Source organism: Eublepharis macularius, chromosome 6, assembly GCF_028583425.1.
Source record: "Eublepharis macularius isolate TG4126 chromosome 6, MPM_Emac_v1.0, whole genome shotgun sequence".
Lineage (NCBI taxonomy): Eukaryota > Metazoa > Chordata > Lepidosauria > Squamata > Eublepharidae > Eublepharis > Eublepharis macularius.
The window spans coordinates 891,658-961,028 of NC_072795.1; the positions used below are offsets into that span (position 1 = coordinate 891,658).

Genomic DNA, 69,371 nt, shown 5'->3' on the forward strand with positions numbered 1-69,371 from the left:
CCCAGCCTTTGAAGTCTCCTAGCCTGAGTTCAGCGACACGTCAGGCTCATGCAGCATCATCTGTTGGTTCAAGAAAAGACAAACGCAAGCGTGGCAGGAAGGCGGCGGCAGCAGAGAGAACAAATGAAACCCAAGGCTCGGGGGGGGGAGGTGCCCGAGGCTCCTGCTGCCCACAGGGCTCCTTGGCAGAGGGTCCTGCAGAGAAGCCGGGCAGGTCTCCGGTTGGCCAGCCCCGTTTGAATTGATGGAAGAACGGGCAGCCTGGTGGCCCAAAGGCCAAGCACAGTTAGAGACTCTTTGGAATCACATCTGAGAGCCAAGCCACAAGTGACGCCTGACACAGGTTGGACACTCGTCGGCTTCCCTCAAGTTTTGATGGGAAATGGAGGCGTCCTGGTCTTGCAGCTTGGCTCTCCATTACAGCTGCAAGACCAGGGCCGATTCCAGATGGCTAACGTTCACACGGGACGTCGCGCCTTGTTGCGGGGAAAAAGCGAAATATCGCGTTTCCTCACACGAGTTTTGCACGATGTCACGTGATGACGCGCAAAACTCGCACAAGGAAACGCGATATTTCGCATTTTCCCCGCAACGAGGCGCGACGTTCCGCATGAACGTTAGCCATCTGGAATCGGCCCAGGATGCCTACATTTCCCATCAAAACTTGAGGGAAGCTGACAAGTGTCCAACCTGTGTCAGGCGTCACTTGTAGCTTGGCTCTGATTTAAATTGTTGTAGACTGCGGCCGGAGGAGCTGGGGCAGGATTCGGGTTGATGGGGAGCAGCAAATTGGTGGTAGATGAACTGTCTTCAGGAAGGTTTAATGACACAATTGTGTCAGTGGAGAAGTCCAAACAGTTAAAGCTCCCCAGAGAAAGGATGGGATAAAAATGTGATAGCTGAGTTGTCTGATAGACGAGTCTTTATTGCCAAATTGTCATGTGACTAAGCACCACCTTCCTTGGACGATGGAGACCCAGGCAGGCTCCAGATGCGTGAAATGGTGACGGGAAGGCCTGAGGCGGTCAGGAATTGCTGATGCTTAATAACTGACTCAAGCAGGCGACACCTGGGGCCAGCGGCTGCAGGCAGAGCGGGGCACACGTGGAGCAATCTGGCCAGAAAGAGGAAGTGCCGGGCTGCCAAACAGGCCCTGATTAGAGTCTTGAAGTTGCCTTATGCAGCATCGGACTTTTGGTCCATCAAGGCCCGTCTTGTCTACTCGGATTGGCAGCTGCTTTCCAGGGCCTCAGGCTGAGACCTGATTCTTCCTAAACTGGAGGTGCCACCTGGGACCGAACCTGGGCGGGGACCTTCCCCATGAGAAGCAAAGGCCCCTCCCCTGAGCCGTGCCCCCCCCCCGGTCTCAGCTGAGCACTGGTGCAGGCTGACCCTCGGGCTAGCTGGAGCATCTGCCTCCTGTGTGCCGATGATTGTGGCTTCTGGCCGAGTCCCCCTCTTAGAAGGAACCGAGGGAAGGACAAACGCTGCGCTGGTGTGGCTGCCTCTCAACGCATCGCCCTCAGAACAAAACTAACAAAGCTAACAAATAGTTCCGCTTACCTGGGTTGAATTAAGAAGGCGAGGAGGGCATGGCTGGCACAGGCCAAGACCCCCAAGTCCAGAGTTCTGTTTTCAGCATGATGTTCTTGAGACGTTCAGAAGGTGGCAGTCCCCGAGCCCCCAGGTGCGAGCTTGATGTGCTGTTATGCAGTCTCAGGGCCACGGAAGCAGACCCTCAGGCTGCCTGGACCCACTTGCCAGCCCAATAGGTGGATGTGGTCTTGGGAACATGACCTTATTCCTGGGGGGAGGGGGGAGCTGGCTTGTGTTCACCCTGCACGTGCGACGTATGGGGCAGCTTCCCTATGCCCATAGTGTCGAAGGCTGGCTTTGTGCGGCTGTACGATTCCTCCCTCGCTGCCTGGCCATTGTGCTTCTGCCAGCTCCCCCCACGCCAGAGACGCATCAGGGATGGCTCAAGCTCAAGCGGGAGGCTCTGCAGTTCCCAGCCTGCTCCAGGCAGCCCACGCCCAGGCAGGGCAGCCCTTCCCTGGGGCTCCTCCGCGCTGCCCCTGGCTGGGCATTTCATAGGGAACCTGCCGGGGCTGGGTTTATGGTTGGATGACACACAGCTGCTGCTCAAGAGGTAGGCGCTGAGGCGCCACACCTCCGGTGCCACGGCCAGGATGAGCCCTGTGGAAACTTTCGCACTCTGCAGTGATTCAGGGGCCCTCCGGAGGTGGACTGGGTGGGAAAAACCTCCCTGGAAAGGGGCTCTGCCCACCCCAAGGAGGGGGGGGGATGCCAGCTAGAAGAAAGGAGAAGCAGCGGCCCCCTCCTTGCCTGCCCAGCCAGCCCAACTCACTTCAGTCCGGCTAGGCGCCTCCCTCCCGGGGGCTGTATGCATCTGGCCCCCCACTTGCCGCACGCAGCTCAGCCCAGCCCAGCCCAGCCGGGGAGGCAGGCCATGTGCTCCCGCCGTTGGCACCCCCACTCAGCCTTTGCTTGGTTTGGTACATGACTTGCAGGGCAAGAAACGTGGAGCAGGGGGGGGCGGTGATTCACAAAGGGAGGGGCTGGAGCATCCTCCACCAGAGGGCGATGGGAAGCCAGCCCCCCACCCATCCTCTCTCCTGTCCCACTCTGGGCAAGGTTGTGCGGTGGGGGTCCTGAGACGGCTGCAATCCCCCCGTTTCAGAGGAAGCAGTCATTCACTGGGTATCGGGCAAGAGTCGGATGGAAAAGTTGCTGATAAACAAATCTGCTTGAGACTTGGACGTACCAGGTTGCCCAATGTGGTGGACTGCCTCATGCTTGCTCTGCTCTGCTCTGCCCCCCACCCTCGCTTCATGGAGCGATGGGAGCAAACTGGGGTGTGTGTGTGTGTGTGTGATGGAGTGCCGTGTCCTTTCCCCCAGTCTCCAGTCCTCGAGTGCTCCTGGCCCCAAAGGCTCCTGGCTGGCAAGCCTAGAATGAGTCTCCGTCCTGAACCCTCTCCGAACTTCTCTGCTGAGTCACTTCCCGTGCTGTTTCCTCATTCGCTTATGTGCCCCTGTGTTACCCCCCATCTATCTTTCTCACAAACATTGCGATCTCTTTCCTTTTCGTTGCAGCCGAGGATTTTCAGGGCAAGAGACTCACAGTTGCCTGCCTCTGCACGCCGACCCTGGACTTCCTTGATGGTCCAGCAGCTATCAAGGCCGGCCCTGCTGAACTTCCCAGACAGCTGAGACTGAGCTAGCCTGGGCTGTCCAGGCAAACAAAACTATGGACAGGGTTTAAACAGGGGAGAGGTTTTCATGCTCCCCTCTGAATAGGCCCTCGTTGCCCGTGCTGGACCTACTCGTGTTTTCAATTGTTGTGCTATAGGTGGTGACGTTTTCCATACTGATAGTTACTGTCTGTTTAGGGAAGGTTGAGTTGACTGGTCAGTTTATCATCCCCTTGGGCAGTCCGATCTGGAGGGCTGGGCTGTCTCCCACTTGGAGTGTTCATCCTGCAGTTGTGTGTCTTAGAAGCATAGGATCACAGGGCTGGAAGGGACCTCCAAGGTCATCTAGTCCAACCCCCTGCAAAATGCAGGAAATTCCCAAATACCTCCCCCCCCCACACACACACACACCGTTACCCTTACCCCATGCCCAGAAGATGGCAAAACACCTCCAGGATCCCTAGCCAAACTGGCCAGAGGAAAATCACTTCCTGACCCCAAAGTGGCGCTTGGCATTCCCCTGGGCATGTAAGAAGGGCCATGAGAACTAAGCATTGGTGTAACCCTTCCTGCCCTCCCTCCCTCTCATGATCTGCCCAGGTTCACAGAATCAGCATTGCTGTCAGATGGCCATCTAGCATCTGCTTAAAAAGGAGGAGAGCCCACCACCTCCCGAGGAAGCCTGTTCCACCGAGGGACTGCTCTGTCAGGAAGTTCTTCCTCACGTTTGGCTGAAAACTCTTTTGATTTAATTTCAACTCATTGGTTCTGGTCCGACCTTCTGTTCTGTGCCATCCTTTATATGACAGCCCTTGAAGAACTTGAAGATGGTTATCACATCACCTCTCAATCGTCTCCTCTCCAAGCTAAACATACCAAGCTCCTTCAACATTTCTTCATAGAACTTGGTTTCCAGACCCCTCAACATCTTCGTTGCCCTCCTCTGGAAACGTTCCTTCTTAAATTGTGGTGCCCAAAACTGAACACAATACTCTAGGTGAAGTCTAACCAGAGCAGAGTAAAGCAAAACCATCACTTTGTGTGATCTGGACACTGTGCTTCTGCTGATACAGCCCCAAACCGCATTTGCCTTTTTAGCTACTGTATCACACTGCTGACTCATGTTCAGTGTATGGTCTACTAAGACCCCTAGATCCTTTTTGCACATATTACTGCCAAGGCAAGTCTCTCCCAATCCTATAATTATACATTTGATTTTTCCTACCTAAATGCAGAACTTTGGATTTATCTCTTTTGAAATGCATTTTATTTGTTTTCAGTCTCTCAAGATCATCCTGTATCCTGACTCTGTCTTCGACTATATTTTCTACCCCTCCCAATTTAGTATCCTCTGCAAATTCAATAAGCATTCCCTCTATTCCTTCATCCAAATCATTTATAAAAATGGTGAACAGAACAGGTCCTAGGACCAATTCCTGAGACACCCCACTTTTCACTGTTCTCCAAGAGGATGAGGGACCATTAACAAGCACTCTTTGGGTACAATCTGTCAACCACCTACAGATCCACCTAACAGTAATAGGGTCCAAATCACATTTTACCAACTTGCCAAGAAGGATGTGATGTGGGACCTTTTCCTCCCGGCTTGCTGCCCAAGGTTGGCTGCTGCTTCGCAAGCGTCTTCCGTGCGTCCTCAAGCCAAAAGGCCCTCTGGGGGCCCCCCCTCAAATGGTCATGTGGTCACTGGACGTTGGACTTCAGCCCCTCTCTGCTTCTCATTCCGACTTTCGGCTGGCTGTATCCAGACGTGCTTGCCCATTTGCTGGTTGGGAAGGTCCTCAGAGGACTTGTTGTCATGATCAGCTTGCTTTAACTTCCGGGTCTGGCGTCCCATGTTGCTTTCTGTCTCTAAATGATCCAGAGGAGTCAGCCGTGTTAGTCTGTAGCTGCAAAATAGTAAAGAGTCCAGTAGCACCTTTAAGACTAACCAACTTTATCATTGCATAAGCTTTTGAGGGCCACAGCTCTCTTGATCAGAGATGCATCTGACGAAGAGAGCTGTGGTTCCCGAAAGCTTATGCTACAATAAAGTTGGTTAGTCTTAAAGGTGCTACTGGACTCTTTACTATTTTGTCTCTAAATGAGTTACAGATCTCACATTGTTTCCTGGAGGCTTTCAGTTGGGCATCCACGCAAGGCCCGTACACACCTTCACAGGTCTCCTCAGACAGTTCACAATTCCTGAGTGCGCAGAGTGCGTCCATTTTGTTATGTCCGGTCTTGGTGTCTCAGGGATGCCCCCTCTGTTGCCCTTTCGGAGGATCCCGTCATGCACCCTCTTGGGGAAACTGGGCGCAGCCTCTCCTGGGAGCTCTCAGCCTTTCTCCCCGAGACTTAAGTAACTGCTCCAGGGCACGACCGTCAGCATCAAGGTCAAGAGACTGCACACCTTTCTTCTCACCTATGAAGTAACCGAGCGGCTCCACCTTTCGCTTTGCTCCCTTCCTCTCCAAAGCAAGATCCTATGGATGCCAGGTGCCCCCAGTGGTGGGCAATCGCCTGGCAATCCCTGCCTCTATCTGCTGACCACCAGCTGATCCGTGGGAGGAAGCGGGCCCGGGAAATGGGGGAGGGGCGTGCTCTCCATGGCCTCGGCCTCACCATGACGTCGCACCCGGGTCCATTGTTTAGGAATTGGCCCCAAACAGAGAGAAAACACCTCGTATGCACATACAAGTGTACATTGCTGCTACCCCCGCCCCCGAAAAACCCACCACTTGCCAAGGGGGGACCTGGCTACCCCAAGAGATCCAGATCCAGTGCAAACCACACTGCCATGCCTGGGCCAGATCGACTGCGGTGAAGTCTGGCAGTGCTGGGGGCTTTGGGCTTGCTCTGTGTGGCAGAAGCCCTCCCTCGCGGCTTCAGTTGCTCCTGCTGCGCTGCTTCTGCTAAGGGGGGGGGGGCGGAGTAATTAAGTGGGAACCAAGCAAGAGGCATCTGGGGAAGTCTCAGGACGGCTTCGTGTGGCCTCTGTGGCGGCAGCCCCCCCCGCCCCCGGTGCTGAGCTCCCTTCACCCTCTGCAGGCGCTGCTCCCAGACCCCCGCTGGACGGGGCACTCCCACACCCAGCCTCTGCAGTAGCAACCTCGGAACCTGCCAAAGTTGCTGCCAGGTTGGGAGGGGAATGGCAGGGCGGGCCAGGGCCACTCTTCTGGGGGGGGGCGGGAATCCAAGGAAGCCTGGGCGGGCGGGGCTCCCTGTTCGCCAGACTTTCTTCTGGCACTCACCAGCCTTTGCAGCCAGAGGCAGAGAATCCCCATCCCGGGGAAACGTGAGGAGGAAGCAAGTCAACAGGCAGGGGCAGCCGCAGGAAATTCTCTTGCCAAACAACACATGTTCTCTCCTGAGACCTGGAGTTCCCCCCCCCACACACACACGGAGCCTCCTGGAAAGGACGCAGGGTTGGGGCCAGGAAAAGGCCTGGGGGAAATCCATGATGATCTGACCGCTGTTGCAAACTCAGGGTAGGAAATGGCCAGCCGGGCCAAACCTGCCCCTGGAATCCCAGAATCAAAGCACATCCTGGGACGGGAGAGCAGGACTTTCCCCACCAGTGCCAGGACTTCTGGAAACAGGAATAGCTGAGTCAGCCGGCTGCTGACAGGCTGCTGGCAAGCTCTCCCCGTTTTGGAGAACTGAGGCAAGACGAAGATCACTTTGTTTGCCATTGATCTGTGGCATCACCTCCAGAAATGTCTGGGAGTCACGAACACAAGCTCTGTCTGTGATGCGCCAAAATGCAAGGCAGCCTCTTCATCGTGGGCCATACTGGCCAAGAACTTTGAGGCATTCTTGCTTTTCATGCCAGTGGGCTGCGAAAGAGTGGAGACGCTCTTATCTCCCCGGCTGCATCTGACTCAAAGACTGCTAAACCAGCCTCCGGTTTCCTCTGCAGAGATCCCAGGACCAGCCCTTTCAAAAACACGCTGCCCCTCAATGTAGTGGAGCCACTTGGCCATCCCGGCTGCGAGCCACTGGCAAACCTGCTCCCCCAGATGTGCTCAGCTCCCTTGTACAGCAGCTCAGTCAGGCCCTCCCTAGGCCCGGCTGGGGCCTTCTGGACTGCCTGCCTGCCTGCCTGCGCTAGCATGTTTTCATACTGGGAAATGGACGTGCCCCAAATTCAGAGAAGGCAGCACTGTTTTTGTTGGCCTTTGTGGAGACTGCCTCTTGCTTAGCAAGGAGTGAGAGGAGGAGGCATGCCTCGGGGCTGCTGGTCCTCCTTTGCAGCTGCACTTGGCTGCCCGCATCGGCTCATCTCCGGTGCTCTTGCCACGTAGGCGATTGCTGCTGACCCACTCTGCTTCATTACAGCTGCAAAGTTGGATGAAGCCGGAGGAGCCAAGGAGAAGCAGCTGCTCCGTCCGTCCTGTTTGTGTTTCCACTTTTCTTGTGCTCAGAAAGTCACGGGAGCTGAAAGTGCATTGGAAGGAAGGGCCTCTCTCTCTCTCTCTCTCTCTCTCTCTCTCTCTCTCTCTCTCTCTCTCTCTCTCTCTCTCTCTCTCTCTGTAGACTTCTAAGGGAGACGACCCGATGCCACAGCTTTGTTCTTAATCCGAACCTGGCAGCTCTAAGGGCCGCTTTCCAAGCTGCCAAGACCCCACAGGAGCACATCCTCCAAGAGAGGCAGCCAGGGCTTCTCGCTCTGCAGCTGCAGACTCTGGGCTGTTCTCAGCAGTTCTAGCCTGCAGCTGGCCTCAGGGACCCTCCTCTGGACCAGCCCCATCAGGCGGGAGGGGGAGCACCAAGGCACGGCTGGGGCCAAGGCCGCCAATGTTTGGGGCGGGCAGGAGGGGAGTACTGCTCAGAGGCAGTTGTGACATTGAATGGATATTAGGCATTCTCACCAGCATAGAATCATAGAGCTGGAAGGGTCCTCAAGGGCCATCTAGTCCAACCCACTGCGCAGTGCTGGACGTGGGCCTCCTGTTGGATAAACAGCTGGCAGCGGTGGCCAGGGGAGCCTTTCACCAGCTTTGGTTGATGAGCCAGCCGCAGCTCTGGGGGGCTCTGGCACTCCCCTCAGTAATCTTCCCCCCTGTGCGCTCCTGGCATGTGCGATGACGTCATTTCCAGAAATGGTGCCATCTAGGGTTGCCAGGTCCAGGTTGGGAAATTCCTGGAGATTCTGGGGTTGGAGCCTGGATAGAGTGGGGTTTGGGGAAGGGAGGGGCCTCACCTCAGAATGGTGCAGTGCCAAAGAGTCCACCCTCCATTTTCTCCAGGGGAACTGATCTCTGTCACCTGGAGATCCGTTGTAATTCCAGGAGACCTCCAGCTACCCCCTGGAGGCTGGCAACCCTAGCACCATCACACCCCTGAGGAGTATGCCCGCTGCATTGTGGCCGAGGGGTTTCTTGCCTCCCGGGCCTGCTCCTCAGCACCCTTTCCTCCTGCCGGCCAGGCCAGTGGCAGCGGGGGACGCAGGCTGGGAGCTGGAGAGCCCCCCACCCCACCCGGGACTGGCAGCCACAGCTGCAGCCCTTCCTCAGCAGGAAAGGTCTCGCCACTGCAGTGCATGCCCTGTTAACATTCAAACATTCAAGTTAGATCACTGCAATGCATTCTGTGGGGCTGCCCTTGAAGACTGTCCAGAATGCTGCAGCCAGGATGCTGACTGGACTGGGCTGTAGGTCCCATATCAGCCCACTCCTATTCCGCCTGCACTGGCTCCCAGTTTGCTCTGGGACTGAGGACCACCTTCCCCAGGTTTGCCAGGCCCCAGGTGGAGCAAAAGCAGGGGATGGGGAGGGCACAGGGGAAGTTGCGGTTGGGCGGGGGTGACAGATTTACATCCAGTGAGCCCTGAATTGCACCAAGAATGATATGGTGCCATTTTTACTCAATTGGCCCCTGGCACGACCCATTTCTTCCATGTTGCACGCAGGGCGCAAGGAGCATGGAGGCGTTCTAGAGCGTGTGGGAGTGCACTTCTCCCTCACCATTGCATTCCCGTGCCTTCCCCACCCCCTGCATTGGCCAGGTGAGAGGTAGGGGGGCAGAGGCTAGGGCAGGGATGCCCCATCGTCACCAGGAGACTAGCAAGCGTAGCCTTCTCCCATGCTAACCTGCCTGTCCACTCTAGTTTTCTTCAGCGGTCTTTCCTTGGGTGCCCCTGCCGTCTGAGTCTAGACAGATGGCAGCCTGACAAAGGGCCCTCTCGGTCATCACACCCACCCTTTGGAACTCCCTCCCCAGGGAGATTCGCCTCTCTCCCTCCGTCGCTGCCTTATACCAGCAGGTGAAGACATTTTTGTTTCATTCAGCAAAGCCCCGTAAACTCTTGTTGGCCTTCCTCCCTGGTTTGTGTGTGTGTTTATGTCTATTTTTGAATGTTATTTTAATGTTTTGAATATTTTAATATTTGTTGTTTACTGCTTTGGGGGACCTATTTTGGCTGGAAAGGGGGCTTATAAATGTTTTTAATAAATAAATAATATTGCTGTTTCGATATGTTGCTAGTATGCAAACTAAAACAAAAAATGTACCGCCCATTGCATCCCGAAGCAAAATGGTGAGGTAGGCAGAGCAACAGGGAAAAGCAAAGGCATTACAGACAGGCACCAAAAAGGAAACCAAGCCATTCCAGAAAGAGCTATTGGAGGAAAACAGATTTCAGAAAGAGTGGAGAAAAAACAGGAAAGCGGGGGCAGCAAGAGATACAGAATGAAGCTGTGGGGAAAGGATGAAAAAGTGGTATTGCGCAGGGCTGCCATGTCCCCCGGGGCTCAAAGTGCGGGACTGGGGGGGGGTCATGGGGGGGAGTCCAATGAGAGTCCTTAACCTTGCCTGTGCTGTGCGTGCAGTGAGGGCGAACACTTCCTCCTCGTGCCAGGAATCACAACTTTCGTGGTGCAACGTGGAAATGATGGGTCAGGCCAGGGGCCAGTTTGGTGTGACCCCCGCACTTCTATGCCGCTCTGGGAACGATGCCATTCCTGTTGCTAAATGGAAGCACCCCAGAGTGTGTGGAAGCGCACTTGGGAAGGAGGGGTCCGGAACGGTTCCCTTGCCTCCTGTGCCTCGCCCTGCCCCGCCCCGGCCGGTCAGCTGAGAGGCGAAGGGAACTGAAACTGGAACATTACGGCTGTCTGGAAACGGGAGGGGCTGCAGGGGAGGCCTCCCTCTGGGTGCTGCTCGGGGCACAGCCAGTCTGGGGAGGGGAGCAGCTGAGCTCGGCCTTCAAAGCAGCAAAGCTGAACCCTGATGCCCCTCCCACTCCAGCCCTTTAACTGGTGTTTTAAGGGTTGCCAACAGGCCTGGAGAAAAATGACCTTTGTCCTTCAGCAGAGGTTGCTGAATGAGTGGCGGAAGCTTTCCACAGCATGGACTTAACCCGTTGTTGCAGTGTGTTATTGTTGCAGTGTGTTATCTCGCTTGCAGGCGGGGCATTACTTCCAAAATAGACAAGTGGAAACAAACCATCTCTTTGGCTATTTTGAAGCAACGCTCTAATTACTAAACCATAAGGCTGTATTGAAACGGCTGTTCTCTCCCACAGCTTATCTCTTGCAGGCTAATGGCTCTTTGACTGAAGAGAAGTAAGAAGTTTGTTTTGTTCCAGGTATCAAGTGAACACCATGTGTCCCGGCCAATAATCACTCAAGGTGGTCACTTAAGAATTACAACCTTAAAATACTATTTTTAAAAGTCTCAGCAAGGCACTTTTGGAAAGATTAGAGAGTCCCGCGCAAGCCAAGTTGGAGAGATTTCAGGGTGTTTGGGGTGTGGCTATCTTGTAAAGGCTCAACTACACGAAACTCACACAACTGTATCAAAACCTTCTGTCGCTTCTGGTGGCATGAAATGAGGGCTGGCTTAGAAGACATTTCCCATCGGAATAGCTATATCAAAACAGTGTACTTTTGGATCAGCTAGTTCAGAGATTTTTCTAGGCATGCTTCCAATTTATTCAAAGTTATCTCTTCCGAGGATGGAACAGAGAGAACATAGCTGAGAAAGTAACTTGTACATGTCTTGCGAATTTGGAAACTACAGCAAATTCCCAGGCCTGCGTTTTGTTCATTCAACAAGCAAGAGTTGGAGACTCCATTCAGCCCCTGTTGAAGAGAGACAGGACCTCTTTTTCTCCAGGCAGTTGGCAACCCTAGTTTGCACATACCACCTAACTCCTGGCCCTGATCCGGTCACGTGCCAGTCTCCTTTGGCAGCAGGGCAGCTGGCGTCAAGGCCGGCATCGTCAGACCCTCAAGTGGGGCAGCTGACGGGGCCCAGGGCTTCCGGGAGGGCATGCTGCGGCTGACCCCTCAACGTGCCCTTTCCACGCGAGTGCCCTGCCCGCCATGCTCCCAGCTGGACACGCTGCCCAAGGGCCTCAGGGGAAGGTCTGTCAGCAGTGCCGTGAGCAGGGGCAGTGGGAGGGCTTGCAAGCAGGCAGGGGACCTCCAAGCTCGGGAACCAGCTGTCCTGATGTGGCTGCAATAAAGCATGGGGTAGGGTGGGGGGCGGCCTCTCAGTTGCTGAGGCTTTGCATGCTGTCCCAGGGACCTTCCCTGTGGCTTCCCCCTGCTAACTTTTGCCCTTCGCCCACTCCCCGCCCACGCTGGCCACCAGGCCTTCCCTCTGGCAGCCCAAGCGGCACCTGCAAATGCCCACAGGGGCTCTGCTCCCTCCTGGTGACCTGGGTGGGGGGAGGGGGTCTCGGCTCTCCTTTCAGACCAGTTTGATCGGCAGCAAGTATCAGGTGATGAGACTCAGAGCGGGACCACAAGTGACACCTGACACAGGTTGGACACTTGCCAGCTTCCCTCAAGTTTTGATGGGAAATGTAGGCAGCTTGGCGGAATGTTGCAGAAATGACAGTTGAAAAGTCCATTGGGCAGCAGTTGGAGAGCCAAGCTGCAAGACCAGGACGCCTACATTTCCCATCAAAACTTGAGGGACGCTGACAAGGGTCCAACCTGTGTCAGGCGTCACTTGTGGTCCGGCTCTCAGTTGCCCGTTGCTGCACAGACCACCTTGGTGGAAGGAGTGGGAGAGGTTCTCCCCAGCCAGTGGGCAGCCTGCCAGGCGCCCCTCCGAGGCCAGTGGGCTGACCCGGTGAAGCCTGGACTCATCCGGGCAAAGGCCGGCTTCTCTCTCGGTTGAGGGAATCCCGTCCTGCCTCCCGGGGGCCTCCGAGTCCAGCCCTGCTGCTGCTGCTGCTGCCCCCCTTCTGCGTGGCCCGTGGGGAGGCTGGTCCAGGGGGCGGCTGCTTCTCCCGGCAGAGAGGCAGAGACCCGGGGCAGCCCGCCAGCCAGCCTTCCCTGCCTGGCGCCCCCGCCCACCCCCAGCCAGCCTTCCCTGCCGGGCACCCCCTCCGGGCACCCCCTCCCAGCCCCCCCCCCCCGCCCTCTCCCCCTTTCTTCCCAGGGATGGGATTGCAGCAACCTGTGACGCTTCCCCTTTGCTGATTCATTGGTCGGGATGGTTTAAATACAGGGAGGGGAAAGCAAGAGCCAGGCAGCATCCTCGCACTCCCTCCCAGCCAGCCAGCCAGCCAGCCGCACGGAGCCTCCCGCGCTGCCCCTGCCCTGCCTCCTCGCCGGACCCCTGGCGGTAAGTCCCTCTCGCCGGGCTCTCTTCCCCCCCCCCGCCCGCGCCCTGCGGGGCATCAGCTGCCCTCTCCAGGCGGCCTGTTTAGAGGGCACGTCTGGGACCGGCGGGACTCTTTCCAGGAACTTTTCCTACTTACTGTAGGATGCAAAGAGACATCCAAAGGCGAGGGGAAGCGCCCGGGAAGGTTCCGCATCAGGTGGAAGACCGTGTGGGCCGAAAATGAAGGCGGGCTGCCGGGGGGGGGGAGCCCTGTGCATGGGTGGGCTGGGTGTGTGTTTTGCACGTTCTGCAGGGCGGCTAAATTCCTGTCTGCGAACGGGACAAGAGAGACGCCGTTCTTTGCAGATGTCTCCAATACGCTGCGAATGACCCAACGCGGGGAGCTCGCCGGGGTTCCCTTTTCTCGGGGAGCAGCTCTTGAAGCGCGCGGGGCGCCGCGAACTCTCCAAGCCCGTTGCTGGAAGCGAGGCTCTGCTGGCCTTGCAAACAGCTTCCATATGTACGAGGAAAAGCTGCGGTGGGCTTGATTTGGGGCAGATTCTTTCCTGCTGAAGCCGAGTGTTTGATCTGGCGGAGAGGCAGCCGAGCCAACGAGCGTCCGTCTCTTGGGGAAACCGTCATACCCCTGGGGGAGGGCGGATGCCTCTCCCGCCGCTGGAAAGCAAGGCCTGGCGACCCAGCAAGGGGGGGGACCTACCTGTCCAGGTCAGGAAATGCCCCCCCCCAAAAAAAAGGCCAGAGCAAGAGGAGACGCTTCCTGGGCTGCCTGGCGAAGAGCTGTTTCCCAGCCCCCCTGCCTGGGCCAGGCAGACAGAGGCCATGGGACACAGTGGTTCGAGGGCTGGACTGAGAATGGGGCGGTCTGGGTTCCGATTACAGCTCAGCCATGACGCCTTGGCCCATCGCCTTCTCTCAGCCTGATACTGGAGAGTAGAAACATGGGCCTTCGAGACGGAGCAAGATGGGCAGCCATGTTAGCCTGTCCGTGGCAGTAGAAAAGAGCAAGAGTCCAGTAGCACCTCTCAGACTGACAACATTTGTGGGAGGGGAGGAGCTTTCGTGAGTCACACAAAACACTTGGGTAGCACGTGGTATCTGAAGAAGTGAGCTGTGACTCACAAAAGATCCTCCCCTCCCACAAATTTTATGAGTACTGGAGGGCAGCTGGAAGAAAAACGTCATTTTTAGGGCATCACGTCCCCGCCCAGCCCCTTCCTTGCCCTAAGCTGTCTTCTCCGGGCTTTACTCTCAAATCTCCAGAAATTTCCTAAGCTGGTGTTGGCAACCCCCCCCCCCGGCCCACCAGACCCTCACCCTTCCCCCCCTCGTTTGTGAAGAAAGCCTGCGAGAGGTCTGTAGGCAGCGTTGCCTGCTGCCTGCCCCCTTAACAGAGGATTGGTGGGCTGTAATTCACCAGGTGCTGCTGCTTACCTCCTTGCCGTGAAAAGCTCCAGCTGTCCGTTTCCACTCCTTAGACTGCTGTTAAATAGACCTTTTTTCCAGGCCTGGGAGCAGCCCCAGCTAAAGGAGGAAGGAGATGTGGAGTTGCGCCCTGCCCTGCCCTGCCCTGCCCTGCCCCGCCCCGCCCCGCCCCGCCCCGCCCTGGGTTGCTGGTGGGTGGGTGGGGGGTCCCCATGGATGGACACTCCACCTGCTGCAGTTCCACCTTTGAGATGTTCCAAGGAGGTTTTCTTTTGCCTGGCCCCCAAGGGATGGTCCCAGCTGGGAAACCACAAGACCTGCTTGCAAGGAACCTGGGCTTTGTGGCTGCATCTCACTGTCCACGTGAAAAAAGCCGCTTGTGGAAACAGCCAGAGTGGCAAACGTCACGACTCCAGGTGGCATCTCAGTGCTGCATATGGTAGGACATTTGCCTGCATCTACCCCCTCATACTCAGAGGATGAAAAGGCACTCTGCGTGTGCTCAGATCCCCTCTTTCCTCCTCTCCCAGGGCTCAGGCCTGATGCTGGAAAGAGATTCTGTGGCTCCTCAGACCTCAGCCACAGTCTTAACGTGTGTCTGAGGAGCCGCATGGCAGGGCGAGGGCAGCCGGGCAGAGATGGCGCCCCATGTCAGCTGAGCTGGGGGGGGCGGGGACTGGGGAGACTCCTTCCCCCTGCACAACCCCCCAGGGGAGGGTTTTGCCCATGAAAATGCCAGCCGCCACCCAGGTACTTTATTGCACCACAAAAATGGTTGTGCGCTTAAGTTTGGTGGGCCTTTCTTGAGCACTCTGAGGTGACCACTCTCCGCATTTGGTGGGGGCTTAGAGACCCATTGATTACACACACACACACCCTGCAGTGGGGCTGGGCTGGCTCAGAAAGCCCTGGCGACCCTTGGCCCATCGACTGGGGGTCTCAGGCGTGGGGGCCTGGGAGGCGCTTGAGAAGGGAGCTTCTTCACTGCCCTCTATGGAGAAACCACGACAGGCAGCGCACTGGGGGAGCAAACATTAAAGCGCAAAGGGGGCTCTCCGGGCAAGAGCCCCGTGGGAAGGAAGAGGTTCTGACTTCATTTCCTTTTTAAATGGGTCCCTTGCTTTATTGGAAGTGGCTCACAATACAAAAAACTAAATGACCAGAGAGGAAAACTTCACCTTTTTAAGAGGGAAGAAACAGCCACTCAGTCCCAACTGAGCTCTGAACTGACCCCCCCCCCCGCCCACACACACACACAAGTTCTTCCTGAAAAAGCCCTTCTGAACAGCTTGACAGGCCAGTGGAGGGTGGCCTCTGTGCCTCCTCTGCAGGGCTGTTGTTCTCGGCACAAAAGCCACCACTGAGATCGCCAAGATTTAGCTATGGAGGACTGGCCAGATGGAACGAGAGAACTGAAGCTGGCGCTTGGGCCCTGCCAAGGTGAGGGGGGAGCTTCAGGTCCCAGAGGACAGTGGCGCACCCCCCTGTGCTGGGCGGATTCAGGGTCCGCTCCCTCGCCTCTGGGCACTGCCGGCTCTGCAGGTTGGCCAGCCCTTGGGCGCAGGAAGAGTCCCCGAAGATGGGCCCTGCCTTCCTCGGCCCACCTCTCAGTGGACGTTTCGACAGCTGCTGACAGGGGCCTTGTTGGTCCCAGGACAGACTGGCCATTCAGCTGGCAGGGCAGTTCCTGGAGGGCTACCAGCAGCCGGGAGCAAGCAGAGCCCCAGGAGCCCAGCCGAGTGCTGCTGCAGGGCCGCCCTGCCTTGCCTTGCCTTCCCGCCAGACCCAGTCCCTGCCGCCTGGTTCCACCCTTGCCAGGTTCACCATCCATCAGCCGCCATGTTTTTGGGACTCAGTCGGCGGCTACAGGAGGGCTCAGGTTGTTCCAGGCACTCAGGCTGGCCCTGCCTGGATGAGGGGAAGGGTCTGTCAGGGGCCTGCTTGGCTCGGGCAGGGGACACACTGGAGGGGAGGGGAGGGAGGGGTCCTTGGGTGGGGCTATGGGCTGGGCAATTCCTGGAGATTTGGGGGGGTGGAGCCTGGGGTGGGCGGGGCTTTGTGAGGGGAAGGGCTTCAGCGTGGTATAATGCCATCGAGCCCGCCCTCCCATTTTCTCCGGGGGAACTGATTTCTGCAGCCTGGGGGTCACTTGTAATTCTGGGAGATCTCCAGCCACCCCCTGGAGGTTGGCAGGCCTACCTTGGGGAAGAGCTTGGGGGACCCCCCCCTCCCCGGGGTGTGTCTTGGAGCCTCTCTTCTGCTCAAGAGGGGTGGGGGCTTGGGGTTCCCAGCGCCTGCGTCGGAGCAGCTGCCATGGGCCCTGAGGAGCCAGCCCCGTGAGCTGACACGTGACGATGACCTAACCGGCCATGAATGTGCTTGCGGCAGCTGTTCCCTGCCTGGAGGCAGGGCACCGGGGCCGCATCCAGAGCGCATTGTGGTGAGGAGCAATTCTTGTGGCCACAAAGCCCTCCAGCCGTCACCCTCGCTCAGAGTTTCCAGCCACAATCCTAATAGCAACCCGTTATTATTTTACTGCTCCGCCTCCTCAGCCGGGGCTTGTTCTCTGGCTCCAGGAGCACTTGGGAGCTGTCCTAGGCAGCCCCACCGAAGCAAGGCAGCCCCCTTCACATGGCACGCAAAGCAGAAGAGCTCACGGGGGGGGGGCAGTCCAGACCTTCTGGGGGCCAGGAGAAGAACGCCCAGGACCTTCGAGAGCGGTGGGGGTGGGGGAGGGAGGGAGGGAGGGGGCCATGCTCCCCAGCTCTGTTGCCGGTCTTCTCAGAGGGCAGTGGGACACCTGCCGAGGGTGGGGGAGGACTTCTCTGCCTCTCCTCGGAGGTGCTATGGGCCAAAGACGCTTTGCTTCCCCCTGGATGCTTCTTCCCCCAGCCAGGTGATGAGAGTCTGGAAGAGAGCAGAGACCCCTGCTGCACCGGGCTGCTCTTGGGAGGGCAGAGTCAGTCTCTGCTCCCCTTCGATGAGCGATGTGAGGGGGGGGCAGTGGCTACTGAGCACCACTCAGTGCCCATGGTGGAGGGGGGTGGAGTCTGGGATTGGCAGGTCAGCATTTTGCACTGTGTTTTAGGCTGAGTCATTCATGCCCCCAAGAAGAGGGTGTGGGTGGGTTGGGGGGCGGGGGGGAGGCTGTAGCATCAGCCTTAAGACAGGTGACATGTGAATGGGAGTCGTGCAGGCCCCCTTCGCAGAGCGCTGTGATGGGCCGTAGCTCCCTGCTGGGGGTGCACTTGGGGAGGGCACACTGGCGGGGGGGGGTTGCCTCTGAGCCCTGTGTGGAAAGGCCCCTGGCAGGGCCAACGGGTCATGTGATGCCACCCTCCCCCCTTCTCTGTGCCCCCCTCCACTGGCAACAGATCCATCTGCAGGAGGTCTCGAGCAGAAAGGGGTCCTGCCCCACGGCCTGCTAGCTTTGATTCTTAGGTCAAGAGATGCCAGGGACTGAATTACGGCCAGGCCAGAGCTCCGCCCACTGAGCATTGCTGCCTTCCCTACACCTAGGCAGCTGCCTTCTTCCAGGACTGATCCTTGATCCAGGGAGGTCCGCATTATCACCTGCCACTGGCAAACAAAGGACTTTGGGGGCAGCCCGCCTGCAAACAGAGCAAGTCCTTGGGAATGGCAGTCAATGCCTATTATGTTCCTGAGCTGAAGGAATGGTTTGCAAAGAAATCCCACTGCTGCCTCCCACCTTCCCTCAGGCCCCCTTTGGACTTCTCATGTGCTTCACAGGAGCCACCTAATGTGTCTTCTGGAGCAGCCACGCCCTGGAGAACCAGCAAGCACCAGCAAGCAAGTGTGTGTGTGTGTGTGTGTGAGAGAGAGAGAGGGGGGGGAAGAAGGCCCGTGGGCCTGCTGGTGGGGCATGTGGGCCGTGTGGGGATGAAGGAAGGGTCTGGAAAGAGGTGGGGCAGAGAGCAGGGATGTTTCTGACCTGCCTTGAGAGATGTAGAGGATGCCAGAATCTCAGAAGGCGGCAGGTCCATCCACACGTTTGCTTACCTGCTTGCCTGCTAATGCCAAAGAGGGTGATAGTGGTTGGGATCAGAAAGATGACCGCGCTCCCCTGGACCGTCACCAGGGCCATTACTTGTTTACTTACTTACTTACTTACTTACTTACTTACTTACTTATAGTCCGCCTTCCTCAGTGAGACTCAAGGCGGATTACACGGTATGAGATTAATACAATCAGTATCAAGGACATTTCCATACAGTATCAAGGACATTTCCATAAACAATGCCATAGGGTAAATAGATACAAGTTTAAAAGACATGGTATTAGCAAGAGTCCAATACAGAGTACTGAAGCAGAACAGGTGAGCGGCCCTGCTCAGGTGAGCAAAACTGACTCCAGTTTCTTTCTGCCCTGCTGCTTCCAGAAATTAACAGCCCTACTTGGGCCCAGTGGCCTGACTTCTGCCTGCCCTCCCTGGCTTGAGTTTTCCAGGCTGGAGCTGAGAAAGGCAAGTTGGTGCCAATGGAAACCGCTCGCTACCCCCGGAGCTAACCCCTCCCGCGGGGGTGAGGGGAGGGCTGTGTGGCCAGGCCGTGGTCTGTCTCTTGGAAGGGCTGACAAAGCTCGGGGCTGGGCTGTGTGCTGCAGGGGTGAGGGGTGGGGGCAGAGGCTGGTCCCCCCCCCAGTTCTCCCTAGGAAAGCAAGAGCTCTGCTAGTGTTTGGGGGCAGGGGGCTGAATCCAGTTTGCGTCTGGAATTTGCAAGCAAAGGATAAATTCTAATCTTTCTGGTGCAGGCAGAAGTTTTCTTTCTGTCTTTAGCTGCAGGCCTGCATGGCTCTCACAAAACTAGGCAGTTAACCTCCCCCCGTTTATTGCCATGAGAGACGATGGCGTCCTCCTTAGATGGCTTTCCAAAGGGATCCGAGGAGAGGTCTGCCATCAAGCCCTCCAACCCAAGGGGTCCTATCTGGCAGTGAAAGGAGAAGTGGCTCCTTCCCTTGTAGGGCAAGCGTGCCACTTTGATGCCGTCCACAGCTGTGTGGCAGGCAGAAATGCACCAGGGGCAACTTAGCGGGGGGCGGGGTTGTCCGCTGTTCCCACCCCCCAGCTCTCGTGTGTGCTCTGAAGCAAGAGCCCAGACACGATCCCCAGCCTTCCTCATTGTCTGTGTGATGTGCCCCAAAAGCTGGGAAGGGGGTAACGAATTTTGTTCACAAGCCAGAATCTGAGAGGTGGCATTTCCTGGCACTACCCCAGCAAAAGCATTACATCTGGAGTCCATAGAGGGCCCCAACCCCCCCTTTCTCCGTGAAGTGCTGCTGGAGCGGGGTTGCATTTGGGGGCTGCCCCCCCACTTCTGTGGACTGGGTGGCTTTGCTTCCGGGCCAGAGATCTGGCCGGGATTGGGGTGCCTGCCGAGCTTGGGTTGGCTCTCTCCGGCCCCCAGCCGGTGCTTTGCCATGCCTGGGAGAAGCCCACCTCCCCGGCACTGGCTCCTGATGCCCCCCAGCTCAGCCCAGCCTGTCCTTTCTTGCTTCCCTTCAGGCGTTGGAGAGAGGACCTGGTGGGGGCGGCAACCTCTGAGGGGAGGGGGCTGGAGTTTCCCAGAATTACTACTGATCTTCAGTCGTGGAGATCAGTTCCTCTGGGGGAAATGACAGCTCTGGCAGGATACTCTATGGCAGCCCATCCCTGGCGAGCTCTCTCACCCCCGCCCCACACTCCACCCTCCCCAATCTTTGCAACCGAATCTCCAGGCACTCCCCAAACAAGCGTTGGCAACCCCACCACGGAGGGAGGGGGCGCTCAGCCTTCCCTGCAGACGTCCCGCTCCGCTCACGATCTGCGTGTGCTTTGTTTGTAGGCCCCATGGCGCTGCTGCAGATCCGCCTCTCCGTGCTGGTGGGCTCCGTGGTCCTCTGCCTGGCTGGCGCTCAGTGCCCGGAAGAGTGCCGCTGCTCCAGGTCGGCCCAGGTGGAGTGCTCTGGGCTCCACATCACAGCGATGCCCGGCCCCTTGCCCAGCGACGCCATGAGCCTGCAGGTCATCAGCACCCACATCACCGCCCTGGGCGAGGCGGCCTTCGGGAACGCGTCCGGCCTGATCGCCCTGCGGATGGAGAAGAACGGCCTGTCCCGCATCAGCCCCGGGGCCTTCCGCCACCTGGCCTCCTTGCGCTACCTCAGCCTGTCCAGCAACAAGATCCAGGAGCTGCCGCTGGAGGTCTTCCAGAGCCTGGCCAGGCTGGAGTCCCTCCTGCTCTCCGGGAACCAGCTGCTCCGCATCCACCCCGCCCACTTCACCCAGCTGGGCAGCCTCAAGGAGCTCCACCTGCAGGGCAACAGCCTGCAGTCTGTCCAGCCAGGAGCCTTTGACCAGCTGACCTCCCTCACCAAGCTCAACCTGGCCAAGAACCGCCTCTCTGGCCTCCCGCCCCGACTCTTCGCGCAGCTGAGGCGCCTCCAGGCACTGAGGCTCTATGAGAACCAGCTCACGGCGGTGCCCCCCCAGGCCTTCGAGGCCCTCGCGGAGCTGCAGGAGCTCGGCCTCCACCAGAACCAGCTCCGCCAGCTCCCCTCCGGGCTCTTCTCCACCAACCACCAGCTGCAGAAGTTGTTCCTCTCCAACAACCGGCTGGAGGAGCTCCCTGCCGGCCTCTTCTTGGACCTGCCGGAGCTCTCCAGGCTCTCTCTCTTTGGCAACGCTCTCGGGGCGCTGCACCCGGGGACCTTTGGGCCGATGCCCCAGCTGAGGGAGCTGTGGCTTTATGACAACCAGCTGGCCATGTTGCCCAGCCACATCTTCAGCAACCTCACCGGCTTGCAGCTGCTCATCCTGAGCCGGAATCGGATCCACTCCATCGCCCCATTGGCCTTTGCTGGCCTGGGCGCCCTGGCGGAGCTGTCCCTGCACACCAACGAGCTCCACACCCTGGCGGGGGAGACTTTCCATGGCCTGTCCCAGCTGCAGAACATCTCCTTACAGAACAACCAGCTCCGTTTCCTCCCAGGGCAGCTCTTCCAGAACACACCAGGCCTGGTGACGGTTCAACTGCAGAACAACTCCCTGGAGACCCTCCCTGCAGGCATCTTCAACCGGCTGCCCCAGTTGCACGAGGTCAGGCTGTATGATAACCCCTGGTCCTGCGACGCCCGGCTCCTGGCTCTCAAGCGGTGGCTCCAGGAGAACCAGTCTCGCCTGGGGAGCAGCCGCCCACTGTGTGCTCTCCCACTCCACCTGCAGGGGCAGCCCATCGCTGAGCTGCATGACAGGCACTTGTCCCCCGAGGTCTCCGAAGGCACCGACGGGCCGATGCCCCCCTCTGACCAGACCGAAAGCCCTTTCCAGGACCAGAGTCCAGTGACCCAGTTCCAGGGGCCTCTGGACCATGAGCCCGGCAGTGCAGAGATGGAGCGGGACTTGCCACAGGCAGCCACCGAGCTGCCCAGCCCTGGCGTTGCCCAAGCAGAGGGCGGGATTTGGGGCCTGACCCGCACCCAGACTGGGGTGGTGGTCACCTTCATTGTGGTGGGCTGCGCTTTGCTCCTGGGTACGGTGGCCGCCGTGGCTCTCTATGGTTGGCGGAGAAAGAGTCGCCTTGAGCAGCCTCAAGCCAGAGCATAGGAGAGCTGTGATACCCCACGCCTGTCTGGGATGTGGGGGGAATGACAGCAACACACACATTGGTTTTGCATCCCTTTTGTACCTCCTGTTCTAGACTCCTCTCTCCATTCACACCCACAAGGGAGCCTGCAGAACTCAGCGGGCACCCCCACCCGTCCACGGGCACCCTGGGATCAGGAGCCAGTGACGGGGCTGCAGGAAGACGAATTCGCTCAGCCGCCCCTAGGTTGGGTGAGGCCCAGCTCCATCCTGGGCGGTGTCTTCTTCTCTGGCTGAGCTTCTGTGAATGAAGAGCAGATGTGCTGGGCATACGGGCCTTCAGGAAGCAGCCTTCCCCTCGAGTGCTGTGGAGCCGGGGAGGCGGGGAGGTAGCCCTGGAATCTTCCTCCTGGGCAGGCGAATAAATTGTGGTGGCAATGAGCCACAGGCTGTGCCAGAGCTGCTGCGGATGGCTCTGGAGCCCAGCAATGGGTCTGACCCAAGGGGTGGGCAAAGGAAGTGGGGCAGACTCAGTGGCTGGGGGGTGGGCAGAGAGTTTATTTCAATGGCACCCCACAGACAAGCCACGGCCAGGTGGCTTCCAGATTCAGGCAAATCACCTGGCCGCCTCCAGTGGGATGTGAGTCCCCCTGACTGACATGCCTGGGAAGGGAGTGTTCCTTGGGCCCAGGCACCACCCGATCAGCTGGCACTTATTCCTTAGGGGAGGGGGGAATGCTCAGCTAGGGTTGCCAGGTGTCCGGTTTTGACCCGGACAGTCCGGTTTTTGTGCTTGCTGTCCAGGAAATAAATTGAGATAAAACCAGACATTTTCTAATTAAAGATTTCAAGAAACAGGCAGTTCCAAAGGGACAGAGTTGCAGGGGGGAGGGGGGACATAAGGGTTAAAATAGAAAGGAAGTGAGAAAATAAAGGAGCAAAACAAGAAATCAGACCCTAGGGCATGGCTGTGGAGGGTGGGCTGGTGAAGGGCAAATTGTAGCCAGTGCAAGCGTTTCTACCTTTCCCTACCTGGGAGGAGGACATGAAGCTTCCCCTTCTCCAGCAACTGAGTGGTTCCCCCCATCACAGCCCAGGACCCCCTGCCCCTGGAGGAGAGGGTGGGAGTATGGGCACAGCCCAAAGGAGGGGGGAGGAGAGCCAGCTGAGGGTGACGGCGAGGGGGGGGGGAAGCCAGAAGGAGCAAAGGACTCCTCTGGTGTAATGCCCTCTGTGAGGGGAAGGGCTTGCCTGAGGAACGGCTTGCTCAAGAGTAGAAGCAGGGGAAAGAGAGCCGAGGGGCCAGGAGAGGAGGAATAAAAGGCCCCAGCTGAAGAAGGCGAGGTGGCAGCTGACTGAGGGCCAGGAGAGGGCTGTGGACAGGCGGCCTGGGGGTCTCTGCAGAGAGGAGGGGGCTGTGCCTCCTGGCGCCTCTGTGAGCGGCTGTTCTGGCCCAAGGGCAGTCAGGAGGCACTTTCCACACCTTCTCCAGGCAGGTGGGCTAGCCTCGGCTTAACCCTGCTGGAAGGGTGCAACCGTCAAGGCAGGAGCTGGGAGGAAGATGACAGATGCACCCAGCAGTAGGGTGGAAACAGGCGGCGGTGAGGCCATGTGAGCTGGCCGGGCTGTAGCGGGGTGGGGTGGGGTGGGGTGGGGGGTCACTGGAATCAGCACTGTGAGTGAACCAAGCCATTAAAGTGCAAGCTTTGCATCGCTCGTCTGTTGCCTCCTCCTTGACCGCACAGAGAGAAGACTCCCCCTCCCCCAGGGGACGCGCCCCCCCCCCCCATCCTGGACTTCACACACACACACCCTGAAAGGGCTGGGGGCAGCGTTATTGCCCATGTGTCTTGCTGAGGCTCTCCCCTGTGCTGCAAGGGGGGCAGTGAACCTTTGCTCATTTCTGTTGTGTTTTTCTTCCTTTCCCCTCCTCACTTGGGGAGCTGCTCTGCCTGCCCAGCCTCACCTGCCCCCTTCCGGCTCCCCTCTGGGAAAAAGCAGGTGGCTTCTCTCCACTCTCAGTGGGAGGCAAAAAAGAGCTAGCTGGGCACAGTCCAAGCAGGTGCCGGGCGCAGACGTGAGGAAGACCGTAAGCCCCCCTTGAGCCCCATAGCAGCCAGCCCAGCTGCGGTGACATTCCTGCCTGACCAGATGGTGGGGGGTGGGGGGTGGAAGTCAGCACCGCAGTTCCCCAAACCCCTTTCGCCCCACAGAACTCGCCTCACTTTCCCTCCCTCCCTCGGCCATCAGAGGCAGCAGTTTCTCCCCTGAAGCGCCCGTTGCGAAGGCTCCAGAAGAGGGTGAGGGCGGGACGCCACTTCACGGTGTCGATATTTATTTACTTAATTTATATCCCAGTTTTCTTTCTAATGAAGACCCAAAATGGCTCCCCTAATCCATTTTATCCTTGTTTGCTTGTTTGTTTGTAGTCCGCCTTTCTCACTGAGCTCCAAGGTGGATTACACAGTGCGAAGTACAATATAATCAACAGCTGGGACATTCGCTGAGCAAAGTGCGATAACGGGCAGCAGTGAGGGCGTTTGGTGAGCCGAGACAATGGGGAATGGCCGCAGAAGTGATGCTGGCTGGTAAAGCAGAGCTCTTGAAGGGCGTGGGCTTCTGACCTTTGATGGGGTCCAGTTGGCCCCGGCTGACTCAGTTACGAGCCAAGGGGTTATACTGGACCCAGCACTGCTGCTAGAGAAGCTGATGCAGCGGCAAAAAAAGGCCTCCTCACAGCTCAGACTAGCCTGGAAGGTGGCTCCCTACCCTGACACAGCCACTCTGGCCACCTGGATTCTTACTACGGTAACATGCAGATTAGACTGCTGCAATGCACTCTACATAGGCCTCCCCTCAAAGCTGACTTGGAGACTCCAGTTGGTGTAGAACGCTGCAGCCTGCTTACTCTCAGGAGCTAGGCGGAGTACGCATATCACTCACGTTCTGCAGTCCATTCGCTGCCCATCGGTTACCAGGCTCAATTCAAGGTCAAGACCCATTACCTTCAAAGCCCTTCGTGGCCTCAGCCCCTCATATCTGCGCAACCACCTCTCCCCCTACCTTATGCCACAGCAGCTTAGTTCATCTGGACAGGGCCTTCTGCAGATAGCGCCCTGCAGTGGGGTAGAACCAACAGCTGCCTGCACCTGCGCTTTCTCTGGGGTGGCCCCCACATTGTGGAATGTTTTGCCAGAGCAGGTCAGGAAAGCTCCCACCCTCCTGGCTTTCCACAAACTATGCAAGACTGAATTATTCAGGAGGGGTGCGTCACAAGACGTAGCTCAGAGAAATGCTTTGGTAGAGGCAGGGACTATATGCTGTGCTGTTGGGTACTGCCTGCTGATGCAGATAAGGAACCACAAGGGAGATTCCATATTGCTAAACATGCCAAGGAAATTAGTGGTTTCAGAAGAGTTCACCTCTGCGCTCGGTTTTCTGTTTGTTTTCCAGATTTCTGCTACCATGATCTATTGTATTTGTTCGCTGAATATCCTAACTGTTGTTCATTATGTTATGTGCTCAGTGAATGTCCCAGCTGTTGCTTATGTTGTATTTCACTTGCACTGTGTAATCCGCCTCGGATCTCAGTGAGAAAGGCGGACTATAAATGAACAAATAAAATAAATAATTTTTTTGAAAACAAGCATAAAGCCAAGCACAGAGATGAAATCCTTCTGAGGTAGGTTAAAATCTGTGAGTTGGGTGGCAATAAAGGTGAGAGGGGGCAGCCTTGATTTTTCCCCAGGGCCCCAGAACCACGAAACTGCCTCCGCCTGCCCAGGGATCTGCTCGCCAGCATTGGCCTGGTGTGAAGTGCACACCACAGCAGTAGCCGTAGCAGCGGGGCAGGGCTGCTTCCATCTCTGCCGCCTGCCTGACCAAGCCACGTGGCCCCTGGACGGCTGAACATCTTTTCTCAAGCGTATTCCGTGTTTCTGTGGGACCTGCCTGGCCACCCTCTGCCCAGGTCTCTGTCTGTGGGATCCACAGACCTTTGGCTGCTTTTCCTCCCCAGAGGAGGCTCTTCCACTCTCTCCAGAAGAAGCACTTCCCCACCAGGGCATCTTCCAGGGCGGGGCAGGGCGGGGCGGGGCATCTTCCTGGAGGCAAAGGAAGAAATGGGCCCGCTGTGGGCCGCTCACTCCTCTGTCCAGAAACAGTCTTTTCTTAGGGTTGCCAGGCCCTATACCCTCTCATTGGGAGGAGGGGGACCTGGCATCTTGTGCCTCACTCCTGGCACTTGTGTGACGATGTCACTTCCTGTTTGGGGCCAAAATTGGCTCCAGTGCAGCGTGGGAGCATGCCCGTGGCCGGTGTGACGACATCACTTTAGGAAGTGACGTGGTCGCACCTCACCGGGAGCGCACCCAGTGCGTGCTTTCCCAGGTTGCCTGCTGGTGGTGGGTGATCTCTGGTGGGGGGGGGCAACTGGGAAGCTTAGCTTTCCTCCTTCGAGCAGGGCTTTCCCTCCTCCCTTGGGTCCAGCGCCTGAACCCCTTCCGCGTGCTTGAAACCCTTCAGCCCTGTCACAAGGTCACAGGGAGCTGCCTTCTGCTGAACCAGACCTGGGTCCACCAAGGCCAGTCTTGTCTGCTCAGGCTGGCAGCCGCTCTCCGGAGTCTCCGGTGGAGGAGGGCTCTTGCATCGGCTTGCGCCTGGTCCTTTCAACGGGGGTGGCTGCGGACGGGAGCTGGGACTTTCTGCACACGAAGCAGACGCCCTGCCCCGGGGCCACAGCCCCTCCCCGGAAGAAGGAGCCCCGCCTCCTCTGCCAGAAACTGCTTCAGCCAACCGGCATTGCCAGAAAGGGAGCCTCCAAAGCAGCCCCCTTCACAGCGTTGCTCCAAGGGGAGGTCTCCTTGCGAGGTGGGGAGGAATTAGCAGCAAGGAGAAGGCAGCGAGAGAGGGGAACTGAGGGATCTCCACCAAGGCATACAAGGATTGTCCCAACTACAGAACTCGCTCAAAGACCAGGCAGATGTTTCAGTCAAACAAGGGGATGTTTACTGAAGATAACAAAGATCAACAGCACACATAACATTCACTCAGAGCTAACTAGAGAGCAGTGGTGAAAACGGAATAGCGTTTAAGGGACTGGGTGCGATTTACCATCCAGGTACCCGGGAGAGGGAGAGAGAGAGAGAACCTCGAGCGACTTGCATGACCTGCACGTCAAGGTGGAAGGACTCGAACGGAGGTCCGAGGGTGGATGCTGGACCCAAGACATGCACTCAGCTCATGGCAGAGGGGCAGTCTGATTTATACCGTAGATCTTACCCAGGGGCAAGACGGCATCTTCTGCCCCCCCCCCCAACCAGGACCTGAGTGGTTGTTCCTGGGTTGGGACAAAGGACTGAGACGTTGTCTCCGGGGCGAGACAACAGGGCAGGCGCGCCGTCTCTGAGGTGGGACAGGGAACCAGCAAAGCGACCACAGGGTGTGACAATGAACTAGGAAGGTTTGATTAGGGCTTCCCAGGCGGAACGAAAGTTATCAATTATGACTGATGAACCGCGAGGTGGATGGGCGAGGCTGTCAGTTCCCTGGACCACCTAAGAATAGGAAAGTGGTTAAGGGGAGGTCGATAGGGTGTGTTCCGGTGATTAATTCAGGAGCTCCGGGAGGACCCGATTGTGTCAGGATCCTTAGCTCATCTCCTGGGGGGGGGGGTGAGCTGGCCTCACCTGTCATTCCCCACATTTGCCTGTTCCATCTCCTGGCTGGGATCTGGCTTCTATGTTTCAGCCTGCTCAGGCAGTAGTTTTAGTGCTCGAAGCCCATTCAGAGAAGGGGCTTATGGCCCAACGACGTTCATAAGCCGTCTAATATTGTTCGGGGGGCCCGCTAACAACAGCACTATGGAGTAGGCCTGAGTCACTTCATCATAGCAACCCCCCTTCTGCAATGCTTGGTCACGACCCCACATCCCTGGCAGACACACAAGTGCCATGCTAAGGAATCCGTTTTCAAACCTCTGCAGCATTCTCAGCTGGGAGTCCAGCTCCTCCTCGCCCAAGACAGCAGGTGCTGGCCTGGGCCCCCCAGCGATGCCTGGGCCCCCTCCCGCCTCTCCCCCAGGCAGGAATGTGTTTGCCTTGTGGCTACAGCAGTCCACAGTTAGGCAAGGAGGCTTGGGAGGCTTCAGGTGCTGGCCAAGGAATTGCCAGCCCCTTCGGTCCTCAGCGTGGGAAACTGGTCTCAGCTCTTCACCGGAGTTCCTCGTTCAACCTTTCCCTGTCTATTGAGGGTAGATCCACGCTTTGGGATGGGTGTGGGGGTGTCCAGGTCCTCGGAAAGATGCCGTATGCTCAAGGGCCTCTTCTGTCCTTGCTCTTTGTTAAAGAGTCTGCTCCAGTGGGTGTCAGAACTGTGGCTAGATAATGTCCTTACTCCAGACTACCTTCTGCAATCAGACAACAGTCCATTGTTTCCAAAAGGCTTTTACTGGGAAAATAGTTCATTATAGTCCACTAGCCTGAATGCAATATTCAGGATGGTACATATGCATTGTTACCAATGACTAGCAAAGCATGAGGTACAAAGTAACAGATCACAGAAGGCCCAACCTCCCCCCATAGTTCTCAAAACAACCCCTTTGAAGTCAGGATAGTGAAAGTTCCCAAGGCCGGTTCTTGGTGGAACGTCGGTAGCCAAAACAATCCTCTTCTGTGAGATAGATGCCTGGAAACCTTGGCACCTGTGGAGAGAGCACTTAAACACTGAAAGGATTAAAGATGGAGTCTGTTAAACAAAGCAGTACAACACAGCATTCTGAACCTGACAGTGGGAAGCAATGGCGGCAGAGCAATGACACAAAAGGGCGGCCCAGGGTCCTGCTGGCACTGGGGCAATCCGGCAGTGCTCCCAAACACACGAGTGACCCAAGACGTGAGCCCCAAAGGCCGAGCAGAGCCACAGGACAAAGGGCGAGCTGGGAGTGGGCTGGCCCCAGCGGAGGGAACTGCCGAGGCACACGCAGAGGCTCCCGCCAAGCACCCCTCCAGGAGCAGGTGAGCTGTAATTCCTTCCCTCCTGGCAACTCAGCGGCAGGCCGTGTGTGTGTGCGCGTGCACGTGCGCGCCTGAGTGCATGTGCCTGCTTGCTTGTTTACTCAGAGGTCAGTGCCCTCGCCCCGCCTCCCTCCCACCCCTGCTAAGGCTGCCAGCCACTGCCTGGCACATGGTCTTTGGGAATGGGGGCTGTTACTTCCGGCGAGCCACAGCCACCTGGCTGGCCTCGAACAAACTCCATGACTGGGCTGGGGAACAAACGCCGCTGGACCAAGGGCCTCCTGGACCGGAGGTGGGACGGTGCCATGGCTCTGCCTGGGGGGCCAGCCACACAGACAGTAAGTGCCCGAGAGGGGCAGAGGCTAAACAGCCTCTGGGGGGTGGGGAATCGGGGCTACCCCGGGGGTGTTTTCTCCCAAGCAGCGGCTGCACGGCACGCATGCCCTTGGTGCTCTTGCACTGGTGTCCTCGGGTGTGTGCTCAGGGCTCGTTGAAGGCCAATGCCGGTGCGGCAGCAAAGCCCCTTGTTCGGGAGCGTCTGCCTCAGGGTGGGAGAAGGCGGGCGTGTCCCAGGGGAGCCCGTGAGACCACCTGGTCCTGGCTCAGTAGGACATGCCCACGGGCTTCTCTGCACAGCTCTCCTCTTTGCCCGTCTCTTTGAGACTCATTTTGCAAAGTGATCTTTGTGGGGTGGAGACGGAGGGACGCAGTAAAGGAGAAACAACTTCTGAGGAGTCTTTCCAGACAACTGAAAATTGCTTTCCCCCCTTTAGAGCTGCACTTATGACAGAGCAGGGGGGCAGCTGGAGGATAATTTCATACATGTGCATGCACGCACGCGCGCACACATGCGTTCTATGCACATCACTAGCAACCAAGTACTGTAGCATTCTGATAGTATTATGTTTTATGGCAGTTTTTATTGTAAATCCCTTTGAGGATCCTTCGGAATAGAAATCAGCTTCAAGACACAAACATACAAGTAAGTAAACAGACAATCAAAGGGACACCCAAGGAAATGAATGCGCAGTGAGTTCAAGACAGTCACAAGGACACGAATCCATAGCTCATGGAACTCACTACCACAAGATGTGATGGTGCCCACTGGTTTAGCTTGCTTTAAGGGGAAAGGGGCAAATACATGGAGAAGAGGTCTCTAGAGACATCAGTCCAGAAACTAAAAAGAGCCTCCATGTATAGAAACGGCATACCTTTGAGAATCGGTTGCGGCAGGGCAAGCCGGTTGGCTTCAGGCCCTGCTTATGGGCTTTCTGGTGGCCTCTGGATAGCTTTGATCGGATCCAGCGGGGCTATTTGGGTGCCTCCATTCCAGGGAGCATTGGATAAATACAGCATTCCTTTGATGGAGCCTCTTGCAAGAAGTGAGTAACAACAACAACAACAATAATAACATTCGATTCATATACCACCCTTCAGGACAACTTAACAAGGGGTAAACGGGCTACTAATTAAATTTGCTGATGATACCAAACTGGGAGGAGTGGCAAACACCCAAGAAGATAGAGTTAAAATTCAACAAGACCTGAATACTCTGGAGAAGTGAGCGGTTGTGAACAGGAGGCAATTCAACATAGATAAGTGCACAGTATTACATCTGGCCCACAAAAATGTGAAGCACACATGATGGGGGATACACTTCTGGGTAGTCATGTATGCAAAAGAGATCTTCTGGGTAGTAGTGTATGCGAAAGAGATCTTGGGGTAAGAGTGGACTGGAAACTAAATATGAGCAGTCAGTGTGATGCAGTGGCAAAAAAGGCTAATTCAATCCTGGATTGTATCAAAGGGGCCATAGCGTCGAAATCACAGGAGGTCATAGCCCCTCTCTATACTGCCTTGGTCAGGCCACACCTGGAGTATTGTGTGCAGTTCTGGAGGCCTCACTTCAAAAAGGATGTGGACAAAATCGAGAGGGTGCAGAGGAGAGCGACGAGGATGATCAGGGGTCTGGAGACTGAGCCCTACGAGGAAAGGTTGAGGGCCTTGGGAATGTTTAGTTTGGAGAAGAGGAGGCTGAGGGGGAACATGATTGCTCTCTTTAAATATTTGAAAGGCTGTCATTTGGAGGAGGGCAAGGAGCTGTTCCAGTTGGCAGCAGAGGATAGAACTTGAAGCAACGGGCTTAAATTACATGCAGAAAGGTACCGGCTGGATATTAGGAAAAATTTTTTCATGGTCAGAGTAGTTTAAAAGTGGAATCGGCTGCCTAGGGAGGTGGTGAGCTCCCCCTCACTGGCAGTTTTCAAGAAGAGGCTGGATGAATACTTGTCAGAGATGCTTTAGGCTGATCCTGCGCTGGGCAGGGGGTTGGACTAGATGGCCTGTATGGCCTCTTCCAACTCTGTGATTCTGTAACACCCACTCAGAGTGGTTTACAAAGTATGTCATTATTATCCCCACAACAAACACCGTGTGAGGTGGGTGAAGACACTGCGTGTCTTCTGTGTCTCTCACCTCCTGAGTGGGTGGGCAACCACAGGGCAATCCAGGCAAGTGTCAGGTGATGGACAATGGAACAAAAAATACTCACTTTAAATATGTGTTGATGGGTCTAAGATTGGAAGAGATCTTGAGGTTATAGTGGACAGCTTGATAAAAATGTTGACTTAGTGTGCAACAGTAGTGAAAATGGCAAACTCTATGCAGGACGTTATTAGAAAAAGGATCTGAAATAAACAGCCAGTATTTCCACGGGGCATTGTTATAATGTATAGATCTGGTGTGGCCTCATTTGGAATACTGTGTGGCTGCACAGTTCTGCACTGTATCTCCAAAAGGACACTGCAGAGCTGGAAAAGGCACAGAAGAAGCAACCAAGGGGCTTGGAGCCTTTTTCCTATGAAGAAAGTCTGGAGAGCCTGGGACGTTTTAGTTTAGAAAAGCAATAATTGCAATAATAAGAGACGCCATGATAGAAGTTTACAGAATTATGTATGGGGTAGAGAAAGTAGATAGAGGGAGGTTTTTTTCTCCCACTTCTGTAATAGTAGAACTCAGTAGCAGCCAGTGGGATTGTCAGGAAATAAGTTCAGTGCAGGCAAAAGGAAATACTTCTTTAACTGAATGAGTAATTAAACTGTGGAATTCACTGCCAGCGGAGGGAGCAATTGGCCTGAACACGGATAAGGGGTTAGACAAGTTAATGGCGGAGAGGACCATCGTCAATAGATCAAATTGTCAATATGGCCCCATCTGTGGATACTTAAATCTGTGCACTGAGGCCATGTAGAGAGAATGGAGATCTTTCTACAGACATGGGGGAATGCTCAGGTTTGCAGAAAAATCTACACGTTTTTTAAAAAGAGAGAATTTAACTCCCTCCCACGCAGAGGTGTGTGGTCTGCGCAAGTGTCGGCTGCTAGGCCTATACTCCTCACAGTAAAGGGAGTGGAGGGAGGGCTATGAGCAGGTGAGCAGAGGAGGGAGGGCTACAACCCCCACAGTGATATGGGGGTGGGGTGGGGGGCAGGATAGGAGCAGAGAGTGCTGCCACCACTGCCTCCCCGCTCTGTGACCTGCAGAGGCCAACAAGTGATGTGGAGGGTGGGAGGGGTGGGGAGCTGGCAAGTGAGGGGAGTGGGATTCACCCCACAAGTCTTGCAGCCCACCCCCCAATTCGTCAATTTTATTTTATTTATTTGACAAGATTTATACCCTGCCTTTCTTCCCTCATAAGGGCTACCAAGGCAATAATCTAATCTCGAGGCAACCAGGGCATGTGTCATGTCTTTAATCTCGAGGCAACCGTTGCTAATACTGTGCCTTGGTTTCATTTTGCAAATGCTCTAATCATCACTTTCGTTTCTCCCTCCAGCAGCCTGAGAATGCAGCTGTCTTATCTTTTCTTTCTTTGAAGCTCGCAGAAGTGACCTTGCGCTGTCTAAAATGTTGCCGTTGACTCTCATGCCCCTTTGTCCTGTCTAGGCTGATGTATAAACTCCAGAAGAAGTTCCCAAACCCTTCCCTGTGCAAACCAGTGGTCTAAGTGGGAGGGGGGAAATGATCGAGTATTTAGAGTTGTACTTTCCTCAAGTCTCTATTCCTGTCAAGGAAGTGTGTACTGCCGAGATGCTTCCTGGCCTCTGAGTAACTCTATGGAAATATATATGGAAAGATTTGATTTCTGCATAAAACCATTTAACCAGGAGCTTGGACCTGTCTACCGTATCCTGTCATCCAGAGCCTGGCAGCACGCGTCATCATGGCCAGATGCTTCCTGCCCAGGGAAGGCTGCAGCTGGCAAAAGGCTCCCCTGGCCCCCGCTGCCAGTGGCTCATCCAGCAGCAGCCCTGGCCCCAGAGCAGCCCCAAACCAGGGACCCGTTTCTTCAAGGGGGGAGGTGCATTTCCATCCAGAATTGGGGACCCCTTAAATCTTGGGTCAGACCTCCCCCCAACCAGTAGCCCTTCCACCTTGTTGGGATGACTGACCATGGATACCAAAGGGAGACTCGACTAGGAGAGGCAGAAAACCTCTCTGAGTCCCAGGGCTGGGTGGGGGGCAAAGATCAGGGGGAGGGCTTGGCCTCCCTGCCTTGCTTGTTAGCCCTCCAGGGCACCTGGGTGTGGCTGCTTTCAGTGGGTGACCAGATGCTGGGGCTCCTAGAGGACCACGCTCTAGACTCTCTCTCTCTCTCTCTCTCTCTCACGCACACCCACACAGAGAGAGCATGGCGGAGGTCAAACCTGGCCGCCGCTCTTCCTTGCCTCGCACACTCCCAAGTTCTGATTTCTGTTTATGTCCCCCCCCCCAGGGCCAGCGGAGGGTCAGTGGGCGCCTTCTGCAGCTTTGCTTCTTTGCTGTGGCCTTGCTGGATGGCTCAGCCTGGCCCTGCCCGCCCCCCTGCCGGTGCTTCGGGAACACCACGGTCTTTTGTGCCGAGGGAGCCACCCGGGACGTCCCCCGAGGGATCCCTGCCAATGCCACCCGGCTGATGTTTGTGGAGACCTCTCTGCAGTCCCTCCGCAGCCGGGCCTTCAGCAACAGCAGTGCCCTGACCCAGCTGGTCTTCCTCAAGAACCCTCTCCGCTCCGTGGAAGAGGCTGCCTTCGAGGGGCTGCCCAGCCTCCGAGAGCTCGTGATCTCCGGGAGTAACTTGAGTGCTCTGACCCGGGAGGGTTTGGCCGGCTTGGCCCACCTCAGCAGACTCTCTGTCAAGTTCAGCCCCCTCACAGCCCTGGAGGGGGGGCTCTTCAACAACACCCCTGGCTTGGAATCCCTTCACCTGCAAGGCAACCAGGTGGAGTCTCTGCCCGCCCACATCTTTCAGCCGCTCAAGTCTCTGGAGAGCCTCCACCTGACTCAAAGCCTCCTGGCTGGGCTGCCGGAGGACGCCTTTGAGCCTCTGCCGCGCCTTCGGGTGCTCCAGCTGAGTGACAACCGATTGTCCCGCCTCCTGCCAAAGACCTTCTCCCCCCTGTCCAAGCTGCAGGAGCTCTTCCTGGGGGGGAACCAACTGGCAGAGCTGCCCAGAGGCATCTTCTCCCGGCTGCCCCACCTGAGACGGCTCCACCTGCAGTACAACAGCCTCCAGCGCCTTTGCCCCACCACCTTCTCCTCGCTGCCCAGCTTGACTGCCTTGTATCTGGACAGTAACCAGCTGGCCGACCTGCCAGACGGGCTCTTTAGGGGGACGCCCAACCTCACTCTCCTCTCTGTGGCCCACAACCATCTCCAGACCATCCCGGAGGGGCTGTTTGGCAATCTCTCTTGCTTGTCTACCCTGGTGCTCTCACACAACCGCCTCTGCTCCCTGCCCGCTGGGGTCTTCCATGGCTTGTCTGCCCTCAGCAAGCTGCAACTGGACCACAACCGCCTCCGAGAGCTGCCGAGGGAGCTACTTGCTGACCTCGGCAACCTGGAGGTGCTGGGCCTTGCCCGCAACAACTTCACCACGCTGCGGAGGGATGCATTTGCCAACCTCACCCATCTGATGGTGCTGGACCTTGCCAGCAACCACCTGGCATCGCTGCCGGTGGGGATCTTTGACGGCAATGCCTTCCTCTACAGTGTGGCTCTGGAAGGCAACCCCTGGGCCTGCGACTGCCATTTGGCGGGCCTGGCGTCTTGGCTCCAGGAGGACAGGTGGAGGCTTAAGGCAGACGCCTTTTGCAGCAGGCCGTGCCGCCTGGAGAGCGTGAGCCTCCACGAAGTCCCGGAAGAGCTGCTGGTTTGTCTGCCTGGCCCGGAACTGGCCAACTGCAGCCGCACACTGGCTCAGGATGCCTCCAGCTCCCCCTGGTCTCCATGCCTTTATCAGGACCCAGCGGGGGCCATCCGGCTCATCTGCAGCAGAGACCGCTGCCACCAGCTCAGCCTGTGTCTCCCACAAGGTGAGCCCTCGAATGGCTCGTGGCCACTGAGTCTCCACAGGGAATGGGCCCTGGACTCGCAGTGCGGGGCAAGGAGAGTCCGGATAACAGTGAACATTCAGGAAGAAGAGCCGGTGTAGGAAGAGGGGGCCTTCCCAGGGGGCGGGGGCAGCTGCAAAGTGGGGCGTTCCTGAAGGAGGACGTTTCTGCCCAGGCCAAGGGCAGCTGGTGTGGCATAGAGGGCAGGATCAAGTCCCACCTTAGCCTTGGGCAAGCCTCAGTCTCCGTTCCCATCGGAATGACAGAGCCCTGCCTTGCCGTTTGAAGACCAAGCCAGCCACCCGCGCAGACTGCTGCCTGTTCACAAAAGGTCCGCTGTGCCCTTGACCAAGCCACACACTTCTCCCTTCCCCCCTTTGTGTGGCCTGCCCATCATTTCTCCAGGGAATCAGCTGCCCCAAATTGCCTGTGGCAAGCAATGAAACCAGAGCTGCCTGCAAGGTGTACATGGGCGGGGGCCTCATCTCAGACCCTGCTCAGGGAGGGGGCAAGGAATGAGGTGGGATCTCACTGTGCCAAAAGTTGCCGCCATTTCGAACCCCCCACCCCACCCCCACCCCCACTGGCTCGTGCACCTTTTGATCTCAATGGCTGTGAATAAAGACGCTGTTGCCAAGGCTCCCTGGGATTCCTGTCCCCCTCCCCCGAAGTGGATCCTTCCCTTGATCAGTTTTGCTGACTCACAGCCCTGCGTCGACGCAGGTGGGAACGCCTAGAACTGGCCCCTGTAGAACTGGATACGCTTTACGGCCCAAATGCGGCCCTGCCGGTCCCGGTCCCTTGACAGCGTTACAAGGACCCCCCCCCCCGCCCAAGTGCTACTAAGGGCGTTCTTGACAACAGCAACACACTGCGGGGGGAGCGGGGGGGGAGGCGCACAACGCAGGTTCTGTGATGCTGGAACCAGTTTCCAGCCATGCAGAGTTGGAGCTGAACGGAGCTGCGAGTCAGAAGGGAGACGCTGGCTAGGCCTGTGATGGGGAAGGGGGCAACTGAAGGCAGGGGGCCAAATGGGGAGGCATCTGGCCTTGCCCCTCCCTGCTTGCCTCTTTGGACATCCTTCTGCCACCCCCACCCCTTGTTCTTAAGCACAAGTTCGTAAAATTATGCCTGGGGAAGAGAGACTGGGCAGGGAGAGCTTTTCTTCCTCTCCCCAAATACCAGAACTTGAGGGCATCCGATGAAGCTGGCCAGCAGGAGGTTGGCAAAGGACTAAAGGAAATGCTTCTTTGCATAACAAGGGGGTTAAAATGTGGAATTCGCTGGCAGAGGGTGCAGTGGTGGCCGGGGGGGGGCACAGACAGCTCTGGAAGGGGGTTAGAGAGGTGAATGGAGGCGAGATCCTTCGCTGGCTGTTAGCCACAGTGAGTAAAGGGAACCTCCACACTGAGCGGCAGGAAACAGAGGATCCTGGTTGCCAACTGATGGCTGACTGCCGGGGGTGGGGGAGGACACAGGAGTCGGGGGGGGGAGGGCTCCAGGCTGGCGTGGAGTTTTGCCCAAATCCGAGAGCGTCGCTTCATTGTTAGGATGCCACTTCTGGGTAGTCGCCAGAAATGACGTTGCTGCGCCACTGGACCCACTGAGAGCCAGCGGGCGACCTCCACCCCGGGCGGTGTCCTGCCAAAGGGGGAGACCTGGCCTCCCTCCCCTGATTCCTGGCTCTGGGGGTGGCGTCGGCCTCTCTGCCCTGTGGGTTGCCCCTCCAGGGCAACTGGTGGCCGCTGCACGAAACAGGAGGCTGGCCTACAGGGACCTGCACAGCAGGGCTCCTTGGAAGTTCTTCGAGTGTCGTGGCATAAAAGGTCAGCTTTGCTCGCTGACTGGGCTGAGTTTGCTCAGTCCACAGGTTCCCTCCCTCGCCTCCCCTCCCAACTGCCCTTCCCAAAGCCAGCTTTTCTTGCCTCCCTCACAAAATTTAATGTATACATTTACTTTCCTCTCCCCCCTCTTTCCTCTCCAGGGGTGACCCAAAGGAGCTCCCCACATTCTCCCCTTCTCCATTCTGTCCTCTCAGCAGCCTTGTGAGGTTGGTTGGGCTGTGGCCAAGATCACCCAGCAGGCTTCCACGGCCGAGCGGGGATTCAAACTGGGCCTCCCAGATCCCGGTCCAGCACTCTGACCGCTGCGCCACACGGGGGCGGGGGTGGGTGGGTCTCACCTTGAGAGGGACTCTGACTGGGAAAGGAAGCCGGCCGGCCAGCCACGGCCTCACCCTCCCGGAGGGCAGCAGGGCGTTGGACGAATTCTCAAGGGAAGGCCGGGTGCTTCTCACCGAGTCACGTCCCCAGAGGCTCCGGCCCAGTTGCGATGGGCCAAATGGAAGGCTTAACCCGCCCTCCCTTTGAGTGCCGGCTCCAGCCTGAGTTTGTGACGCTGAGGGGAGGCTGAAGGGGCGCCCTCCTCCTTCCCTTCCCACAGGACCCCAGCTGGGCCTGGGCCTGGGGGGGTGGGGGGGTGGGTTTCGTTTGCCTTTCACAGATGTTTGGGCCGTGGAGACATGGGGGGGCGGGGGGAGCCTGCCAGGAGCCCAGTGGTGGGGCCCTGGACATAGAGGAACAGGGCCTGCGGTGGTGGTGGGGGGCTGCGTACTCTGCAGAGAGCCCCGCTGTGCCTAGGAGCTGGTGGGGGGGGCAGAGGGGACAAGGATTGCAGCGGAAGTTCTCGTCCTGTAAAGCAGAAAACACCCCCACCCCGCCCTGGCATACACAAGCACACAGTCTCCCCCTGTGGCTCTGTTCCAGCCCTGGGGACCTCAAGAAGGAAGTTGATCCAGTGCTGAGCTGCGGGGGCAGAGCCCGGCTCAGGAAGCACAGCCTTGCCCCCTCCCCCAGCCACTCCCAAGGCTTGCTCACGGCACCTCGCTGAGGGGTTCTACCTACATCGCAAGGCATCATGGGGTACATCCCTCCTCTCCCAGGCCGGGCATTGGCTGGAAGGTCGGGGGCCAAGTGGACTAAAGGAAACGCATCTTCACCCAAGTGATCGGGGCGTGGAATTTGCTGCCAGGGGCACACCTTGGAAGGGGAGTAGATGGATTCGTGGAGGAGGGGTCCACCAGCAGCTCCTAGCCCTGGCGATTAAGGGGAACCCCCACATTCAGAGGCAGTCAACCTCTGACTCCCAGGGCCAGGAGGCAACTGCGGGGGAAGGCCTCGGCCTCCATACCCTGTGGTTGGCCCTCCAGAGCAGCTGGTTGGCCCCCGTGTGAGACGGGGGGCTGGATGAGAGGGACTGCTGCTTCGGATATTTTTATGAGTGGCTTGGCGGGGCCAACAAGTCCTGGTGGCTTGACTGAGGTTGCCAAAAAGATGACTCAGAAAGGGAACGGCCAGAGTGCCCGGCAGCCCCAGAAACCCGGGGCACTCAGGGCATTGCCGTGACAGGGCCTCAGGCTTCAGCACCCAAGCAGAGTGTGCCACGCAGCCAGTGACTCCCAGAACAGAATCCCTCTTGGGTGCTGGGCTGAAACCAAGTTCTGGCCTCGGGCCAGCGCATGCTGTCTCTCTGGGAAGACGGCGTGGGGCACACACAAGAGCTGCAGCTGCTCACAACAGATTACAGAAAAATATCAATGGCCACTCCCGTAATAGGACCGACAAAAAACGGAGTCAAACTCACAGGAGCGAATAAATACACGAATAAACAAAGTATCACAAATATTTTCAAAGTGCCAAGTGCTACATGCATGTGATAATTTCTAAACTCACTTAAATACATAAATGTTTAGACATAAGTCTACTCAGACAGTAAGTTACACACATGACCCAACCGGGAGCAACAAAAAGTCCAGGGAAAATCCTTCTTTGGATGTTGCCAACAGCACCGTGTCTTCTACGTTCCCAAAGCTGATACCTTCTTTTAGAATTCTCAAACACGGTTGAACGTCAAGCAGATCAAAGAAGAGTCCCACGCCCTATCTGGGGCCGGCTCAGACGCTCAGATTTCGTCCCTTCACTTCCTCAGGGGCGTATTTCTCCGCTATAATATAAGGTCAAATCATACCAAACACAGTAACCATTATCACACTCCATACAGTGCTCATCTTACAAAAATAAAATCATTACACACCTGAAATGCTGATATATTTCCCCGATGTGCAGAACCCGGAGCATGGCGGCTAAGCATTCTCTTGCGCGCCACGCCTATTGGTTGCAAGTACTTTTAACCCCTGTCAATTCACTCTCCGTGATTTTCTTAGATTTCTTAAAGGGACACAACTCACCCAAAAGGCACCTTACATACGGACAAACGGATCTACCCCGAGTGTCGTATGTAAGTTGTATATAAGTTAATCCGCAGACACCAAGCTTTTCTAAAGAAAGCAACTTAAGGTTAACTCGCTATTCAGGCCTCCTGGTTTCACAGTTTGAAACACGCACAAACTGCAGCTGCTCACAACAGATTGGCATCCCGCCCTCCCAGGGGGTGGAGTGCCTCCTCCAGATAAGCCCCGTAGCGCTCCTGCAGCAGCGAGAGCGGCCCCAGTGCTGTGGACTTGCAAGGGCACAGACAGGTGAGTCCAGCCGAGCACGGAGGGCTGGGTGGGCTTGAGAAGCAGCCCCTAGAGCTGAATTGTCAGGCACCAGCAGTGCCCTTGGCATGAAGGAGACGATGCCCCCCTCTGTCTGGACTGGACAAGAGTTCTGAGCAGAGGCTGGAAGCAGGGCCGGTGGGCAGTCAGCTTGGCACCTGGCACCGCTGCTGGGGAACCTGATCGCTGCCGTTGCCAGGCGCTGATACTGGCGTTAGTCTTGTCTTCCGATCAGGAAATGGCTCAGGAGGAAGCCTTTCCCCCTCCCCCCTCCCCGCCTGTTGGGGTCACAATAGGAATCACCCCTCCCTCCCCCACCCCCAACGCAAGGCCCGCACTTCCCCAGGGCTCCCAGCCTCCGGCCTTCCTGGAAGCCACAAGATCTCTTTGCTCAGCCACAGAGAGGTCCCCAGTGTGGCTCCTTTGAGGCAGACCTCATTGGTGGCAGCTCTCACACTTAGGAGGCAATTGTGCAAGGGGGGGGGTGACTGGCCTGCCAATTGTCCAGCTGCTTGGTTCCGATCTGGGTTTTTTCCTGTTTGCTGGGGGAGCCAAGGTGGTCCTGAATTAACCCCAAAATGCTGCTTTTGTTCCCTGGGGGAGGTGGGGACGTTTGGGGGTTCTTTTGTTTGCAGCCAAAGGTCATTACTTTTGTCTTCTATTTTTTCATTATTGTGATTCCATAATTACAAAATTGCAATGAAAAATAATAAACTCCACTCCACTTATATACTACCTATTGGACAAATCAGTGCCCACTCAGAGCGGTGATCAACACCTGTGTTGTTATTATCCTCGTAATGCAGCTGGGGAGCTGGGCTGGGAGGAGGGGCTGGCCAAAGACCACCTGCTGAGCGTCTGGCAAGAATAGGTGTCGAACCAGCAGAGTGCTGATTTGCAACCCAACCACTATGCTAAAGCAGCTCTCTGTAACAATAACTGCGCTTATATACCGCCCTTCTGGACAGATTAGTGCCCCACTCAGAGCAGTGAACAAGGTCAGTGTTGTTATTATCCCCACAATACAGCTGGGGAGCTGGGGCTGCGAGGAGCGGCTTGCCAAAAGGCCATCTATAATAATTGCTGTGCTTATATACTGCTCTTCTAGACAGATTAGTGCCCCACTCAGAGCAGTGAACATGGTCAGTGTTGTTATTATCCCCACAATACAGCTGGGGAGCTGGGGCTGCGAGGAGCGGCTTGCCAAAAGGCCATCTATAATAATTGCTGTGCTTATATACCGCTCTTCTAGACAGATTAGTGCCCCACTCAGAGCAGTGAACATGGTCAGTGTTGTTATTATCCCCACAATACAGCTGGGGAGCTGGGGCTGCGAGGAGCGGCTTGCCCAAGGCCATCTATAATAATTGCTGTGCTTATATACTGCTCTTCTAGACAGATTAGTGCCCCACTCAGAGCAGTGAACATGGTCAGTGTTGTTATTATCCCCACAATACAGCTGGGGAGCTGGGGCTGAGAGGAGCGGCTTGCCAAAAGGCCATCTATAATAATTGCTGTGCTTATATACCGCTCTTCTAGACAGATTAGTGCCCCACTCAGAGCAGTGAACATGGTCAGTGTTGTTATTATCCCCACAATACAGCTGGGGAGCTGGGGCTGCGAGGAGCGGCTTGCCCAAGGCCACCTGCAGAGCTTATGGCAGGAGTGGGAGTTGAACCAGCAGAGTGCTGATTCACAGCCCAGCTGCTTAACCACTATGCTACAGTGGTCATTAATGAAAAGTAATGATTTGTCATTTTGGCTGCAAAGAAAAATATCTGCAGTTAAAGCACTCCTCCCCCAAACAAGATCTGAAAATTAAAGATCAGTTCAGCTCAGGAATGGCCCCCAAGAAAAGTGTGCCTGATGCCAGTCCGGACGGCACTGTTGTGGTTCATGGCATTTGGCGCTGCTCTCTTCTTCCAGCATGAAAGCCACAGGCCTTGCTCTCCTCCTCCTCCTCCTCTTGGGAACTGGCGAGAGTCCGACATCCTGCCCCAGTGACCAGGAATACGCCTGCCCCAAGAAGAACCAGGATGTCTACACAGAAGCCAGAGATGTTACAGAGATTCCAAAGTCGGTCAGCCCCATCATTTCTGAAATGGTCTTTATCAAAACCAGCCTTCGTGAAATCAAAGAGGGAGCCTTCAGGGACATGCCCAACCTGGTGAAGCTTCTCTTTATTGGGAACAGAATCCAGACTATTGAGGTGGGAGCGTTTGATAACTTAGGGAAACTGGAAGAACTGGAAATGTCTGGCGCACAGTTAAATCGCCTTCCTGGGGGTGTCTTCCGAAATCTGTCTGCTTTGCAGCGACTGAGCCTGCGGGACAATCACTTCACAGGGCTTGGGGAAGGGCTTTTTGACGGTCTTGAAAGCCTGAAGGAGATTTATCTGCACATCAATGAAATCCCTTCTCTCCCTGAAGGCATCTTCGATGGACTGCCCAAACTCACCTTCTTACACTTGGCCAAAAATAAGATTGCGAGCCTGCCAAAGGATGTCTTCAAGCAACTGACTCGGCTGAAAACTCTCCGGCTCTACGAGAACGAGATTTCCGACCTCCCAGAGAGGATTCTCGAGAACCAGCAAGGCCTGGTGGAGCTCAGCCTGCACCTCAACAAGATCCAAACTCTGCCCCCGAACCTGCTGAAGCATCTTCCCAAACTGGAGAAGCTTTTTCTGGACAACAATCGGATCCAAGTCCTGCCAGAAGAGGCGTTCTTTGGACTGAAGAAAATTAAGCAGCTGAAATTGGCTTCCAACGAGCTGGAAAGGCTCCCCGGCAAGTTGTTTGGCCCGATGCCTCTGCTCAAGGAGCTGGATCTCAGCAGGAACAGCTTGCAGACTCTGCCTGCGGGTGTCTTTGCCAATCTCACTGCTGTCACCAAACTCATCTTGTCCAGAAACCAGCTGGTGAGTTTGCCGGCAGGTGCCCTTCTGGGGCTTGACAAACTCGAGCAGCTCCATTTAGAGATGAACAACCTCTCTGCTCTGGACAGCCTGCTGAACTCCTCTCTCCCAGAACTAAAGACCCTCAGGATCGCCAATAACCACCTAGAGAGCGTCCCTGTGGGTCTGTTCGATGGCTGGGGAAAGCTGACCTCAGTGGACCTCGGCGGGAATCCTTGGCGGTGCGACTGTCATCTTCTCTATCTCCACAGCTGGATGAGAAAGAGTCCTGCAAGAGTCCGAGAGGCCAACAAGGTCACGTGCAGAAGCCCTGAGGATTTGACTGGGCAGGAGGTCAGAGGACTTAATGCCGACCAGCTCATCTGCCTCACCACCGCGTCCGTTTCACCCACCACGTCCCCTCTAGCCACAGCAATTCCCTCAGCCTCCGAAATCCCGGCAACTACGGGAGTCCCTGCCACAACAGCCGAGTCTCCAGCTGCAGCCTCCAAAACCATGGCCACCACGGAGATGCCCACCACAACGCCACAGTTCACAACGCCCATCAAGTCAACCCTTGGATCCCCCCCCACCCCCCAAACCACCAGCCCCAGTGAAGGCCACAGCACAGCCTCGGAAATCACGCCTACGACCGCTCTGGTGACCCTCCCTGGCACTCCCACGGAGGCATGACTCATCGCTACCCCTGGCACTGGGTCAGCCACAACCCCCCAGGTCATCACTTCTGCCAGGACAGCCACAGTAACTCTGGATAGAACCACCTGCGCCCCTCTGTCACCGGCCACATCACCTGTGCCGACCACAGCCACCACCGATACACCCGGCACCACGCCCATGTTGGCGATCACCGAGGCAGAGAAACTCTCCCTCAAGGTGGCATCTGCACCCGCGAGCATCGCTACCCCTGGCACTGGGTCAGCCACAACCCCCCAGGTCAACACTTCTGCCAGGACAGCCACAGTAACTCTGGATAGAACCACCTGCGCCCCTCTGTCACCGGCCACATCACCTGTGCCGACCACAGCCACCACCGATACACCTGGCACCACGCCCATGTTGGCGATCACCGAGGCAGAGAAACTCTCCCTCAAGGTGGCATCTGCACCCGCGAGCATCGCTACCCCTGGCACTGGGTCAGCCACAACCCCCCAGGTCAACACTTCTGCCAGGACAGCCACAGTAACTCTGGATAGAACCACCTGCGCCCCTCCGTCACCGGCCACATCACCTGTGCCGACCACAGCCACCACCGATACACCCGGCACCACGCCCATGTTGGCGATCACCGAGGCAGAGAAACTCTTCCTCAAGGTGGCATCTGCACCCGCGAGCATTGCTACCCCTGGCACGGGGTCAGCCACAACCCCCCAGGTCAACACTTCTGCCAGGACAGCCACAGTAACTCTGGATAGAACCACCTGCGTCCCTCCGTCACTGGCCACATCACCTGTGCCGACCACAGTCACCACCGATACACCCGGCACCACGCCCATGTTGACGATCACCAAGGCAGAGAAACTCTCCCTCAAGGTGGCATCTGCACCCGCGAGCATCGCTACCCCCTGGCACGGGGTCAGCCACAACCCCCCAGGTCAACACTTCTGCCAGGACAGCCACAGTAACTCTGGATAGAACCACCTGCGTCCCTCCGTCACTGGCCACGTCACCTGTGGCGACCACAGCCACCACTGAGACACCCAGCACCACGCCCACGTTGGCGATCACCGAGGCAGAGAAACTCTCCCCCAAGGTGGCGTCTGCACCCACGAGCATCGCTACCCCTGGCACTGGGTCAGTCACAACCCCCCAGGTCATCACTTCTCCCAAGACAGCCACAGTAACTCTGGATAGAACCACCTGCATCCCTCCGTCACTGGCCACGTCACCTGTGACGACCACAGCCTCCACCGAGACACCTGGCACCACGCCCACGTTGGCAATCACAGAGGCAGAGAAACTCTCCCCCAAGGTGGCGTCTGCAGCCACGAGCATGTGGATGTGTTGGCACCATGCCAGCCCCCCTGATGCGTGCACTTCTGCATCCTCAGTGGCAGAATCCACAACTGAACAAGGAGTTGTACCCTCCAGGGCACCCACACCATTCCCCTCTGGTGCGACTCAGGCTCAGACTTCTGTGGCTGGTGTAGTGCTCACAACACCTCCTCAGCCTGCCACCCGCCATTCCTCCCCTCGCACCACTCCTGCCTCTACCAGGCCACCAAGGGTGTGGCCCCCAGACTCTGGCCCCAGGGCCCCTTCCTTCATGGCCCAGATCCAGGCCTGGGGCTTCTCCCTGTCTTCCAGCTACCAGTATTGCCCCCTCTTTCTCGTGATGTATCTCTCCATGCTGTTGGTGGAAATGTGTTGCACATTTGTCCTGGCAAGGTTGGTGTTTGTGTTGTACAAAGTCCTGCACCCTCGAGATCAGCCACCTGTGCCCGTAAAGCTGATGAGCATCAAGCACAAGAAAGAGAAGCTTTGATGGTGCTTGGGCAGCGGGAGAAAGCCCCCCAAGAGGTACGGCAGTTGGGATGGTCACTCAGGGCAGCCCTCAGAGGCTCTGCAGTGGCCATCTTGCTGTCATTGAGTGCCTGCTCCCGGGGGGGGGGCAATGGCAACAGGGCCAAAGAGCAGCAGTTGGTGCCACCATCTGCCCACCCGCACCCCTCTTCTCTCTCAGGGGCAGGGGGTGGGGGGCCAGGCCCAGTGGGGGTCTCTCTGGGGGAGATGCAGGGCAAAGAGAGAGCTGGCAGGGCGGCGGAGGAGGAGGTGGGAGCAGCAGGGGCTGCTGAGCCTGAGGCCCACTCACTGGCCTCCCCTTCTGGGTGTGGCAGCCAGCAGGGAGGGGGTGGGGGGGTCCTGGCTAACCCTCTTCTTTTAATCTTTCCCCCACTGGGAGGGATCCTGTTTGACTATCCTGGAAGGGGGGGTGAGTCCCCCATTCTCCCTACTGGTGACCCAGCATAACTTGCAATATTCTCCCATCTTCCATGTTGTCCTCACAACAGCCTTGTAAGGTAGGTTAGGCTGAGAGTGTGTGACTGGCCCAAGGTCACCCCGTGAACTTCCACGGTAGAGTGGGGATTTGAGCCTGGGTGTCCTAGATCCTAGTCTGACACTAACCACTACACCTCACTGTCTCTGATGAAGGTGGTAGTGCTGCCCTGGGTTTGATACCCCCCACCCCCCACCCCCACCCATTGTGATAGTAGAAGTAGTCCACCTTGTTTCTTCCCGGCAGTGTGGCAAATGATCCCGTATGGGTAACTGGAGGTTTTTCTTGTCCGGCTTCCGTCCCCTCTGAGACTGCTGGGCTTGTATAACAGGCTTGGGTGTGTGTGGCTTTGCAGCCTGCCATACTGCTTGGCTCTGACACGCTCCGCACAGGCACCTCAGATATGGTGAGGAATTCACACCCGGGAACTGGACGGGCGAAAGCACTGCAGGGCGGTGGACTGTGGGCCTCCCGCGCTTCCGCGTGCTGCTCTGATGACAGGTGCAGGGCAGTCTTTGGAGGCAGAACAAAGTTCCCGAGGGCCAGCCCCCTGGCCAACGGCCAGCAGGGCATTTCCAGTAATTGTTGCTGACCGTTGGAGGGGGTGGGCCTCCCAAAACTCCCTCTCCTGCGTCGTCGCCAAGAAAGGGGCAGGAGCTCTCGCCTCCTGGGCTTACTCTCGTTCGTTGTGTCTGGTGGTGCCTCGGGATTTTCCTCCGGGCCAGATTGGTCAGGGATCCAGCCTGTTGCCAACTGGCTCGCTCCCATGCCCCTCCCAAAGGGAAGTTTTGGACAGCTGGGAGACCGGCACCTTCCCTCATCTATTATATGGGCAGAACGGGTCCCTGAGAAAGACGCAGGAGCAGACCCCAGGAGGGCCACTGACAGCCCCCCTGTTGAAGGAGGCTGGGGGCGGCTGAGAAGGCCAGAAGGGGTCCTTGGAGAGCTGTGAAATTATTTCCAGGAAAAGGTTCCGGGAAAAGACTCATAGCACAAGTATAAGATAAGATAGGATGTGAGATAAAAGCAGATAAAAATGTTCATTAGAACCAGATGTGCGCTGTGACCTGCACCGTGTGCGCGCCCGACCTTTTCTAGCAGTGTTGCCAGCTGACCAGGAAAAGCACCCTAACCCTGCTCCGGTGTCTTCATCAGCAACGTCATCTGCAGAAGTCGGAGGAGCGTGTTTCCCTGGAGCAGCCATCGGCATCTCTGCTGCTGGTGTCTGCAGGTCAAGCGGCTGCAGAAGGCGCAGCGGCAGGGGCCAGTCAAAAAGCTGGCAGCCCCAGAGAAGGCACACTGACCAGCGACTCGGGAGAGACGAGCAAAGCCCAGCTGGATCCAGTGAAGCCAGCAAGGAGGGCGCCAGAGGGCCATCGGGCAAAAAATGTGATGTCTGCCCCCGGGCTCTCAGTGAGGGGTGACTTCTGAGCTGGGGGTGGGGGGCCCTGGCCAAACAGCCAGCTAGGAAGCGGCCCTCACCGGGAAGAAACTTTTGCAAAGATCGGCAGAGGCCCAGGATGCTGGAAAACCCGCATGGACACGAGGGGGGGGGGGCAGGCAGGCGGGGCCAGATTCCCAGCCAGGGTGAAAGGCCACGCAGGACTGCCTGTTGGTGCTGTTAATACTCCACAACGGCTGGAAACTAACAGGTTCCTAACAGAACTGTGAGAAATGCCGGGGAAAGGGCAGGGAGGTGCTCCAGCGCCACCGAGGGCGCTTCCTATCCGCTCCCCAAGGTTTCAGTGGTCCAACAGCGCCTCCTGGTGGAAGAATGAGAAACTTCACGGTGACAGGCTCCACCCCAAATCTAGATCAAGCACCCCCCCCGTGCTGCAAATGCGAAAGGACTGCCCCCGCCCCCCAATCAAGAGCAGAGTATTCTTAAACCCACCCCATGTGTGGGGCTGCAGCTGACCTCCCCGTTGGTTCTCCTCTGTGTGTAACGTTGACAGGCTATGTCTTCCCATCACTTTCCCTTTCGGATGGGAAAAAATTGCCTGCTTTGATGGCTGCACATCTGCCTGCTGTGAACATTATGGGATGGATGCTCTGGGTATGCCCGAAGGGCCTTTCAAAGGGAACTCTGCCGGCTAGCCCCCCTGCCTTATGTTTCATTTTCGATTCACCAGATCTCATCTGACGGGTCAAGAGGCTTTTGTTTTTTTCTATATGTCTCTTTTTAAACAATGTTATTGGAGACTTGAAGAAGCCAGAAAAACTGGCTGGATCCAGACAACCCTTTGTAAGAGTTCAGGTGACACTTTGCAACCGTATTTGAATTCACAGAGTGGAATGAGGGAAAGACTTAAAACTGCTTTCTGGAGCATGGGAAGCATGCTGCAGTGCAAACATTCGCGACCGTACTGGGGCATAGATGGTCGTTTTGATGGCCAGAATCACAGGAGGCCGTTCCACTGGCCAGAAGCGGGGTGGGGCTGGGCTTGGTACATACTTGGACATGCTGAACAGTGAATATTTTGCATAGCCTTGAAGGTGAACAAAGACAGTCTGGTTCATATCAGAAGAGGAGAAATATTGACTTGCGTGTTGGCCCAGGTGCGAGAAGTGTTTGAGGAATAGCCAATGAAGAAGCCATTCACTTAAGCGATGTCTTGGCTGGTGGCCAACAGATAATTATGAGTGTGTGAAATTGGTACCCATCACCTTTTTAATTCATTGTTATTAATTAAAGTAGTAAGCTTGGCTTAGCAAAACAGACAATTGTAGTGGACGTGTGTTTTGTAAAGTGTTGGAAGTTTGTAAACTGGCCAATCATATGTGCCCAATTAAGCTGTATCTTGAGCTCATGGGAAATTTTTCTTTATGATTATCTATAGAGAATTAACTATTGGTACTTTTATGTTCTTTTAAGTTAGTTAATGTTAAAGATGTTATAAATATGTCTTAATAAATGATAAGAAGGTTGCAAAGATCCTCAAATAGTGTTTACTTTACCTGCTATTTCCACAATGAACTAAATACATGGTTGGGTGTACCTCCTGCCAAGAGATTCGTGACTGAGTACTGACTGCTGGGCCAGGCAGACCGAGGAAGCTTCCTTCTGCTCTTCACAGGTGTCTTAGCTTGGTCCCCCTGGGCTGGCATTGCCTCCTCGGGCTGTGGCTCTTGGGTACAGAAAAGGGGCCCTCAATGCCCCGTCTCCTTTTGCTCAGGGGCCCCAACCTATTTGAGCTTGGGGGCAACTTTGGGACGCTGACCCAGGGTGGTGGGCGCCACCAGATATTGGCACAAACACAAGAAGGGGGGCCAACCACAAAATATCAGGGAGTGAGATGCTGCATAGCCCTAACAGTAACTCTTCAACATCTCAGGCAGAAGCTCTGCTTACAGGGTGCCTGTCAAAAATGAACAGGTGGTTTAAAAATATTTTCTTGCCTGCACCTTCAGTCGTGCAGTGAAGGTCCTTTTGCTGTGGTGGCAGCAGATGCGGAAGCACCTTTTAAAAAATCTGCATGGCCAATCAGACGCCCCACTGGGCAAGAGCTCCCCCTGGCCCTGCCCACTTTCTGAAAGCAGTTGACGGCTGCCAGGAAAGGTGTCAGCAGGCGCCAAGGGGAGGGGCTGTGGCTTAGAGGCAGAGCCGCTGCCCTGCGTGCAGAAGGGTTCGATCCCAGCCAGCCCCTCCAGTTAAATCTGGATCGAGGCGGGTCGGCGCTGCTTGTGTTACTCGATCTCACAGCTGCGTTTGACACGGTCGACTATGATTTGTTGGCCAGCTGCCTCACCGGGTAGCGCTCAGGGGAGATCTATCGCCCCGTCACCCTTTGGTGTGCGGGGTTCCCCAAGGGGCGATACTCTCCCCGATGTTATTTAACATCTACATGCGCCCCCTCACCCAGTTGGTGTGGAGGTTTGGGCTGGGTTGTCATCAATACGTCGATGACACCAAGCTTTTTCTGTTGATGGACGACCGGCCAGACATGGCCCCGGACAATCTGGCCAGAGCTTTGGAGGCTGTGACGGCATGGTTGAAACAGAGCAGGCTGAAACTGAACCCGGTGAAGACGGAGGTCCTGCAGCTGGGATGGGGGCTGCCAGATGGTGGGATCCAGCTCCCTGCCCTGGATGGGACACCACTGGCAACTTTGCCAGTGGTGAAGAGTCTGGGTGTGCTCCTGGATGCCTCCCTGTCGATGGAGGCCCAGGTCACGGCGGTTGCCAAGTCTGTATTTTCCCATCTCCGTCAGATCAGGCAACTTGCCCCCTACCTGACGCCCCAGGACCTGGCTACAGTGACCCATGCAACGGTCACCTCCAGGCTAGATTACTGTAACTCACTCTACGCTGGGCTACCCCTGGGCCTGATCCGGAAACTACAACTGGTCCAGAATGCGGCAGCACGGGTCCGGACTGGTATATCCTACCAGTCACACATCACACCTGTCCTGCACCAGCTGCACTGGCTTCCGGTTGAATTCCGAATCAGGTTCAAGGTATTGGTTCTTACCTTTAAAGCCCTGAGCAGGTTGGGACCGGCATATCTTCGGGACCCCCTCTCCCTATACGTTCCCCAGAGACCGCTCCGATCAGCGAATAAATATTTACTTGTGGTCCCCGGCCCTAAGGAAGCCCGCCTCGCTTCAACCAGGGCCAGGGCTTTTTCAGTCCTGGCCCCAGCCTGGTGGAACGCTCTGTCAATGGAGACCCGGGCCCAGCGGGACATATTATCATTCCGCCGGGCCTGTAAGACAGAGCTGTTCCGCCAGGCGTTCGGTGGTTGAAGGGGGCGGTGCCATGTCGGCCTCCCACCTTTGGGGTGGGGGGTTCTCCCCACCATTGCAAGTGGTTAATTTATTTCATTATTGTTTTGTTTGTTGATTTTAGTATTGTTGTTTTCTTGTTTTTATTGATTTTAACTTGTTCACCACCCAGAGCCCCTGAGGATGGGCGGTATATAAATTGAAATATAAAATAAAATAAATAAATAAATCGATCAGGGAGTCGGTGATGTGAAAGGCCTCCATCTGAGGCCCTGGGGAGATGCTGCCTGTCTGAGAAGATGGTGCTGACCTTCATGGCTGGGAGGTCTGGTTCAGGATAGGGTGGCTTCCCTGTGCTTCCATACTGTGACCCCCATTTTAGCGGGAGGTGCTGAGGATGGAAACTGGGCCTTGTCCACGCTGAGCCGCAGGCCCTACCGGGGCGCCTTTTGGGATCCCTTCCCAAGCACACCTGCAGCCAGTTTCCTTCATGCCAAGGGAGGGCGCTTAGACTGGCACTGTATTTTTTCATGACATAGAAGTAAGGAAAAGAAACAAGGGCCTGTCAAGAATTCCCCCCCCCCAAAAAAAAGAGAGAGAAGGAGAAACCTCTGAATGGAGAAGAGGAAAAGATGTGCTGAGCACCAGAGATTTTAAATGTTTATGGAGTAATAATTAATTGCTACACATATACATGAAAGCAGATTATTATACAGAGACAATGACTGTAATGCACAAACAACAGAGAACAATGAACAAGGACATGAACAGCAATGCACAGAAACCAAAGCAATTCATGCACAAAAACTCAGCAGTGACATTAACAGTGATGCCCTCAAAACACCAGCAGTTAGTGCACAAAAACTCAGCAGTGACGGAATGCCGGCTAATATCCTGTTTCTGAACTTTCTTCTAAGATCCAAGCCACACACAAACACGTTGAGCTCCTGTGGCAACCAGGGCCAGGAAAAGTCAACAGGCTCAACTGGTGATTCAATGAGGGCCAGAATCGGGGCCTTTTCAGGGGGGGGCCCTTCCCTCCACAATCATCTCCCAGAGGATTTCTGGAAAGGTATCTCCTTTTCATGTTCCTGCAGAGCATGAACAAAGTGTATTTCGATGTGTTGTCGAAGGCTTTCACGGCCGGAGAACGATGGTTGTTGGGGGTTTTCCGGGCTGTATGGCCGTGGTCTTGGCATTGTAGTTCCTGACGTTTCGCCAGCAGCTGTGGCTGGCATCTTCAGAGGTGTAGCACCAAAAGACAGAGATCTCTCAGTCCCTGAGAGATCTCAGGGAAACGTCAGGAACTACAATGCCAAGACCACGGCAATACAGCCCGGAAAACCCCCAACAACCAAAGTGTGTTTCGTTTGGCATTTGACTCCCAGGTGTTTGTTTTAGCTGAGATGACTTTCTGTCAGGCATTGCTTTAGGAACTGTTTGTGGGTATTTTAGGGAATGAGTTTTACTGCAGGTTTGTCTATCATGTATGGGTTACATTTTTAAATACAGACTTGGTGTTGTAGAGATATAACCTCTAATGGGGTTTGTTAGCAAAGTTGTTTGAGACACAAATGTTCCTTCATCTTTTGATAACCAATTGAAAGTAGTTGGAAAAGGACAGATTAATGATTTTTTTTAATTATTAAGAAGAACCAGGTGTAATCTGTTTATCACACTTCCATCAGTTATTTAACATCTTCTAAAGAGTTGTAAGGACAGTTACACAATAACATCATCTTTAGCTTTAACAAGGTATCACATGATGTTAAAATCTGAAGACTCCATGAAATCAATCACATTTTTATGTTATTGTCATCTGTAAAAGATCTTAGAAATGTCTTTGCAGATAGCACATATCACGAAGAAAAGAAATTAATCCCATGCAGAAGATTTGGGCGAGAAATGTGTGTCTATGGAAATTCCAATGCATTTCATAGTAGAACTCAATAATTCATAGTTTTAACTGAGAAATGTTAAAAGATTTACTTGCCTTACGTACTACCCATTTACTTTAAATATGTGCCCCTATGAGCTACCTGTGCTTCATGTGGTCTAATGTCAGCCCTAGAATTGCTTCTGTTCTGTTTCCGCATTTCTTCAACTCTCTATTGGGCCCTTGCTAATGTTCTGCCTTTGTAAACTTGTGTTTATCTACTCTGTGGCCTTGTTTATGGAAATGTCCTCGATACTGACTGTGCTACTCTCACACTGTGTAATCTGCCTTGCGTCTCAGTGAGAAAGGTGGACCATAAATGACATAAATACATAAAATTTTAATTGCATGCGTAAGTTTTTCAATTATTGGATTCATTTTCATAAGCATTTATATTTTAGTATCTTGCTTAATTAAAAGGACTAGAGTTTATTTCAATAAGGAATAAGGATTTAAGCTCTAAAGAAAGTCTCTGCGTGCCCTGATGGGAAGAGTTAAACAGGAAGGGCCCATTTACAAATTATTTGTACTGGAAAAGCGTTTCTCCAAAAAGAGAAATCTGTTTCCAGACCTTATCTGAAGCCAAACACTTTGTCAGATTTTGAGAGCTTAGAAACTCTAATGAGGTATCGATGAATTCGTGCATTACACTGGAACATGAGACAGGGGAGCCTTGAATGAAGGAACGACAGATTTTCTGGCCAGCGGGCACCAGAGGGCACCAGAGGGCACAACCAGACTCTGCGGCTGCCCTCGCCCGCCCCCGCCCCCGCCCCCGCCTCCCCTGGCTGGCCCTTCGTCTGGGAATGCGCAGGCAGCCTGCTGGGGCTAGGCGTGCTCGGCAGTCAAATACGCTGCCTTGTAAATCTGGGACGGCACTCTGCACATGCTCAGAGGCACTGCTGTCTTCCTTCACACTGCCCAGGCTTCCAGGGCTGAGCGCAGGCGCTGCGTTTTGGAGCGCAACTGCGCTTGCCAGTTTGGCTTAGCACGTGACCCTGTGGCGAGGGGAGGGGCATCTCCGCAGTGCTCCTTGCTGGCCTTGCTCGGAAGCGGGAAGATCCCCCCCCTTTTGATCTCCTCATCGAGCGGTAGGGAGGCGATGCTGACGGCTGGTGACCGGCCCTCGCGAGCATCGCAGCGTTTACCTGTTCATCCAGGTGTGCTCTCGAATGCAGAGGTCTCAGCCCCACGAGCTGGGTGGCTGGTTCTGGCCTAGATGGCCTCATCTAGCACACAGCGGGCAGCACACACAGGGGGGGTATCCCCCTGTGCTCAGACGGGTGACCCCCCCCCTCTCTGTGAGCAATGGAGCAGGCCAAGGCAGAAGGAAGCATTCGGCTACATGCAGGCTGGCCCACCCCAGAAGCGTCTCTGACGGGAATCTGCTACAGGGGCCCTTCCTTCTTCTCGCCGAACAGGCTTTGCAGGTTTCTGAAGCAACACAAAAGCCTGCTCAACCTCTGAGCAGGTGACACTGAGAGATCTCTGTCTTTTGGTGCTACACCTCTGAAGATGCCAGCCACAGCTGCTGGCGAAACGTCAGGAACTACAATGCCAAGACCACGGCAATACAGCCCGGAAAACCCACAACAACCATCGTTCTCCGGCCGTGAAAGCCTTCGACAATACAATGACTGGATCGGCAGGAGCTCTGCCGGCATTTCTGCTGCCTGGACTCCTTTATGCTGGGGGCGGGGGCGGGGACTCAGCCTGGGAACGGCAGGCACCCCCCCTCTGAGGTAGGGCCCTGCATCTGCGGGTGACTTCAGGAGGTCACAGGCCGAGCAGCGGCCCCAGCCCAAAGGCTTCGGTGTGTGAGTTACGGAGTGTGTTCCAAGCCCCCTTGTGACAACTTGGGCCAAAGGTGCTTGCATTGCTGGCACCCTGGACAGAGGTGCTGCTGACCGCGGCCCACAGAGGGGGGGCATCGATGGGCCCCCGTGCTCAGCAAAGAATGCCGTCGGTCCCAGGCTCTGAGGAGTGGGCCTGCATGGCACATCACTGGCCAAGACACATACGGGCCATATTCACCCAAGAAGGCATTTTGAGGAACGGACTCGGATCTGGTGCTCTTCTGCGGGCCACAGCACTTGGCCGGCTAGCAGCGGCTGATGTATGTTGCTTGTTCGCGCATGGCCACGTGCCCGTCTCCAGACTGCTTGTGGTTCAGGACGGGGTGGGTGAGTGTCGGAGCATTCGAGGGAGGAGGAAGCCTGGCCAGGTGGCTGGCGGGTGCGCAGGCTGGAAACGGCCTGGACCTTCCCTTGGTGAGTCCTCCCAGGACACCGATCGCCCGCCTGGCCATGACTGGGCAACAGGCAATGGGCCCTGCGAGTGGAGAACGGTCTGGGCGGCCGTGCTGACCTTTCCACTGCTCACATCTGGCAGCAGCCCAGGCCAGTCCGGCATGCAGCCTCGGAGTGGGCTAACAAGAGCCAGATGGGGGCTGGAGCGCCCCCCCCACCTGGCAGCTCATCCATCTGCCTCTTCCCTCCTGGGGCTTCTGGTAAGCCCGGCCCAGCCCAGGTGAGAGGCTTTGCTGTGGCAGGTCCTGGCTGCGTGCCTGCACTTTGAGCCGGGGAGGATTTGTGGGGAGAGATTAGCACGGCATAATCACGCCCTGGAGGCCGTCCAGGAGGCAGGCGGGGGCCCGGCCGGGAAGCCTTTCTCCTGAGGCCTGCTGGTGCTGAGAGGCAGCTGAATGCTTGTCTCACCATCCGTGCCAGAGGCCCGGGGAGCCACCCCTCCTCCTCCTCCTCCTCCTCGCTTCACGGAGGGCACCGGGGCCGCTTGCATCCCCCCTTTAAATTGAGGCCAGACAGCCGCTCCTGCTGAAACTCTGCAACGCCCGTCTTGGTGGCAGGAGAAAAGCTCAGGTTTTCATAGGTCGCTGGCTCCATTTTTAAAAAATCATTTTTTTAAAAAAACTTATATCACTCGTCTATCCCTGAGTGGCTCAGGGCAAGGAAAGGAAAAAGAAACCAATTTGTATATAAAAAATAAAGCACGCAGAATTGTGCATAACGGTCCACAGATCCCCAAACAATATGCTTACATGGTTGTTGGGGGTTTTCCGGGCTGTCTTGCCGTGGTCTTGGCATTGTAGTTCCTGACGTTTCGCCAGCAGCTGTGGCTGGCATCTTCAGAGGTGTAGCACCAAAAGACGGAGATCTCTCAGTGTCACAGTGTGGAAAAGATGTAGGTCATTTGTATCTACTCAGGAGGGGTGGGGTTGAGCTGAGTCATTCTGTAAGAGTTTCCCAGGGTGTGGAATGCTAATGGCGGGAGGCTTCACTGTATCCTGAGGCGGTTCTTTTGCATATGGATTGGTGCTTGATGTGCTAATCTTCTCTGCAGGGCTATTGTCGGGTGTGGAGTGTTTTGTTGGCCTGGTGTTTTTCAGAACTGGAGCCCATGCTCTGTTCATTCTTAAGGTTTCTTCCCCCCTGTTGAAGTTCTGCCCATGCCCGCGAATTCCAATGGCCTCCCTGTGCAGCCCGACAAAGCAGCTGGAAGTGCCGTCCAGTACCCTGGCGTCCCGGAACAAGACACTGTGCCCCGTCCGAGCCAGGCCACGCCCAGCCACCGCTGATCCCCCAGGCCGTCCGATCAGCGGTGGCTGGGCGTGGCCTGGCTCGGACGGGGCACAGTGTCTTGTTCCGGGACGCCAGGGTACTGGACGGCACTTCCAGCTGCTTTGTCGGGCTGCACAGGGAGGCCATTGGAATTCGCGGGCATGGGCAGAACTTCAACAGGGGGGAAGAAACCTTAAGAATGAACAGAGCATGGGCTCCAGTTCTGAAAAACACCAGGCCAACAAAACACTCCACACCCGACAATAGCCCTGCAGAGAAGATTAGCACATCAAGCACCAATCCATATGCAAAAGAACCGCCTCAGGATACAGTGAAGCCTCCCGCCATTAGCATTCCACACCCTGGGAAACTCTTACAGAATGACTCAGCTCAACCCCACCCCTCCTGAGTAGATACAAATGACCTACATCTTTTCCACACTGTGACACTGAGAGATCTCCGTCTTTTGGTGCTACACCTCTGAAGATGCCAGCCACAGCTGCTGGCGAAACGTCAGGAACTACAATGCCAAGACCACGGCAAGACAGCCCGGAAAACCCCCAACAACCATCGTTCTCCGGCCGTGAAAGCCTTCGACAATACAATATGCTTACAAATAAAAAAGTCACTGCCCCAGAGCAACGGAGACAACTTGCCCTTCAAAGTAAACCGAAAGCTCTTGGGAAAGAGAGGTTTGGAGGCGGGGCCTGTCGAAGGGCTTAGGCAGGCTGCCCAAGGGGCTTCCCGGGAAAGGGCCCCACTCAAGAGCTGCAGTGGAGCTCGCACAAAGGGGAGGCGTTGCTGTTTCCAAAGGGAGGGACGGGGCCAGCTGGTTTGGGGGCGGGGGGGGGAGTGGCGTTAGTGTCTGCTGGAGAGGACGAGAGCTTGGAGTGCTCCTCGGCCCAGCCTGGCTGTCTGCGGTGGCCTGGAGGGCCGCCTAACAGTTGCACCGGTTCACCAGCTCTCCTCTCTAGTAGCCTCAGCTGACCTAGCCAAGCTAACCCATGTTTCAGGAGCTGCAGTTGCCAGCTCCCTAGGGGCCAAACCAGGGGATAGGGAGGGGCACGTGTGTATTCCCACACTCTTCTGTTTTGCTGGACAATGTTGTTTCTGGCACAACACAAAAGTGATGGCTCACAATGGGGGCTGGTTCTCTAAAATCAGCTCAAATTGAGTGTTTGAGGCTGATTTTTAGAAAATTGGCCACTGTTGCGACCTGTCAGTTCTGCAGTGAGTCAGAAAGGATGCCCCTGGCCCCAGGGAGGCTCGATGCGTCTCGACCAGGGCAGAGCCTTCTTGGTCCAGGCCCCGTCCCGGTGGACCTCTCTGTCTGTAGATACTCACACTCGCCAAAATCTTTTATCCATCCGGCGTGCCTGTAAAACTGAGATGTTCCCGTCAGGCATATGTCTGAGGCTGGTCTCATATCCATCTGATAAGCCTCCCTACTGGTCTCCTGTTGGGGGAGGCTGCATAGTCATCTCAAACCACCACCCCCCATATGAGAAGTCACAGTGTGGCCAGAACAACTGAATACCCCCCCTTTTCCTGTGTGCTTTTAGCAGGTGTGAAGGGGAGGGGCTGCAATCTTGGAACTGTATTTTACATTGTATGATGATGTGATTTTTATTGTGTTTTTAAATGGATTTATATTTTGTTATATTATACCTGTTGTAACCCACCCTGAGCCTGCTTGCGGGGAGGACGGGCTAGAAACCAAACTTAGAAGAATCATTTTCCAGAGCTGCGGAAGCATTTCTGCTTCGTACAGGTGCTTGAAACTTTCCTCCCCCGTTCCCTGGTGCCTTTTTGCCCAGCTGGCCGGATGAGTAGCGGTGGGAGGCTGGGGGCCAGGATCTCCCGCTACGGTGAACGGTCTGGCAAGCCTAAGTTGGACGACTGTAACATGAACTACATGGTGCTGTCCTTGAAGACCTCCGGAAACTTCCACTGGTCCAGAACTCCAGGGCTTAATTCGTTGCAGGGGCTGGCCCACGGGAACAGATCTTCTCTCTTTTAAAATAGCGACATCGGCCACCAGCTTCCTAGTTCAGTCCCAAGTGCTGGTTATGACCTTTCCAGCTGTTCCTGGCTGGGGCCCACCGGCCCGAAAGACTGCCCCCCTCCCAGTCCTTCCCCCCCATGGGCCAGTGACGCTGCGCCTCCTGGTCTACCCACTAAAGTGCATTCCTTTTTCGTGGTGGCTCCCATGTTGTGCCTAACTTGGGAGTTCTTAGGAGGCCGCTCAAGGCTGCTTTACTGATAAGGCACTGAGTGTGTGGGATGAGCTGAAGGCACACTGGGGTTTAAAAATGAACCATGCTGTCTTAATTGCAGACTGTCAGGCACTCAGGGAAATTAGGGATATAAAAATGTTAATAAAGAGGTAACTAAAATGGGGGTGGGAGTGGTCAGCAGCACGGGGAGCTGGGCAGACTGACGGTGGCTGGCGGGCTGATGCCGCAGGACGCTCCCCTGCAGGTATGTTCATGAATGGTGGCAGCCCCCACCCTGAACGGAACCCAGAACCAGACAGACCCCCAGTGCCCCGGTCCCAGTACGGACGTTCTGTGCTCAAAGCAGTTCAGTTGTGTACTGTTTGAATGTTCTCATTTGTCTCCAAGGGCAGCCCCACACACAGAGTGTGCAGCAGTCATCTAACCTCAGGGTTACTGTAGCTCCCGATCCACTGAATAATAATAACATTTGATTTATATGCTGCCCTTCAGGACAACTTAAAACCTACTCAGAGCAGTTTACAAGTTGTGTTATTATCCCCACAGCAACAATCACCCTGTGAGGTCGGTGGGGCTGAGAGAGCTCTGGAAGAGCTGTGACTAACCCAAGGTCACCCAGCTGGCTTCAAGCGGAGGAGTGGGGAGTCAAACCTAGCTCTCCAGGTTAGAGTCCTGCTGCTCTTAACCACTACACCAAACTGGGTCTCCAGGTAACGTGGGTTTAGAAAGGTGCACAGCTCTTTGATCAGGCATATCTGAAAGCCTGCATGTTTTTGCCTCAGCTCAAACCTATTTCTCGAAGAGTAGCAGAGGACCAAAGGGCACTCCGAGGCTTTTTATCTGTCCAGAGCGGAATAATTCCAGTCTGCCTGAAAAAGGAAGACCAGGCCCCTCTTAAGCAGCATCAGTTCTGCCTGGTGCGGGCTTGCTCAGAGCTCAGAAGAAATGCTCGATGCCCTGCCTGGTCCGCTTAGGGACCACTTTGACCCAGTTGCAGTGATGGATGCTGACAGGATCCTGGCATCTTGGAAGGCCCCTGCTTGTGCACTGGATCCTTGGCCATCTTGGCTGCTACCATTATATAAGGACCACATAAATGAGCCCTTGATGTCTATCCTAAATCAACAGATTTCAAGTTCAGTGGCATCTCAGACACCAACACGATTATCTGGGTACAAGCTTTTGCGAGTCAGAGCTCCCTTCTGCAGGTACCATAAACCAGTCACTATCTCAGGTCCCTCAACCACTCCAAGAGGCGGTCAGCCGCCTGCTACTTAAAAAACCACCCCTAGGCAAAAGCGATGTGGTCAACTATCGCTCAGTCTCTAATCTGCCGTTTCTGGGCAAAGCGATTGAGACGGCTCCAGGCCTCCGTGGACTCCTCGTGTGCTCTGGAGCCCTTTTCAGCCTGGCTGCAGGCAGGACTCTGGGTCAGAGACGGCTCCGGTGGCTCTAGGAATGCAGACAAGGCCTCGTAGAGCCCCAGTTGATGGTGCCGTGTGTCGAATGACTTGTTGCTTCCGCTCTGTATCAGACTCCAGCTTTCCCCAGATCTCCGCCGTCTGCACCCTGCTGCATGGCTTACGGAATGCCCCAGCTGCTGATCTAATTGAATCCCGCTGCGTGATCCACCTTGAGTCTCGGTGAGAAAGGCGGACTGTGGACAAGGTAAACAAACAAAATAAAATGAATCGCTTGAAGGCGGCACCCGAGCGCTGACGGAGGGCAGAACACGGAAGAATTGGCCGCCTGCCCAGCCAGGCTGCTCTGCTCAGGCGGTCCAGGCCCAGGGCCAAGGGCCTTCCACATCAGCAGCTTCCTGATCCTTTTCACAGGAGATGCCGGACATTGAACCTGCCTCCTTCTGCCTGCCAAGCAGAGGCTCCTCCACGGAACCGTGACCCCTCCCCTCCCACTGGGGTCCTAGGCAGAGAAAGGTGCGCTGGGCATCTTCAGCAGGCTGAGGATCCTTCATCCCCAAGACACTTCATCAGGACTCCATCAAAGGCACATATGCAGGTCAGAATCAGGGGGGTCTGCCAGGTGGGCCACCACCGGCCCAGCCACCGTTCCCCAAATGGCACACTGGAAAGGGGGCTGCAGCTGGCTGAATCCACCTCCTGGCCAATTTGGCCCCTTTCAGCCATTTTGGGCCCAATTCAGGCCCGAAATGGCCAGGATTGGGCCTGAAAAGGCCAGGACCAGGCTCCAAATTGCCAGGATCGGACCACTGCCCGGTGGGGGAGTGCTCTCTTGTGTGGCAGCAGGCCAATCCGGGCGGTTTCGGCCCCATTTTGGCCCAATCTGGGCCTAAAATGACCCGGATCAGGCCCTAAATGGCCAGGGCCGTTTCCAGACGGCTTACCTGCCTCCGGAACGTCACGCCATGTTGCGAGGAAAACGCAAAATATCGCAAAATCAGTCTCTGTATCAGGCATCTGACGAAGAGAACTTGATTCTCTTTTTTTTTTATATATATAATTTTTTATTTTCAATATCTAACATACAACTACTACATACATACATACCCTACAAAACAGTAACTACAAAAGACTACAATAACACAAGGGATAGGAAAGAGGAAAGAAAAAAGAGAGAGGGAGGGAGGGGTGGAAAAAAGGGGAAGGTACCCTACAAACACTAAACACTAAACACTACATTTCTGTTTTCCCTTCATACTGCCATTATTCAAAAGTTAAAGCTTTATATTATATTGATGGAGTGGTTGACCTTACTAAATGCAAATTACAATTTAATTTCAAGTTAAATTTTTCTTCCCCTCCTGGGTCCCGGACGGAGTTCTCTCTGCGCAACTGCAGCCGCATTGCTCGTTTCCTCCCCCTCCCCCTCAGACTTCTCCTTTTCGTCTTGCTTGGTGCACTGGAATTCTGGGTTCCTGTCCTCAAAATCCCTTAGTTGATCTTCTGATAATATCTTAAAGGCTTGATCTTTATGGGTGAACCAGATTCCTTCCGGAAATAACCATTTGTACTTTATTCCACGTTCTCTCAGAAGAGCTGCGAACTTTTTATACTTAAAACGTCTTTTCCGGACTAGAAATGGGACGTCTTTCAATATCTTAATTTTGTTGCCCAAGAAGTCCAAATCCGCATTGTATGAATTGTATAGGATAGTGTCCCGGATCCTCTTAGATGAAAAATCGATGATGATCTCGCGCGGCAACTGACGCTTCATTGCATACTTTGAAGTAGCCCGACGGGCTTCCAAAATGGCGCTTTTAACTTCTTCTTTAGTTGCCCTCGCGGGTGTCGCCAATAGTTCCGAGACAAGACCCCGTAAGTCCTCGTTTTCCTCCTCTTTCACATTCTGGAGGCGCAAAATTGTCTGTGTTCGTTCCACTTGTAGCCCGATCAACTGATTCTCCACCAGTTTAAGCTCTTTATTCGTAGCCTTCACGAGTGACGCACTTTCCCGAGCAGACTTCTCTGCCCCCCCCGCTGCTTCCTTGATGGTTTTCACTTCGCTCTCAATTAAGCCGACCCTTTGATCTGTTTCATTCAGCTTGTCAACAAAGGGTTTTATAGCTTCACCAACCGCCCTCCGTACAATTTCCTCCAACGATTCTCCCTTTAAGGCAGCCGAAACTGACTTGCCAAGGGCAGGACTTTGTTTCTTTGTTGCCATTTTGGGGGGGGGGGCGCCAACCAAATTTTGAGACTCAGCAAAGGGGAAGAGTGAGCCCTCTTGGCTTCAGATCTCACCTCTCCTTCACGTACGCTTGTAATAACAGAAGGAATTCGCTTACTTGTAGGCTCTCGCCTAATTCTGCTCTTTGCCGTTTCTCATGGCCCGGCAGCACTCGAGGCGCCGCGCACGTCCGCCGGCCTCCGTAGGGACAAACGGGCAATTAACCCCCCGCATTGATTCCAGGGGGCTCTTCCCGCAGCGTCCCGGACCCAGCCTCCCTCACTGGGAGTTTTGGGGGCTAATCTTCGCAGATCAGCCGCCCGGACAGGGTGCTCGGCCGCTTCCTCTCGAGCCAGCGAAGAGGAGCGTCCGACACGGCGGAGAAAACGAAACCGAATCGAAGAGAACTTGATTCTCGAAAGCTTATGCTAAAATAAAATTGGTTAGTCTTAAAGGTGCTACTGGACTCTTTTTGATTTTGCTACCACAGACTAACACGGCTAACTTCTCTGCAAAATATCGCGTTTTCTTGTGCGAGTTTTGCGCGATGTCACAATATTTTGCGTTTTCCCCGCAACATGGCGCGATGTTCCGGAGGCAGGTAAGCCGTCTGGAAACGGCCCAGGTTCGGGGTGCTGCCAGGCAGGGGAGTCTTTAGGCCCATTTCAGGCCCCAAATGGCCAGGATCAGGCCACTGCCTGGCGGGGGAATGCTCTCTCGTGTGGCAGCAGCCCGTTCCAGGCCGATCTGGGCCATTTTGGGCCCAAATCTGGCTCTAAACGGCCAGGTTCAGGCTGCTGCAGGGCAGGGGAGTGCTCTCCCATGTGGCACCAGCCTGTTCCAGGCTGATCCAGGCCATTTTTGGCCCAATTTTGACTCCCCCCACATGGGGTGGGGGAGTGCTCCCCTGTGGCAGAGTGGCCCATTCTGTGCTGATTCAGCCCCTTTCTGGGCTGCATTTAGCCTTATCCGGGCCAAATCGGACCCCCACACACACACGGAGCACAAGAGCGCTCGCAGGGCAGCCACGGCATGAGTGATGATATCACTTCCTGGAAATGAGGTCATCGTGCAGTCCCGGGAGCGCATGTAGTGAGAGGCGCACCACCTCCTCTCACGAGTTGCCCTGGGTGAGAGTTCCCTCACCTTTCTCCAGAAAAAAAGCCCCGTCCGGTCTCCTCTTCAGGTGCCATCCAGATCACGGGCTGGTCCAGGAGCTCTCCTGGTGGGCCGCTGGCGGCCAGGAGCCCTGGCAGGGGTCAGCTGAGCTGAGGGGCCAATTCCTCTGGCAGAAAACCTTACTCAACAGCTAAGTAGTTACATGCAAATAAGTTTACTAACTAAGTAGCATAAACAAGTCTTTTGAACTCTTTCATGACTGAACGTAACCACTTGCGAATTCCCAACAGGGAAGTGTAAGGCGGGGGTGGGGTGGGGTGGGGGTGGGGTGGGGGGCAGCAGCAAGCCAAGTGGGATGGGAGTGCACGTGGACAGCGTTCCTGGGCCAAGGCAGGGGAGCGTTCTTGTGGCCCTGCCTGGAAGCAGCTGCAGTTCTGTGCTTCCCTCTGCAGGTGCAGGCATCGCATCCCAGAGAGGGGCCCAAGAAGCCCCTCCTGTTGCAGCAGCAATCCACAGGAGGGGTGGAGCGGAGTGGCTCTGGCTCCGTAGCCTTACTTGTCTTCACAGTGTCCCTGGACCCCCTTGCTTCGTGCTGCGACAGGCCAAGATGTCTGCCCTTCTGTGCTGACCTCTCAGCGCAGGCCATGCTACGCCATACTGGAGCTTCCCAGCCCAGCCTGTGCCTGAATTCCTCCAGCAAGAGAGCCAGGCAGGTGGATCCCGTCTTTCCCGCTCTTGCTGTCAGGAGGTTTCTCCAGATGGTCGCACAGATTCTCCCGTCCTGTATCTGAAGCTCCTTCGGGTACTTGAGTGCCATTGTGCATCTCCCAGTCAGCCATCTTTCTCCCGGCCGAACAGTCTCTGCTCACTCTCTTCGTGGGGCTTGTTTTCCAGGCCATCCTCCTTGGAACCTCCTCTACCAATTTTCCTAGGCCTTTCTTTCCCAGCTTTCATTCAAAAATAAATAAATCTGTAGCCCTTTCCCTTGCACAGCTATGCCTTTCCTCTTACATCTCTGCAATAAGGGGGCTAGAGACATTATTTTTAAAAAATGCTTTCAATTCAGGGAACCTGATGGACAGATGGTTATGATGTTACAACGATTTGTCTATGCTGGTCTTAGGACCGTATGCAAACCAAAAGGGGCGTCCCCAGAGAGAACCGGCTAGACTGAGTAAAAACCACACCCGGGGATAATGAACTACTGACTCACTCAGTCTAGCTGGTCTTAGGACCGCAACAAAATTGATTGATTAATTGAATGATTTGTCAATTGCCATTTTTTAAAAAGAACAAATCCCTCTGGGGCTGATGGGAAATGGCTCCTGGGAACCCACCATGCAGAAAGCGCTGGGGCTATTGCGTTGATTCAACAGCCGCAGGAGCAACAGGGAAACCACACAAGCGTGCCCCATGTGGAAAACACCGACACGTTGTCAGTGTGTTACTCAACTACTTACTCGACTTAACCTTTCTGGCATAATCTCACCTGTCCTCAACTGGAGCTCTACGCAGGGAGATTGTTTTGTTCCAAGCGATTTACGGATGCTCCCCGTAGAGCACTGAACTTGCTCTTGGGTGAGCTTGGAGAGAGCTGGCAGCATTTCCCCCTCACTCGCTGTGTGCAGGGGAGGGGGTGGGATTGCATTGTCATCCAGTTCCCATACACACTTGTGAAGTTCCCCAGGAAAGGTTAAGGGCCAGGAGCACAGTTAGTTCTCTGGGAGGCGGCTCTGGGCTACGCGTCGTCGTCTTCGACCTCAATCAAATTTTCACACGGGGCAGTGATGGGGCCACCACCCGACCTGGTGGCTCTTGTCAAGGGGAAAATGTGCCAACAAATTCCTAGCAGCGGGGTGTGGCGAGGGGAAAAGTCTCCTCTCCTCTGCCCAGCCCCTGCGCCCTCTGTGGCTGCGAGGGGGGGGGCTCCGCCTGCGCTCCATGCTGGTTCCTAAGACAGATCTGAGAACGGGATGCTGTGGCCCTGCTTCTTCGAGAGAGCACGGCAGGGCTGGCCACAGAGCGCAGCGCTAGGAGAGCTACAGCAGCTCTCAGCTCGAGCTTTGCCTTCTTTTTCTGGGTGTGGTTAAATTGGGAAGTGTGTGCGGGACCAAAATGGGTCTTCCTCCTGAAGCCGCTTGACCACCAGCTACTTCCCCTTCCAGGGGCAGCAGACCAGGACTGCGCGGTTGGCTGTTGGGCCAAAGCAGCCCTCACTTGATCAGGATAAGCTGCCTGGACCAGGAGCCCTTTCCCCTAAGAGGGGGGCGCTTGTGCCTGCCTCCTGCTCAGGTGCTCCAGCCATGTGTGCGGGGGGGGGCAGTCCAAGGACCCCTTGGGGATGCTGAGCGGTGGCAGCCTCAGATCCCTTTTGGGTCTGGATACTTCCTGTGTCTCCAGCGGTCTTTGGGAAGAGACCGGATCAGGCAGCTGCTTCTAGAGGGCTGCCTCTTCCAGAAGGCGACTGGGGAGGGCAGGCATCCCCGGACTGGGGCTCTTGCTCAGGAGCCCCTGCTGTTTTCATCTTGCCCACCCACCCTTTCAGGAGCGCAGCACCCATCGTTTTCCTTTCCCCATTTTATCCTCCGCACAATAACACTGTGAGGTAGGCTGAGAGTTTGACTGACCCAAAGTCACTCAGTGCCATATATGCCAGCATCCATGCCATTGTTGTGTTATATGCCATTGTTGTGTTCTGCATCTTACACTGCATCTTAAACTCATACTGATATAATGCCAAAGTTAACTATTGTATCTTAGGCATTTTATATAAGTCTAGACTGCTAATACTAATTTCCAGAGGAGCAAGTGGCCTCTTTGTTATCTCTAAGAAATATGCGCTTTCACTTCTAAGTGTCCTTGGACCGGAGCTGCAGCTGTGTACTGATGGAATTATTCCACTTTGTGCTTTGTCTAGACTAAACTACTTTGTTCCCATGTAACTTTTTGGGTTTTCATGCCTGAGTGCAAACGGGCAGGAGAACGTCCCCTATAATCAGTAGTCCTATTGTTTGAATAATCACTTCTGCCACCTTCTACCTATGAGTGCACACCTGAACTGAATAGAGCTCTAAATAAAGTTTCTTCAACCAATGCACCTGCCTGCTTTCTGTGAGGGGCTTGGGGATCTAACTGCCAGGGGCTGCCACCCTAGGACTGACACTTTGTGGCAGAGTAGAGATTTGAACTCGGGTCTCCCAGATCCTAGCCCAACATCCTAGCCAGTACAGCTCACAGGCTCTGAGGTGATTCAGACCTCTGGCAGGGGCAGCCCGTACCTGTCCTTCTTTCCCAGCAGCCCGAGGCTCATCCTTGCAACGCAGTCTTCCAAACCAATTTCACTCCTTAAAAGGGGAAAGAGATCTGGCTGAATTAGGGCAGGGAGATGGAACAAGAACAGAACAGCAGCCCAGACTGGGCCAGGGAGGGAAGCGAAGACCCCACCCAGTGCCAGGAGAGGAGCCCACCTTGGCCCACAGGTGCCCCCTGTGCTGTCAGCACAGAACCCCCCACCCTCGCCTCACAGGGCAATGAGGTGAAGCAGTTGAGCCTCCCTTGCAGGGGCGTGGGGGACAGTGCCGTGCAGAGGTTTCAGGCCAGCTTCTCGCCGCTTTCGAGCAAATTATTTCAGTAAGATTTTGACTGCTCCAGAGACAAAAGCGTTGGTATGGAGCCCCGGCAGGGGCTTGACCTTTCACATCTCCCGACAAACATGCAGCAAGCGAGAGCCGGAGGCACAAAGCTGGCCCGGGGTTGGAGAGAGCAGTGACCTTGCCTGCCACGGCTACCTGCTGCTCCGCCACAATAGAGGCCACGTCCCAGGGAGGGAGGGAGCGGGCCCGGTTCATCCTGCGCCTGGCAACCAAGGCTGCTGGCATTCTCCCAAGCCGATTTCTTCAGAAGAGAAGACCACCCCCCCCCCCGCATCCTCCTGGCTAATAAACTAAAGAAGCCAACCGACGGAGAAGAAAGGCAGCTTTGGGAGATGTCTGGACCTGGCACAGGGGAGAAATGTCAACATCTGAGCCCCCGCCACCCCCCACCAGCCACAGCTGCAGCAGCCGGAGGGTCCCTCGAAAAGCAACGCAAAGGTGGGCTTGCTTTGCCCCAAGCCCTTTCCAGGGCTGCTGAACCCTGGTTCATGCTCCCCTCCTGGGCTTTATGAAGGAAGCAGAGGCGGGGGGGGGCAAAGGAGAGTGGGGGGCCAAGGGAGTCCCCCTCCCCCTCCGCCCGCTGGGAGCAAGGGAGGAAAGTGGTAGGCTCCAGGGCCGAGTTCCTTTGGGCAGCCTCGCGGCTGGGGGAGGAGGAGCAGCACCTGAGTGAGCTTAAGCCACACCAGGGGCTGTTGGTGCAAAGAAAGAGGTGGGAGGCGAGGCCGGGGGGGGGGGCTGGGAGAGTTTGCCGCAGATGCTTCATCACAGGGGGACCCATGTCTTCATCCGATGATGGACTCTGGTTGGGAGGGCCACATCCGTCTCTCTTCCAGTTCCAGTCCGGGACATGACAACCCTAATCCCACGACAACCCTCTATCTTGGGCAGCAGCTTCCTGAAGCCATGGCAGATTTCATACTCTGCTGGCCCAATGACTCTCTCTCACCCCCCGCCCCCCTGCAGGCTCCTCCATGCCTGTGGATAATGGCCAGGAGCCCCCCCCCCCAGCCATGTGCCTGGAAGCGGGTGCAGTGTGGTTCTTGTCTCCACCACGAGTGTTCCAGCTGTGAGGTGCAGAACTTGAGGGCCAGCCTGTGTGTGTGTGTGTGTGTGTGTGTGTGTCTGGCTGCAACAGGCACATCCAAACTCCCTGCTCCCAACAGCACATGCACACATGTGCACACACTCACGCACACTCTCTTTCTTACTGCTGCTCACGTACTGCTGCGACCTCCAATTTTAAAAGAACACCCACACGCCTTGCCTTCTGCAGATACCCCCCTGCAGCTGGGCAAAATCAACAGCTGCCTGGCCACGTGCGCTTTCTCTGTGGTAGCCCCCATCTTGTGGAACGGCCTGCCCGAGGTGGTCAGGAAAGCCCCCCCTCTCCTGGCTTTCCATAGACTGTGCAAACTCAGGAGGGTTTTTTTATGAGGCAATAGGGCTGTGTTGGAATGCCTCAGTAAAGGGACACGGAGGGACTGTAACCTATTCTAGTTGCTACTGTCTGTTCATGTGGATGTGCTCCTCCTGGATATTTTCCACATCAGCAGTATTTCATCTCTGTGTTTGGATTTATGCTCGTTTTGACGTTTCTGCAACCCGTACCCAATTTTATTTGTCCACTGCATGTCCTAGGCTAGCTGTGGTTCATATTGACTTGCGGTGAGTAGTCTGACTGGGTTCTCCGTGAGAAAGGCGGACTATAAATGAATTATATTTATATCTAATGTGTGTGTGTGTAACTGTGGGAATTTAGCAAGTGTTTTCATTCCAGTCATGAAAGAGTTAAACTGTTTGTGTTACCTACTTAATTAGTAAACATACTTTGAATGTAACCATTAGAGCTTCGAATAAGATTCCCGCCATAGAAAGGGGAGTCACTAAGCATAATGAAGTAAGACTAGGATTTTCTATTGGGCAGTTAGTTTATTGGGGGCAATTAATTGATGCTATATACTGAAGTTTTATTGCTCTTTGTTCACCCTCTTTCTTCTACTCTACTCTAAGACACTTATCTAGCAAGATGTAGTCAGCTAAGCTATTTATTATTTTCTCCAAATGTAACCCTAATTTTTATCCTTTAGTAAAGCAATTTTACAGAGCTACACTGGAGTGTGTGTTTGTCAATCTATTCTCATTACTTCCAATGCGCAATCTTTGCACAAACTCTGCTATATTTTCCTACAGTAACCAGCAGACGGTCATGGTTCAGCCCCGGGTGGCGTCTCCAGTTCAAGACTCTCCGTTGCTGGGAAAGAAGAAGAGCCTGGCTGGTTCTGGCCAAGGGTAGCCCAGCACCCTGTTTCCAGCAGAGGAGAGCCAGGTGCCCCTGGGAGCCCCAAAAGCAAGGCCTACAGGCAACAGCCCCCACCCACTTCTGCTTCCTCATGCAAGGTTCCATCCAAGCTATCTGCTGCCTTGGATCTGTTCTGTCTGTCTGTCCCTCCACCCCTCCCTCCATGTTATTTACAGTCTGCCTTTCTCGCTAAGACTCAAGGTAGATAAGACAGTATAAAGTGATACGATCACTTTGAAATTTGAAAGCAAGTAGAAATCTGATAAAGAGCTGGTGTGTGTGTGCTGAAACACAGCATAAGTAGATTGATATGACATATTAAAACCAGCGGAACTATCTAGTAGGATCCAGAGGAGTTAGCCGTGTTAGTCTGTAGTAGCAAAATAGTAAAGAGTTTAGTAGCACCTTTAAGACTAACCAACTTTATGCTACAACAAAGTTGTTTAGTCTTAAAGGTGCTACTGGATTCTTTACTATCCAGTAGGAGCATACTTGCAGAGGCAGGCAGCACACAGTAGTATGCTCGTGCCTT

At 55.5% G+C, this 69,371-nt stretch overlaps 2 protein-coding genes across 2 annotated transcripts; both read left to right on the top strand.

Moving 5' to 3' along the window:
* The first annotated feature begins 12,728 nt into the window (after positions 1 to 12,728).
* Positions 12,729 to 48,882, top strand: LOC129331942 (uncharacterized). The gene is made up of 9 exons (XM_054982631.1): positions 12,729 to 12,796; positions 20,059 to 21,806; positions 26,399 to 26,666; positions 27,883 to 28,154; positions 33,585 to 35,163; positions 36,912 to 37,007; positions 39,404 to 39,477; positions 39,594 to 39,718; positions 41,663 to 48,882. The coding sequence occupies exons 2-9, from the start codon at positions 20,064 to 20,066 to the stop codon at positions 43,320 to 43,322; spliced, it is 5,817 nt and encodes a 1,938-aa protein (XP_054838606.1). The 5' UTR covers positions 12,729 to 12,796; positions 20,059 to 20,063; the 3' UTR covers positions 43,323 to 48,882.
* On the top strand, positions 29,001 to 35,828 carry LOC129331762 (carboxypeptidase N subunit 2-like). The gene is made up of 2 exons (XM_054982262.1): positions 29,001 to 29,148; positions 33,585 to 35,828. The coding sequence occupies exons 1-2, from the start codon at positions 29,050 to 29,052 to the stop codon at positions 35,280 to 35,282; spliced, it is 1,797 nt and encodes a 598-aa protein (XP_054838237.1). The 5' UTR covers positions 29,001 to 29,049; the 3' UTR covers positions 35,283 to 35,828.
* Positions 48,883 to 69,371: the final 20,489 nt, after the last annotated feature.

What these genes read in the sequence shown, in the direction of transcription:
- LOC129331942 (XM_054982631.1), top strand. Translation starts at nt 20,064, where the DNA reads ATGGCGCTGCTGCAGATCCGCCTCTCCGTGCTGGTGGGCTCCGTGGTC. An exon ending in CGAGTGTCGTGGCATAAAAG is followed by an intron (nt 37,008 to 39,403) that starts GTCAGCTTTGCT and finishes TGATTTTCTTAG; the next exon opens with ATTTCTTAAAGGGACACAAC. An exon ending in ATCTACCCCGAGTGTCGTAT is followed by an intron (nt 39,478 to 39,593) that starts GTAAGTTGTATA and finishes CACAAACTGCAG; the next exon opens with CTGCTCACAACAGATTGGCA.
- LOC129331762 (XM_054982262.1), top strand. Translation starts at nt 29,050, where the DNA reads ATGACTGGGCTGGGGAACAAACGCCGCTGGACCAAGGGCCTCCTGGAC. An exon ending in GGGGGCCAGCCACACAGACA is followed by an intron (nt 29,149 to 33,584) that starts GTAAGTGCCCGA and finishes CCCCCCCCCCAG; the next exon opens with GGCCAGCGGAGGGTCAGTGG.